The sequence below is a fragment of the Trachypithecus francoisi genome, unplaced genomic scaffold, assembly GCF_009764315.1.
Source record: "Trachypithecus francoisi isolate TF-2019V2 unplaced genomic scaffold, Tfra_2.0 Contig01474, whole genome shotgun sequence".
In the NCBI taxonomy this organism is placed as follows: domain Eukaryota; kingdom Metazoa; phylum Chordata; class Mammalia; order Primates; family Cercopithecidae; genus Trachypithecus; species Trachypithecus francoisi.
In genome coordinates this window covers 8570320-8632350 of record NW_022681435.1, presented here as the reverse complement: position 1 = coordinate 8632350, position 62031 = coordinate 8570320, and the positions used below count along the sequence as shown (strand labels likewise).

Genomic DNA, 62031 nt, shown 5'->3' with positions numbered 1-62031 from the left:
ATAAACTCTGTATACTTTAATTATTTTCTTTTTCTTTTTGCTTGAGATAGAGTCTCGTTCTGTTGCCCAGACTGGAGTGCAGTGGCATGATCTCAGTTCACTGCAACCTCCACCTCCTGGGTTCCAGCAATTCACCTGCCTCAGCCTCCCAAGTAGCTGGGAATATAGGCGCCCGCCTCCCTGCCCAGCTAATTTTTGCATTTTTAGTAGAAACGGGGGTTTCACCATATTGGCCAGGCTGGTCTCAAACTCCTGACCTCAGGTGATCTGCCTGCCTCGGCCTCCCAAAGTGCTGGGGTTTCAGACATGAGCCACCACACCCGGCCAACTCTGTATACTTTAATATTTCCATACAATATTCAGCTTATTGTACAGTTTGGACTATCAAAGTTACGTACATTTTAAGAATAATTTCTTGAGGGCAGGTTAATTCTGGTGTGTGTTACAGTTCTTTTATAATTTCAGTAATTTCCTGAGTTGCAGAGGCCTCACTGAATCCGTGTCAGGCATCTTGATGGAAAATAATTGTGATGGTTTAGGGGAGTGAGGAAAAAAAGATTTTCCAACTCCCCTAAATGGGTTTAATTATTATAATTAATCAATGAAAACATGATCACGCCCAGCTTCCATCCTGGGTCTAGCCGGCAAGATCCCAATTTTGGAAGCATGTAAAACTCAGAAGTCTTTATTACAAATTACTGATTCCGTTTACTCCAAATATGAGATTCTAATGTCACCCTGGGATAGAGAAAGCCTCTAACTGCACAAAGTCTATAGGTAAAGCCAGGGGGCCAGGCACAGTGGCTCATGCCTGAAAAAATCCTGATAAAAACATTTCTAGAGGAGGGTATACTATTGTATAAAAATGTTAAGGGCCGGGCGCGGTGGCTCATGCCTGTAATCCCAGCACTTTGGGAGGCCAAGGCAGGTGGATCACCTGAGGTCAGGAGTTCAAGACCAGCCTGGCCAACATGGTGAAACCCCATCTCTACAAGAATACAAAAATGAGCCGGATGTGGTGGCATGTACCTGTAATCCCAGCTACTCGGGAGGCTAAAGCAGGAGAGTCGCTTGAACCTGGGAGGCAGAGGTTGCAGTGATCCGAGATTGTGCTACTGCACTCCAGCCTGGGCAACAGAGTGAAACTTCATCTCGAGAAAAAAAATTAATTAATTAAAAAAAAATAAAAACTAAATGCTTAGATAAAGAAATCTAAACATTATGTGCCACATAACATTTCAATCAATGATGAACTGAATATACAACAGTGGTCCCAGAAAATTTTGATACTCTATTTTTACTGTACTTTTTCTGTATTCAGACACACAAATACTTAGCATTGCCTTACAGTTGCCTACAGTACTCAGTGACATGCTATAGAGGCTTGTTACCTCAGAGCAATAGACTAGACCATCCAGCCTGAGTGCGTAGTAGGCTATGCCATCTAGCCTTGTGTACGTGCTCGCTGTGTTGTTTACACAACAAAATCACTTAATGACACATCTCTCCGAACGTATGCTCATCGTTATGTGGCACCTGAGTGTTGACTATGTGGGTAAACCTTAATAAAGTAGAGAAGCGTTGGCAAAAATAAATTATCTGGTGGGCAGAATAATGGCTCCCAAAGATGTCCATTCCAGTCCCTGTAACCTATGAATATGTTGCTTGATAAAGCTGAGGGCCTTGAGGTGGGAGGATTATCTTGGGTTCCTCTAAATATAATCAGAAGGGTCCTTCTAAGAGAAAGAAAGGGGCAGGAGAGCCAGAGAAGGAGGGAGGACAGAAAGCAGAGGCTGGAGTGATGTGAGTGACAGCTTTGCCAGGCCGGGGAAGGCAGGCTGCCTGTAGAGGCTGGAAAAGTCAAGGAAGAAATTCTCCTGAGAACATCCAGAAGGATCACAGCCCTGCCAGCACGTTGAGTTTTAGTCCCATGACTCTCAGGTCCAACCTGCGAACTCCGGGAACGCAAGATGATAAATGTGTGTGGCTTTAAGTCACGAAGTTCACGGTAAATTGTCACAGCAGCAATAGGAACTAATACAGATTCTCATCTGCACTAATGAACACAGGAAAGAAGGACCAGGAATGGCCCTGTCGAAAGGACCTAGCCGTCAGCCTCATGCACTGTGCAGCTGGCCACATCCTGGCAGTCCAAGGGCTCAGGCTCAGTTCACCCTCCAGGCAGTAGACAGCAGGCTTTCCTGTCCTTAATAACACCCTGCATCCCACCTCCCAGTCCCTGCAAGATGCTTGAGCAAGGCATCTGGTCCCAAGAAGTTATCTCACTCTGGGCAGGCATACAGCTATTACTTATAGTGTCATTTTGATGATTGATGAATGTCCTGGGCCCCAAAATGACTCATCACTGAGTAGTGTTATCTTGAGGGAGAGGCTTCTGCCCTTGGGGCAGCTCCATGGAGCCTTCAGTTAAACTGGCCGCTGAGCAGGGCACAGATGATTCAAATTGCAACTGTTTTTCTGTTTATTTTAAGCTCAAAGTAAGAAAAATCTCTCCAGTGGGTTTTACTTATTCAAAAACTTTAAAAGGTACTCCAGTCTCCCCACATGGCAGCTTCAAGGCCCTGAAGGCTGTGCTGAACCGCAGGCCCTGGCTTGGCTTCTGTTCAAGTCATCAAGAAACTTCTAGAATTTAAGATGGCAGCTCCCTTATCAGATCCTCTCTGTGAATATACAGGCGGGATGCTTTGTGGCCAGAAGGCAGGTTGGGTTGTAAGACCTGTTTAATTTCTCTCAGGAAAAAATACAACAGAAAACAAAACAAATTCTGAGTACTGGCAACAAGAAAAACCAGCTTTCTGCCTAGAAATGTTTACTCTTCTACAATTGTAGAACATCCAGGAAAATCATGGACTCCAAATAAAAAAACCAACAAACAAAAACACTTTCAGTCACCTCCTAATTTTTAGAATGAGTAGAGGAAATAGATGAATGACTAAATGAGCGATTAAAATGGGTTTAATTATTATAATTAATCAATGAAAACATGATCACGCCCAGCTTCCATCCTGGGTCTAGCCGGCAAGATCCCAATTTTGGAAGCATGTAAAACTCAGAAGTCTTTATTACAAATTACTGATTCCGTTTACTCCAAATATGAGATTCTAATGTCACCCTGGAATAGAGAAAGCCTCTAACTGCACAAAGTCTATAGGTAAAGCCAGGGGGCCAGGCACAGTGGCTCATGCCTGTAGTCCCAGGACATTGGGAGGCTGAGGCAGGCGGATCACTTGAGGTTAGGAGTTTGAGACCAGCCTGGCCAGTATGATGAAACCCCATCTCTACTAAAAATACAAAAAAATTTAGCTGGGTGTGGTAGCGCATGCCTGTAATCCTAGCTACTCTGGAGGCTAAGGCAGGAGAATCGCTTGAACGCCAGAGGTGGAGGTTGCAGTGAGCTGAGATCACACTACTGCACTCCAGCCTGGGCCACAGAGTGAGACTCCCTCTCAAAAAACAAACAAAACAAAACAAAAACAAAACAGTGAAGCTAGGGACCTAATGACTGGAGGGAAAGGCTCTGCATTCCTTGGGGAAATCGGCTTTATTTAGACATGATGTTCCCTCTGCAAATGGCTCTCAGCTGGCCTTGGGCCTGCTATTCAACTCTCTCCACCTCGTTAAGTGTAGAATCTAAGGTTCCCATCATGTTCCTTAGATGTGGAGTGTCTTTTATTCCAGGAAGTCTCTTTGATTAAATGGCAAATGTGCCACATATGGTGGCTTACGCCTGTAATCCCAGCACTTTGGGAGGCCGAGGTAGGCGGATCATGAGGTCAAGAGATCGAGATCATCCTGGACAACATGGTGAAACCCCGTCTCTACTAAAAATATGCAAATTAGCTGGGCGTGGTGAGGCGTGCCTGTAGTCCCAGCTACTTGGGAGACTGAGGCAGGAGAATCGCTTGAACCTGGGAGGCGGAGGTTGCACTGAGCCGAGATTATGCCACTGCACCCCAGCCTGGTGACAGAGTGAGAGCCCGTCTCAAAAAAAGAAGAAGAAGAAGAAAAAAACATGCCGGCAGGTCCACACTTTACAAACCCTCAGCTTATCCTTGACCATTCCGCAGCCCCTCCCAGGCTCCCTCCACCTCCAGTGGGAGGGGCTGCCGCCACCACTGGGTCCTCCCTCCGTACCTGAGTTCTTCTCCACCCCAGGCCCTGGAGAGTTGCGGTTACTCTGGTAACAGTAAGGCACATCCTAGCATTTGTGGGCTAGCCTACACACCTACTGACCATGACTCACATTACTTCTATGGGAAAATACCTTCTGAGTTTTAACCAACAACTCACAATCTGCTCTTGAACATGTCTATTGCCTTTATAATGCCTCCTCTTCTTGGCATCCTATGGAAATGAATTTTCATAATCATCAAAATGAACCAGTGAAAGGGCTGAGCTTAGGGCTACAAAGTACTATAAACCTTAAAGGGCATCAGTGTTATCGCTAGGTAAAACAGTAAGGTAAACTGCAGATCTCAGATAAGTCAAATGGACTTTCAGTGTTCTCAACAGTAAAATGGGACTATAAAATCAATGAGATCAGGTGAAATGCTCTTGAAAGTGTAGGGTGATAAATAAATTCAATTATTGTTATCTACATTGCATTTATTTATTTATTTATTTGAGATGAAGTCTTGCTCTTTTGCCCAGGCTGGAGTGCAGTGGCACAATCTTGGCTCACTGCAACCTCTGCCTCCCGAGCTTAAGCAATTCTCCTGCCTCAACCTCCTGAGTAGCTGGGATTACAGGTGTGTGCCACCAGGCCCGGCTAATTTTTGTATTTTTAGTAGAAACGGGGGTTTCACCATGTTGTCCAGGCTGGTCTTGAACTCCTAACCTCAGGTGATCCACCAACTTCGGCCTCCCAAAGTGCTATAGCGCATTTATAAGAGCAAAGACTAGAGAAGGTCATCCTTGGTTCAAATCCTGGCTTTGACTCATTCTATTCTATTTGCACTATTAACCATTCATTCTATTTGAACTGTTCTAGCTGTGTGAACTTGAGCAGGTTACGTAAGTGCTTTATGCCATACAACAGTTGTCCCTCAGTATCTGTAGGGGATTGTTTCCAGAACCCCCTGCAGAAACCAAAACCCACAGATGTTCAAGTTCCTGATAAAACGGTATAGAATTTGCATATAACTTACTATACTCCTACACTTTAAATCATCTCTAGATTACTTATGATACCGAAAACAATGCATATACTACGTAAATAGTTGCTATACTGTATTGTCTAGGGAATAATGAGAAGGAATAAAATCTGTACATGTTTAGTACAGATGCAGATTTTTTCCTGAATATTTCCAATCTGAAGTTGGTTGAGTCCACAGATGCAGAACGCACAGAGAGGGCCAACTATATTATCCTCCTGTAATAATAGTAACTGTAGAAAACGATGATTGTGAGGATTAAAGTGTTAAAAAATGTATAGTGCTTGGACATACAAAGCACTATGTAAGTGTCGGCAATCAGCAGCAGCAGCACAGGCTAACAGAAAGACAGTGGTCTGGAAAGACAGTAGCCTGGGAATCTGATAGGTCTAAGTGGATGGGGGATGTCTTGTATTGTTGTAATTACATGCAGCTGCTTTATTGGTCACTCAAGAGGAAACTTGGTAATTGTTTTAAATATTTGTTTCTTTTGGCTGAGTCATCACTAGATAAAACTGTGAAGTAGATGAATGATTTTCTTCACAATTTGATATTCTATTTTTTTAAGTTCACAGCCGCTATGGTCTCCAGTCTGAGGATTCTTCTGATACATGCTACTAAGGGCACACCTGCGCTTGCCTTCTCCCTGGGAGCTGTCGACTCGCAGTTAACTCTATAGGTTGAATACATGCCATCTGCTCCACTCCCTCTTCAAACCCACTCAGCCATGAAGGAATAAAATAGGAAGAAGCAAATGGCAGTGGAGATGCAAAAAGTGTCAACAATATTTTGGAAGACATAAGTTGTTTGGACAAAAGACATCGAATTTAACGTCAGCTTTCTCCATTCTGCTGAGGGTCTATACCTGAAGAAGCCAATAAAAGATAATTTGAATCCAGCCTGGGGTGGTGGCTCACCCCTGTAATCCTAGCACTTTGGGAGGCCTGAGGCGGGCAGATCACTTCAGGTCAGGAGTTTGAAACCAGCCTGGCCAACATGGTGAAACTCCATCTCTACTAAACATACAAAAAAAATTAGACTGGTGTGGTGGTGGGCACCTGTAATCCCAGCTTCTCGGGAGGCTGAGACAGGAGAATCACTTGAATCCGGGAGTTACAGGTTGCAGTGAGCCAAAATGGCGCTACAGCACTCCAGCCTGGGCGATGGAGCAAGACTCCGTCTCAAAAAAATAAATACAAATAAATAATAAATAAATAAATGCATTGAATCCACTATGAATCCTCAAAAGTCTCAGAAACTGGAAGCACTAGACATCTCTGAATTCAGGGGATCAGGATGGGGCTGAAAACGAGAGAATTCATTCAATGTCTGTGTAAGAAGGAGCTGGACCTCAGATCTTCCTCCTCACTCCACACAGCCAGAGGCTGTCACTCCGCTACCACCCGGCAGGTGACAGAAGATTTGCTCTCTGAAGACGGCAAACCAGAGATGTCCTGATTCAGGAGATGTGAGGCATCACAGAGGGCAAGAAAACAAGGCATTTCTGAAATGAGTAAGGCTCTCAGAAGTCACATATGACGGGCCATTGTCCCCATTCCACCCCCAAGATGGCACACTAGCTCACTGCTTTTTCTGTGCAGGGTGACAGCATTGCAGAACTCTAGGGAACCATCATTCCATAAACTGCAAGGTCAAGGGTGCTCCCTGTATCACCTGGGGGAATGGTTAGCTCAAGACAAAAAGCCAGTACTCCCTTTGTCATCTCATGGTGAGGCTACCAGTTGCTAAGCCTCGTGCACATACACTGAACTTCTGCTCAGTAATTTGGCGAATGGTCAAGAATCACCAGAAATTTGAGGAAAGCCTCTAATATGTAGAAGGCCAGAGATCAAAACAAAAGAGGAAAAAGAGCCCAGAAAAAACAGACAGTGCAGAAAGAGGATGACTTCAGAAAAACAATTATTAATATCTTCAGAAAGAGAAGAGAACTGTATCCATGCCACAATTACAGCATTCTATGAAAAGGAAAAAAATTCAGAGCATATGAAAGAATTCTTAAAAATTAAGAATAGGATGTAGCATTATCCACACAATGGAATATTACTCAGGTATAAAAAGAATGAAGTACTGATTTGTGCTAAAACACAAATGAGCCTTGAAAACATGGTACTCAATGAAAGAAGCCAGCCACAAAGGAACATACGTTGTCTAATTTAATCACATTTACATGAAATGTTCAGAATAAGGCGAGTCCATAGAGATGGAAAGATTAGTGTTGTTTTGAGCTGGGGGAAATTGAGAGATTGGAGGGTGGTAAATAAAGGGTATGGGTTTTCTTTAGGGTGATGAAAATATTCTAAAACTGAGTGTGGGAACAGTTGTACAACTCTGTGAGTATACTACAAACCATTGCATTTTATACTTCTTTTTTTTTTTTTTTTTTAATTTTCAGATACAGTCTCATGCTGCCACCCAGGCTGGAGTGCAGGGGCATGATCTCAGCTCATTGCAACCTCTGCCTCCTGGGTTCAAGCGATTCTAGTGCCTCGGCTCCCAAATAGCTGGGATTACAGGTGCATGCCACCACACCCAGCTAATTTTTTGAGGGCATTTTTAGTAAAGATGGGGTTTCGCCATATCGGCCAGGCTGGTCTTGAAGTCCTGGCCTCAAGTGATCCTCCCACGTCAGCCTCCCAATGTGCTGGGATTACAGGCATGAGCCACTGTGCCTGGCCAAATTTTATACTTTAAATGGGTGAATTGTATGGTAGGTACATTATATCTCAATAAAGCCATTCAAAAAAATTACAAAGAATAGGATAACAGAAATAAAAAATTTTAACAGAGGATTCTGATAAAGAGACAATTAGAATAAAAAGACAAAAGATGAAAAACAAAAGAAAGTTAGATGGTCAATTCAGAAGGTTTAACCTTTGACTAGTAGGAACCCCAGAACGGGAGAACAAAGAAAATTAACAGGGAATATTATCAAATAAATTGTGTTAGTCAGAACTTGAGTTTGACTGTATGGAACCCCAAACCCAAATAATAGTGGTTTAGGTATATAATTGGTTTTATTTTTATCACAAAATGGGTGGTTAGCAGATACAAGGTCTCTATGCTGTCAACAGAGAACCAGATTATTTCTATCTTTGAGCTTAGACATCATTAGTTTTGCTCTCATCCTCACACAAAATGGTCTCTGCCCATTCTCTTCCCATCTCATGCACTGCAAATATGTTTCAAGCAGGAAAAAGATGGGAAAATTTGTGTCTACTGTAACTTCAACTTACATCTCATTGGACAGAACTGTGTCACATGACTTCATCTACCAACAAGATGGCTGTGAGGCACATTGCCATCCTGCATAGAGATATACTGTTACTAAGAAAGAAGGAAAGATGTATTCAGCAGACAATTAGAGATCTCAACTACAGAAATAAATAGTTTCCCAAGAACTAGAAGATGGCCCCAGATTTAAAGGGCCCACTGAGCACCTAGAACAAAGAATGAAAAATGATCCACAATAAGTCATAACCTTGTAAAATTTAAGAACACCAGGCCAGTTGCAGTAGCTCACTTCTGTAATACTAGCACTTTGGGAGGCCGAGGCAGGAGGATGGCTTGAGTTAGAGACTAGCCTGGACAACATAGTGACACCCTGTCCCTACAAAAAAAAAAAACACCCCAATTAGCTGCATGTGGTGGTGCATGTCTGTAGTCCCAGCTACTCAGGAGGCTAAGGTGGGAGGATCACTTGAGCCTGGGAGGTCAAAGCTGCAGCGAGCCATGATTGCACAACTGCACTCCAAACCTTGGCGACTGTCTCAAAACAAACAAACACACATAGATTTTTTTTTTTTAATCCTAAAAGCTTTCAGAGAGAACAAGCAGGCCACATACAAGGATCCAGAATCAGTACTCATTCCTCTCAATAGCAACACCAGCCACTATCAGCAGTATAGTAAGTAATCACTTAACGTCTTCCATAGGGTCTCCGAAACTGCGACTTGAAGCAGAACAACATATAACCTAACTAATTTCGCCATAAGCTAATTGATGTAAACAAGAATTAAGCTCCTGTGGCATATTTCTGGCCCCCTAGATATCACCAGACTTCTAAATAAAGACCCCAAACACTTCTAATATTAAACATTGAAATAAATGTGATCTATATATACATTTAAGAAGGATGAATAAAAACAAGCAAGATAATTATTTCCCCACTTGCAGGTGAATCAGTGAGGGACGATGGTTGTGGTGGTGGTGGGTTAAATCAAGGAATACCTATTTGCAAAGTAGAAATTGTCAGGAGCACCTCCTGCCACCACGTAGCTCAGAAACAAGCAAGAACAAATTCCACGGGTTCTCTGAGTACTTTTGTACCACGTTATTTATTTGTTTGTTTGTTTATTTGTTTGGAGACAGTTTCACTTTGTTGCCCAGGCTGGAGTGCAGTGGCACGATAGCGGCTCACTGCAACCCCCACCTCCTGGGTTCAAGCAATTCTCCTGCCTAAGCCTCCCGAGTAGCTGGGACTACAGGCGCCTGTCACAACGCCCAACTAATTTTTTAATTTTAATTTTTATTTATTTATTTATTTTTGAGATAGAGTCTCACTCTGTCGCCCAGGCTCGAGGGCCATGGTGTGATCTCGGCTCACCCCAACCTCTGCCTCTCGGATTTAAGCGATTCTTCTGCCTCAGCCCCCCGAGTAACTGGGATTGCAAGCGTCCGCCGCCACACCTGGCTAATTTTTTTGTATTTTTAGTAGAGACGAGGTTTCATTATGTTGGCGAGGCTGGTCTTGAACTCCTCACCTCAGGTGATCCACCAGCCTTGGCCTCCCAAAGTGCTGGGATTACCGACGTGAGCCACCGTGCCTGACTGCTTATTTGTTTACTGCTGTGCATTTGTATGATTATCACAGACTTTACAAGTTCTCTTTGACAATGATTTGTATCCATCTTGGAAATGATTGGAAATGATTTGTTTGCCCCACCAAATCTCATGTTAAAACTTGATCCCCAGGCTGGTGGTGGTGGAGGAGGGATCTGGGGGGGAGGTGTGGGGGTCATGGGGCGGAACCCTCATGAATGGTGTGGGCTGGTCTCAGGGTAGTGAGTGAGTTCTGGCTCTCATGAGACTGAATTGGTTCTCAGCGGGATGGATTGGTTCTGATGAGAGAGGGTTGATATAAAGTCAGCACACCCCCAGGTATGAATCCCTCTTCACAAGTGCTTGCTTCCTCTTTGACCCTCTCTGCTGTGTTTTGACAGATCACAGAAGCCCTCACCAGAAGCTGCGCAGAGTCCAGCACCATGCATCCTATGCAGCACACGGAACTGTGAGCTAAACAAATCTATTTTCTCTAAAATTACCCAGCCTCAGGGATTCCTTTATAAAAACACAAAGTAGACTAAGACACATTCATTTATTTATCATCTAAGTCACTGATTCCAGTTGAGGATCAAGGGTGGCCGAAGCCACTCCTGGCTGCTTAGCACACACGGCAGGAACCAGCTCTGGACTGGACGCCATCCCATTCCCGTATGTGCGTGCGCGCGCACACCCCCCCCCGCCCCCCACCACACTCATCCTAGGGCCATATAGACACATTGCTTAATCTAATGGGTACATTCTTGCCATGTGGAAGGAATTCGGAGTACCTGGAGAAAACCCACACAGACATGGGGAGAATTCAAAACTCCACACGGACAGTGACCTCAGCCAGGAATCTATTTTTTTCCTTATAAATGTTATAATGTGGCTGGGCATGGTGGCTCACACCTATAACTCCAGCACTTTGGGAGGCTGAGGCAGGCAGATCACCTGAGGTCAGGGGTTTGAGACCAGCCTGGCCAACATGATAAACTCCTTCTTTACCAAAAATACAAAAATTAGCTGGGCACGGTGGCGGGCACCTGTATTCCCAGCTACTCGGGAGTCTGAGGCAGGAGAATTGCTTGAAGCTGGGAAGCGGAGGTTGCAGTGAGCCAAGATTGCACCACTGTACTCCAACCTGGGCAACAGAGCAAGACTCTGGGCAACAGAGCAAAACACAGGCAAGATCCATGCTCTAGCTTGCCTGTGTTTTGCTCTGTTTTAGATCTCAAAAAAACAAAAATAAATAAATAAATGTTATAATGAGATGATGTTGAACAAAACCATGTTCTTTGAGGACCTGCTGTAACTTCAGAACCTGAGGAAAATTTTCATCCTAGAATTCTCCATTAGGTAGTAAATTTCTACACATCAGGAAAGTTGTGGATTAATGTGTAGTTTGGTGAAATTGCTTCTTGACATTTACCATCCACCCTGGGAGCTGTCATCCTATCACTAGCCATGTAAAACCCAGAAGGCACAGACCTGCTGACGAAACATCAGCATCTCTTTCAGAAGTTAGGACTTATTTTAGGAAGTTATTTTAAGTAGTTATTCCCAAAGACAACAATTTGAGTTTTGCAACTGTCATTTACTTCTCATTCCATGAAGTTTGACCTTTTTTGGAGACAGGGTCTCACTGTGTTGCCCAGGCAGAAGTGCAGTGGCATGAAAATGGCTTGCTGTAGACTCGAACTCCTGAACTCAAGCGATCCTCCCACCCCAGCCTCCCAAAGTGTTGGGATTATAGGTGTGAGCCACCAAGCCCGGCCGACTTTTTGTTTATACCAAATAACTGTTCGCCTAAGTTAATTTTGTTTTTTTTTATTTTAAGTTTTCCTGCAGATACAAGAAATCAAGCAATAGCCGTTTTGTATTTTATTTTATTTTTAGAGACAGGGTCTCACTCTGTTGTGCAGGCTGGAGTGCAGTGGTGACACCATAACTCATTGTAACCTTGAACTCCTGTGCTCAAGCAATTCTCCTACCTCAGCCTCCTAAGTAGCTAGGGCTACAGGCATGGGCCACCATGCCAGGCTAATTTTAAAAAAAATTTTGTAGGGAATGGGGTTGGGGAGGGGGTCTTGCTATGTTGCCCAGGCTGGTCTCAAATTCCTGGCTTCAAGTGATCCTTCCATTTAGGCCTCCCAAATTGCTGGGATTACAGGCATGAGCCACTGTGCCCTGCTGATAGCTGTTTGTATTGGCTCCATTAGCAGCAGCAGAACTTAGCAAATGGTTAATGACAGTAGTTTGATAATGTCATCAGATGTTTCAAAAAGAAAAGCAGTTCAGTCCAGTAATGGCCCTTTTTCTTTCATACAGTTAATTCCTGGAATCAATATATGGAGGCTCATTCTGCCAAAGGTAAAATGTCTGACATCATTGCTAACTGTATTGTAAACTCAGCTTTAAAAACTGGCTAAAATTAAAAACTGATTCCAAATTAAAAGGATTTTCTTTTTTTTTTTGCAGGGATAATAGAAGTGCAATTTTTGGAGGAGCACTGCACTACAGGAAAAATAACATGCTTTTAATACTGTTAAGAAACCAAATGGTCTTGGCAATGATTTCTTGGATGTGACAGCAAAAGCACAGGAAACAAAAGTAAAAATAGACAAGTGGGACTACACCAAACAGAAGAGTTTCTGCACAGCAAAGAAAACCATCAGCAGAGTGAAAAGGCAACCTACAAAATGTGAGAAAATATTTGCAAACCATATATCTAATAGGAGTTAATATCCAAAAATATATAAGGAACTCCTACAACTCAATAACAAAAAATTAAATAACCCAATTCAAAAACAAGCAAAGCACTTAAATAGATATTTCTCCAAAGAAGACATACAAATAGCCAACAGGTAGAGAAAAAGATGCCCAACATCACTAATCATCAGGGAAACACAAATCAAAACCATGAAATATCACCTCATGCCTATTAGGATGGCCGTCAACACGGTTTGGATCTGTATCGCCACCCAGATCTCACATTTGTTTGTTTGTTTTTGAGATGGAGTTTCACTCTTGTTGCCCAGGCTGCAGTGCAATGGCGTGATCTTGGCTCCCTGTAACTTCTGCCTCCTAGGTTCAAGCGATTCTCCTGCCTCAGGAGAAAAATACATATATACATACTTATATACATACACACATACATATATACAAAAATTAGCCGGGTGTGGTGGCGGGCGGGCACCTGTAATCCCAGCTACTCAGGAGGCTAAGAATTGCTTGAACCCGGGAGGTGGAGGTTGTTGTGAGCCGAGATTGTGCCACTGCACTCCAGCCTGGGTGACAGAGTGAGACTAAATCTCAAAAAAAAAAAGAAAAAAGAAAAAAAAAAAGAACTCTCCCTTGACTAAGACCTCACTACACATACAACAATGTGTATTTTAGGACTGCATACACACGTTTAAAGGAAACTCATGCAACAATCAGAGTGTCTCAGTCAGGGCTGAAAGCCGAGAGTCACGTGATAGTGTCTTAAAAGCTGGCAGAAACAGAAAGAAGTCCCACGAGGCTGCGTTTATATTTTCCAAGTTAATTAAATTTATTTAATCAGTTGTTTTGGAGCTAGTTTTCCCTTCAGGATTGGTAGCCCATGACAACAGAAAGAAGACAAAGAAGCAGCTCTGCCAGGTGGCAATACGGTTGTGTCTCTATATAATTTATGAATGTTTAAGTTCTCCTGGGACCCCTTTATTTCCTTAGAATATAATTCCTCTCCGTTGTTCCTGAGCAACTCTAGTCATTTACCTTAGAGATACTTTTTTCTGTCTTCTCATTTTCCCCTGGTCCCATGTAGCCAAATTGGCATCTTGTAATAAATGTTTGTGTGTTTACATTTCTTTCACTTTATTTTATGAGTGAATCAAGAGGTTAGCTATGCATCCGTGATGAAATAACCACCAACGGCTACTTCTCAGACAATTTTAGCCACAATTCTATTTTCCCAGTTTCTCAGGTTTTCAACCTTAAAACCATCCTCACACCTCTATGCTCCTGTCAATTCTCCTACTGCACATTTTTGACCCTCTTTTCTGCTTTTATTTCTACTTCTACTGTCCTAGTTCAGGTCCTTGAAACTCCTCCCCCTGTTCTCTGTTTCCTCTCTTTGTCAGTCATCCTGAGTGCATTTGTTCATTCATTCATTCACTTTGTATCAGTTATTGAGTACTCACTGTGTGTGTCAAAGCAGCGATATGAGTGTCTCTTCCCTGTGAACCAGCCACGGCTGGGATGTGTTCTGAATTCCCCGCTAGAGCATGGATCTTGCCTGTGTTTTCTCTGGGACACTCCTTGCATCTTTCTTGAAGTCCTGTCCCAGCTTCAAGGTTTCAGTTCCACAGATTCCCTCATTCACACTCTCGCCTTTCCCTATTCTCCAGTGGGCATGGTGGTCCCCTTTCATGTAAATTACATCATAGTAGTGCATACTCTGCATTACTGGCGTACACGTTGGGTCTGTTTCTTGGCAAAATTGTGAGCCCTGGACTTAACATGGTATTTATCATGTGATAGTTCCTCCAAACATAACTTCTAGGATTCGCTGGTAGTAAAAGGATTTTAAAAGGTACAATAGGCTGGGCATGGTGGCTCATGCCTGTAACCCCAGCACTTTGGGAGGCTGAGGCAGGTGGATCACCTGAGGTCAGGAGTTTGAGACCAGCCTAGCCAACATGGTGAAACACCATCTCTACTAAAATACAAACAATTAGCTGGGCGTGGTGGTGCACGCCTGTAGTCTCAGCTACTCGGGAGGCTGAAGCAGGAGAATTGCTTGAACCTGGGAGGTGGAAGTTGCAGTGAGCTGAGATCCCGTCATTGCACTCCAACCCAGGCAACAGAGCAAGACTCCATCTCAAATAAAAAAAAGGTACAATAGTACCATGTTCACGGGGCGTGGTAGCTCATGCCTGTAATCCCAGCACTTTGGGAGGCCGAGGCGGGTGGATCACGAGGTCAGGAGATCGAGACCATCCTGGCTAACACGATGAAACCCCGTCTCTACTAAAAATACAAAAAATTAGCCAGGTGTGGTGGCAGGCGCCTATAGTCCCAGCTACTCAGGAGGCTGAGGCAGGAGAATGGCATGAACCCAGGAGGCGGAGCTTGCAGTGAGCTGAGATCGGGCCACTGCACTCCAGCCTGGGTGAGAGCAAGACTCTGTCTCAAAAAAAAAAAAAAAAAAAAAAATAGTACCATGTTCAACTCCAAGGTAGCATAAAGGTCACTAGAAATAATATGTCTTGAGAGAAAATAATATGATGGCATATGTTTATTACAGCACTTCGGTGGATGTCATGTGGTGTGCCTATAGTTCCACCTGTTTGGGAGGCTGAGGTAGGAGGATCACTTGAGTCTAGAAGTTATGGCTATAGTGTGCTCTGCCAATTGAGTGTCCACACTAAGTTCAGCATCAATATGGTGACCTCCTGGGGGTGGAGGACCACCAGGTTGTCTTAAGAAGGGTGAATCAACATGGGGCAGAAACAGAGCAGGTCAAAACTCCCATTCTGATCAGTAGTGGGATTGCACCTATGAATAGTCATTGAACTTCAGCCTGGGCAACACAGTGAGACCCTGTCTCTTCCAAAAAAAGAAAGTACTTTGAATGCTGGTAAGTTCTCCCCTTGTCCCCATCCACTAAACAATTAACTATTTCCTTAGCCTGGATAATGTAGTGAGACCCCTTCTCTCTATATATATATAAATTAGCTGGGTGTGGTGGCACACACCTGTGGTCCCAGCTACTCAGGAGGCTGAGGTAGGCAGATTGCTTGATCCGCAGAGGCTGAGGCTGCAGTGAATGGTGATTACTCTACTACACTCCAGCCTGGGCAACAGAGCAAGATCCTGTCTCAAAAAACAAACAAACAAACAAACAAAAAACCCAAACTCAAACCAACAAAAAAACTATGTCCTTCACCTGCTCTAGCTTTGGAGAATCCTCTATGACAAATAGCATTTAAATGGCATTATAGTCAGTTGTGTCACAAAATTGACTCAAACCAAACATTTCTGAAACTGCCACTCTATTGTCTTCTTATTCTCACTCCTCATATTAATTCCACTGCTGCACTTGTTTTTGTTTCTACCAATTACAAAACCTCTATTAAAATAATGTAAAAGTACCTTTTTTTTTTTTTTTTTCCTGAGACGGAGTCACATCCTGTCGCCCAGGCTGCAGTGCAGTAGCATGATCTCAGCTCACTGCAAACTCTGCCTCCTGGGTTCAAGCAATTCTCCTGCCTCAGCCTCCCAAGTAGCTGGGACTACAGGCACGCACCATCACGCCTGGCTAATTTTTGTATTTTTAGTAGAGATGGGGTTTCACCATGTTGACCAGCCTGGTCTTGAACTCCTGATGTCAGGTGATCCGCCCGCCTCAGCCTCCCAAAGTGCTGGGATTACAGGCATGAGCCACCGTGCCCAGCCAAAAGAGACTTTTGAAAGAACCCCCCAGACACCTCTATTGCAGCATCTGAATATATTTGTTCTGATTTTCTTTAGTCCCTTCTAGGCTCTGTTCTTCAGATATTAGTATTTTTTACAGTTTCTTAACCAGAGGGCATGTACAATTTTATATTCTGCTGTTTCCACTTAGTATTATATTATTGACATTCTCCTACATTGTTACGTAATTAAACTTTTCAATTGCAGCATAACATTCTACAGGATATATATGCTATAATTCGCAGAGCTATTCAACTAATATTGAATACGTTATGTATTCCTTTTTCACACCTATCCCTCCTTACAGATTCTGCTGCAATAAACATCTTAAAAAACATAGCTTGACAAAAAAGATTTATTAGGATCAGTCTCCAGGAGTGAGCAAGATTGCTATTTTATTGTTATTATTATTATTACTTTTTAGAGACAAGGTCTCCCTCTGTCTCCCAGGTTGGAGCACACTGGCACAATCACAGCTCACTGCAGCCTCAGCCTCCTGGACTCAAGCAATCCCTCCACTTCAACCTCCTGAGCAGCTGAGACTACAGGCACATGTCACCATGCTCGGCTAATATTTTTTTGTAGAGACAAGGTTTTGTTATGTTGCCCAGGCTGCTCCTGAACTCCTGGGCTCAAGCGATCCTCCTCCCTCGGCCTCCCAAAGTGCTGAGATTACAGGCATGAGCCACTGTGCCAGGCTTGAGTGAGATGATTATGTGAAAGGGGATACACATTTAAATCATTCTTGACACCACAGCTCAACTGCTTTCCTAAGGGCTATTACCAATTTATGTGGTAAATTTGTACAATACGTTGTCAGGATGCCCCATAACAACAGAGGAAATGGTCTATTAAATGCCAGTGTACTCTGATAGAATTTTCTGAGGGCCACACCCAATGTGTAACTCAGGAGTGTTACATTCACATGCACTATGATCTGCCAAAATTGAGGCACCGTTTATGCAAGACCGTGACGACGTGTTTTCTGCTCCTAGGCAGCTTTTAAAGTACTGTATGGTTAATTTTTCCTTGTAGGTTGACTTTTCTGGAGATATGTCCATATCTCCCTTGTAATTGGCCCAACTCTAAAATGCTGAAAAAGGAGGCGTTGGAAGGAAGGGAGGGAATGGATGTTGAGAGTCCACAGAAACGCAAAGCCAGGGATTTTGCAAGCTTCAGCAAGAAACCAGGGAGGCTCAGTATTTGACAAAATATTCATCTTTGGGCTGTGATTGTTCCATCTGTCTCTCTGTTTTTTTTTTTTTTTTGGAGACATGATCTTGCTCTGTTGCCCAGGCTAGAGTATAGTGGCAAGATCTCACTCACTGCAACCTCTGTCTTCCAGGTTCAAGCGAATTTCGTGCCTCTGCCTCCTGAGTGGCTGGGATTACAGGTGCACACTAACATGCCCAGCTAATTTTTGTGCTTTTGTAGAGATGGATTTTCGCCATGTTGGCCAGGCTGGTCTCAAACAAACTCCTGGCCTCAAGTGATCTGCCCGTCTCAGCCACCCAAAGTGCTGGTATCTGCCCGGCCCTGTTCCATCTCTCAAGTACTTTCTTTAAAATTACATTTTGGCTCAAAAAGCAAATGGGTATTTGATTGATGAAGAACAATGTGGATTTTAAAAATCTCTCCAGTAGGGGAAAAGAGCAACCTAGTGGCACCCCTCATTATTCCTCCCCATCAGAACATTTCTCACCCCGTTTTCTACCCCTCGCCCCCAAACTAGGTCTCTTGGAAGAGCAGCTGGTGCACTTTGCTGTCTGTTTTGTGATAAATATTCAGCTCTTTTTCCCTCTTGCTATTTCATGGATATGTGTGAGGGTGAAATCAACAATACTATACGTGAAGACTTTTAAAAGCAAAGAAAAGCACTAGGGTTCAAGGGTACAAATACTTATTAGTATTATCATCAGTAACATTTTCAAAACAAGAAAAAGAAATAATATTGCTAAAAATAAGAAATTGGAAAAAATGCTGACAAGTCAGTTTGAGAATAAAGTTGAACATGATTTTGGAATTCTGGTCATAAATATAAATAAATAAATATACATATATATGTTGGTATCAAATATATTGAATTTCAGGTCTAGATAATTAGGCATTTTTCAATTTCCTAAGAAAATATTCAAAATTTTAGTTGAAAATGGTGAATATTTTCTTTCTAAAACGTTATCTTAAGGTAAATATACAGATAAGACTGTATGAAATTTCAGCTGATGTACATTATTAATAATACACTGTTGGCTGGGCATGGTGGCTCATGCCTGTAATCTCAGCACTTTGGGAGGCCAAGGCAGGTGGATCACTTGAGGTCAGGAGTTTGAGACCAGCTTGGTCAACGTGACAAAACCCCGTCTCTACTAAAAACACAAAAATTAGCCAGCTGTGGGTACAAACTTGTAATCCCAGCTACTTGGGAGGCCAAGGCAGGAGAATTGCATGAACCCAAGGAGGTGTAGGTTGCAGTGGGCTGAGATTGCGCCATTGCACTCCAGCCTGGGCAACAGTGCAAGACTCCGTCTCAAAAATAAACAACTAAACAAATAATACACTGTTAAGACTGACATCAAGGCTATCTCTGGGAATGCATTAGTAGGGGAAACTCTGATATTTATCCAGTAAAGTCATTGAATGCTTACACTGTTCAGCTTGCTGTGGTAGATACTTTAAAGGATTGAACAAGAAAAAAAACTATTCTTTTCATTTATAAGCGTATTTTTTTTCTCATAAGGAAAGATATGATGTTTGGGTAATATGGGATTTAAATTGCTTATTGTTTTATTGAGGGTTGAGGGAGGTCTTATAATGTCTGGAAACTGGAATTGAATCAGCTAATGAATCAAAGGTCCTTATTGTTTTAAATCCCCATTTGCCAATTCTGAGATATTAAAATAGGGAATGCAGGGAACATTATAAACTGCCATTTGATTATTTAATGTGATTTCTGGGGCACCAGGAAAGCTGCTTGGAGCACAAACTCTCTCTCTTCCTTGTTTACTATTCCCTAAAAGCAAATAATATCCCTATTCTCTAATTTAGGTGCATGAGGCCTTTGCTTTTAGACTCTGCTTCTTTGAAAATGGTAGAGTTAACAAGTTAAGCTGATAGTTGTTGATAATCACTTACGCTTGGGATGAGTTGGTTTCGGATTTTGTCTTGAAAAGGATTTTGTTTGGGAAAGAGCTTAAGAGTCAAAATATGGGATGGAGACTACAACAAAGAGTAGAGAGGGAACTCCAGAGAAAACTCTGGCTCCCATCACAATTTGGGCTAGGATCAGCATTGTAGAATACACTACCAACAAATCTGGAAAAGCAGGTAAATCTGTAGTCTGTCTGCAACAACGTGGAATAACATGACATTCTATGAGATGACTACATAAGTAGGGAAGAAAGTGAATTAATCTCCAGGAGAAACATCTAGACACTCTATTTTTATTTTTTGGTACAGAGTTTTGCTCTTATTGCCCATGCTGGAGTGCAATGGCATGATCTCAGCTCACTGCAAACTTCGCCTCCCAGGTTCAAGTGACTCTCCTGCCTCAGCCTCTCGAGTAGCTGGGATTACAGGCATGCACCACCACGCCCAGCTAATTTTTTGTATTTAGTAGAAACGGGGTTTCACCATGTTAGTCTGGTCTCAAACTCCTGACCTCAGGTGATCCACCCACCTCAGCCTCCCAAAGTACTGGGATTACAATTGTGCACTACGGCGCCTGGCCCTCTTTTTTTTTTTTTTTTTTTTTTTAAAGACAGGGTCTCTGTCTCTGTTGCCCAGGTTGGAGTACAGTGGTGCGATCATAGCTCACTGCAGCCTTGAAGTCCTGGGCTCAGGTAATGCTCCTGCTTCAGCCTCCCAAGTAGCTGGGACTATAGGTGCTCGCTACCACATTCTGTTGATTTATTTTTATTTTTTGTAGAGAAGGAGTCTCACTACTGTTGCGCAGGCTGGTCTTGAACTCCTGGTCTCAAGTGATCCTCCTGCCTCTGCCTCCCAGTAGGCCACTCTAGAGAACATTGCACTCAGATGGAACTTGAACCATCTAGAATAAATCAGGCCTGGGAGAGAGGCAGCAGAGAGAGGGCCCTCTGAGAAGAGTATATTGGCAGCCCAGCTGCCAAAACTGCCAAAAGCCCATTTCCCAACTTAACTGAAAATGGAATTTTTCCCTGACCCTTTCATGGGCCTCGTGACAGGGATGCCTCATTTACTCAGCCTGTGGCTTTCAACTCCCTGTAGGAAAAGGAACACACAGGTGAGTGGGTGCAGGAGCTGGAGTTAATGCTTCCAGGCTCTGGCAGGTGCAAAATTCCATGCAGGCCTCACAGCAGCATCTTGCAGAGGGTGTGTACCCGCGACCCTTGAAGCCCCAGAGGGCATGTATTACAGGCAGTGCTTTGAGGTTTGCTGTCCACAGACGGCTTAAGTGTTTAACAGCTCAGTGGACTCCCTGCCTTTTCTGTATCCCAAGCTGTTGTCCAGTGTCCAGGAAAAATCAGGTCACACGAATGAATTGAAGGATAGTAAACATGGGGGATTTTATTGCCAATGGAAGTGATTCTCAGCAGGAAGAGGAGGTGGAAAGGGGATGGAGTGGGAAGGTAATCTTCCCCTGAAGTCTGGCCATTTGTGGCTAGACTCTTCTCTGAAGTTCTGCCATCAAGCCATCCCTCTGAAGTCAAGCTGCTTCTCTTCAACATTCAGCAGTTTCTTCTCTTCTCTCCTCTGCTTTTCTGCCCTCTTCCAGTGGAGCCTGGGGTTTTTATGGGTACACGATGGGGGACGGGCCAGGGGTGGTTTTGGAAGAGGTAACATTGGAGCAGGAAAAAGTTCTAACTTTGGGCCATGGTTCCAGGTTTGAAGGTGGGGCTGTCACCAGGGACCCTACCCTTTTCTGCTTAGAATTTCTCTGCCTCCTGTCTCTATCATTACCATGGCTTGAGTCAGGATTTTTTGACTTTACAATGGGTTTGTTGGGATAGTAAATGCATTTTCAACTCACGATATTTTTGAGTAAGGCTGAGTTTATCTGGATGTAGCCCCGTGGCTAAGTCAGGAAGTATCTGTGTTAAATGGGTGAGGCTGATCGTTGGGAACCCACACTCTGTATCAGATGAGTATGCATTTACTAGACTTGGCCAGTGACTTTCATTCTCCAATTTTTTTTTTTTTTTTTGAGCTGGGGTCTCACTTTTTCACCCAGGTTACAGTGCCATGGCGCCATCTCGGCTCACTTCAAACTTTGCCTCCAAGAACCAGGCAATCCTTCCATCTAAGCCTCCTGAGTAGTTGGGACTACAGGTACCCACCACCACGGCCAGCTAATTTGTTGTATTTTTAGTACAGACTGGGTTTCTCCATGTTGCCCAGGCTGGTCTCGAACTGCAGAGCTCAGGAGATCTACCTGCTTCAGCCTCCCAAAATGGCGGGATTACAGGTGTGAGCCGCCATGCCAGCCCCAAACTTACTTTTCTGTAAAATAATTTGGGACTGAACACACAGATTCTTAATCATCTTGTTTCTTTCAGATGTGGGGACTCAGTAGAATGTACCTATCCAGGCAAGCAGTGGTTTTGCCTGTCCCTGGTGCCTGATTCCTGGTCGCGAGCAGTGGCCCTGCTTTCCCTAAGGGAGGATCTGTTCCAAAACCTTTCATTTGCACAGCCGTCAGTTACAACCTTCTATGAAATTGCTCTTAGGACTTAAGTCTTATAAAACAGCCCAGACTCCCTTAAATTCTTTCTTGAAAGGGCCTGCATTATGTGAGGAAGCGCTAACCCCACCCTTGGGCCTGGTTCCTGTTGGGGAGTTTAGAAAGAAAGGTGAACAGTGAGCTTTCCCAGCCTATTATTCAGCTCTGAAAGGTAATCAAAGGGAATACCTTTCCTTCTATTATCCTGTTGTTGAGTTTTATGGAGGACTGCCTCTGAATACAGATGTGTTCAAAGAAGCCAAGAACCTAATATAAACAAGAATTTCCCAACAGTGCTTGTTCAGATGATCTTATTCAGACGGCTTAGCACTGCCAGGTTCCTGAAGGTCAAGGAGCCATCACCACTGGGGCCTCCAGAGGACTGAATTCACCTCCACAACTGAACATCTCTTGCCTGCCAGATGCCCAAATAGGCCATGGGGGCAGGGCACTTGCTTTACATTTCATATAAATGGGATCATGCGGTACACACTCTTTTTCATCTGGCTTTTTTTTGCTCAAGCTCATGTTTGTGAGAATTCATCATGTTGTTGCATGACTTCAATTGCTGTATAGCTTTCCATTACAGAAATATACCACTATTTATTTCTTCTGCTCACATGACATGTGGGCAATTTCCAGCTTGGAGCATCTATTGGTTTCCTAGTGTTGTTGTAACAAAGGAGCATACATGTAGTGACTTAAAATAACACACATTTGTTACCTTATAGTTCTAGAGGTCAAAATGGGTCTGCAGGACTATTTTACTTCTGGAGACTTCAGAAGGGAATCCAATTCCTTGCTTTTTAAAGCTTCTAGAGGCCACATATATTCCTTGGTTCATGGTCCCTTTTTTCATCTTCAAAGCCAATAACACAGCATTGATAGATGCAAGAGGAAAATAAGAGGGAAGGTCCCCAGAGAATCTCCCACTGGCCTGTGCACTGGGATGATTGGGCGGAGCCTTGGGAACTTTGCGCCATTTGCAGCGGGGAGGAGCCTGACCTCTCCTGTTCCTGTGTGGTAACCTGGGATTCACCATGTGAGGTGGGGGTATGTTAACAGGAACCCCTCTCGCTTTGCTGAGTTTTTTCGTTTTCACCCAATAAATTTCACTCCTTACCCTTCTATGTGTCCGCGAGCCTAATCTTTCTTGGTCCTGTGACAAGGACCCAGTTTTTTCTACAACATGTTTTTCTCCTCTCTCAACTCTGCTTCCATCCTTATTTCTTCTAACATTGACCCTCTTGTATCCCTCTTAAAAGCATCCTTGTGGGCCGGGCGCGGTGGCTCAAGCCTGTAATCCCAGCACTTTGGGAGGCCGAGACGGGCGGATCACGAGGTCAGGAGATCGAGACCATCCTGGCTAACATAGTGAAACCCCGTCTCTACTAAAAATACAAAAAAAAAAAAAAAAACTAGCCGGGCGAGGTGGCGGGCGCCTGTAGTCCCAGCTACTCGGGAGGCTGAGGCAGGAGAATGGCGTAAACCCGGGAGGCGGAGCTTGCAGTGAGCTGAGATCCGGCCACTGCACTCCAGTCCGGGCGACAGAGCGAGACTCCGCCTCAAAAAAAAAAAAAAAAAAAAGCATCCTTGTGATTACATTGGGCCCACCTGAATTATCCAGAATAATCTTCCCACCTTAACTTTTTCACACCTGCAAAGTCCCTTTGCCACGTAAGGTAACATGTTTACAATTTCCAAGGATTAGGCTGTGGATATCTTTGGGAGGCCAGTATTCAGCCTGCTACAGAGCCTTATGAATAAATTTGCTCTTGACATTCATCTACATGTCTAGGATGTACACATTCTGCATTTCCTTTGGGTGTACACCTAAGAATGGAACTGCTGAGTTAGGGTATGCATATGTTCAGCTTGTAGATTACTGCAAAAACAGTTTTCCAAAGTGGTGCGAAGTTACATTCCTACCACAGCATATGAGTTCCAGTTGATCTGCATCATCTTCAACACTTAGTATTGACATTTAACCATTGTGATTATATAGAAGTATCTCATTGTGGTTTAAACTTGCATATCTTTGATGACTATTGAAGTTGAATAGGTTTTCATATATTTATTGGCCATTTGGATGCCTTCTATTGTGAAGTACCTGGGTTTTGTTGTTGTTGTTGTTGTTGTTGTTGTTTTGTCTTTTGCCCGTTTTCCTAATGGGTTGTCTTTTCCTTATTGATTTGTAGGAGTTCTTTATTTATTCTGGGTCCAAGCCCTTTGTCATTTATTTGTGCTATAAATACCTTCTCCCACTTTGTGGTCTGTCATTTTACTCCTTTAATGGTATCCTTCAATGCAAAAATGTTTCTAATTTTAATGCAGTCCAATGTCTACAAAGAAATCTCAAGAAAAAATTTAAAATATTTTGAACTGAATGAAAATGAAAACACAGTTTATCAAAATTTATGGAGTGAAGCCAAAGCAGTGCTTGGAGGGAAATTTATGCTGTTAAACACTTAGGTTAGAAAAGAAAGGTCTCAAGTTGCTAATGTAGGCTCCCAGCTTAGAAACTAGAAAAATAAGAGTAAATAAATCCTAAAGCAAGCAAAAGGATAAAATAATTATAAAGAACAAAAATCAATGAAATTGGAAACAGAATACAATTGAGAAAATCAATAAGATCAAAAGTTGGCTCTTTGAAAAGATCAATAAAATTGAACACCTTGACATCAAGATTTTCCTGGTTCATAAAACATGTTGAGAAGTATTCCCTCTCTATTTATTCTTTAAAAGAGTTTTTTAAAATGTTGGTAGAATTTAAATAACCAGGTGTGGCGGCAGGCACCTGTAATTCCAGCTACTCCAGAGGCTGAGGTAGGCGAATCACTTGAATCTGGGAGGCAAGGGTTGCAGTGAGCCAAGACCACACCACTGCACTCCAGCCTGGGTGACAGAGTGAGACTCTGTTTAAAAAAAAAAAAAAAATGTTGGTAGAATTTACCAGTAAAGCCATCTCGTTTTGTATTTTTTTGGTCATACCGTTTTTAATTCATTGCTTTAATAGCTTTATTATAGTTTTTTCGTTCTTTTGTTAGTTTTTGCATTTCTTATCTTTAAATTTGTTCATTTCATTATAATTTTCAAATTTATGGGCATAAAGTTTCCCGTGATATCTTATTTTTTTTTAATGTAGGTTTGATTGTGATGTCCTTCTTTTTAATTCTTGTATCATTTTTGTCTTCTTTATGTTAGTTGGTCTTTGATTGATCTTCGAAGTGCCAACTTTTGGTACTGTTGATTTATTGATTATAGATTTATTTTCTATTTTACTAATTTCTGCTTTTTTCTTTCTTTTTAGAATTAGATTGGACTTTCTGATTATTTTCTAAATTATTTAGATAAAGTCTTTTTTAAATTTTTTATTTTTTAAATTTCAATAGGTTTTTGGGGAACACATGGTCTTTGGTGACATGAATAAGTTCTTTAGTGGTGATTTCTGAGATTTTGGTGCACTCCTCATTCAAGCAGTGAACACTGTGCCCTATGGATAGTCTTTCATCCCTCACCCCCCTACACCCTTTCCCCCGCGTCCCCAAAATCCAATGTATTACTCTTATGCCTTTGCGTCCTCACAGCTTAGTTCCCACATATGAGTGAGAACATATGATGTTTGGTTTTGCATTGCTGAGTTACTTCACTTAGAATAATAGTCTCCAATTCCATCCAGGCTGCTGAGAATGCCATTATTTTGTTCCTTTTTATGGCTGAGTAGTATTCCATAGTGTATATATATATTTTATATTATATATTATATATATAATAAACATATACACCACATTTTCTTTATCCACTTGTTGATTGATGGGCATTTGGGCTGGTTCTTTATTTTTGCAATTGCAAATTGTGCTGCCGTAAACATGTATGTTTACATGTTTATAACGATCTAAAAAACACAGATTCTTAGATTGTTAGTTTTCACTTTTCTTTCTTTTTGAATATGTGCATTTTAAAGCTATAAGTTTTCTTCTAAGCTTGGCTTTAAATAAATCCCACAAATTCTGAAATGCAGAAATTCAATTGTGGCTTAATTCAAAACATTTTCTAATTGTTGTTGTGATTTCTGCTTCAACTTACGGGTATTATAAGCATATTGCTTAATTTCCAAACATATGGAGATTTTTCTCCTTAACTTTTTGTTATTTATTTTTAGTTTTAACTGCAGTTGGAGAAAATACTCTAATCTTGGTATTGCAAATTCTCAGTACCTTGGTAGCTCTCCAATGTCCTAAAAAATGTTTTTATATTTATCTCAGCTTTCAAGTTGTTTTCAGAAACAAGTTTGATACAGAGTAACCTGTCAGTTATTGCCAGAAACATAACTACCATCAGTGATAATTTAATTAATTGTGACACCATCACAATCTGTAGATCACCAGTATCCCATTTTCCATTAGCAAAAAAATAAAAAACAGTCATCATTGCATCCATGGCCAGAGAGTTAAGCAACTCGACCTCAGTATTCCATCTCATTTTCCCCAAAGCCCATGTTCTATTACTAACATGCTGCTTATTACATTTATTACTGCTTCCAAGGTCCTCTCTGACAGATTCCACATTTTTTATCTAAACTTATTTATAGGGCTGGGTGTGGTAGCTCATGCCTGTAATCCCAGCACTTTGGGAGTCTGAGGTGGGTGGATGACCTAAAGTCAGGAGTCCGAGACCAGCCTGGGCAACATGGTGAAACACCGTCTCTACTAAAAATACAAAAATTAGCCAGGCGTGGTGGTGTGCATCTGTAGTCCCAGCTACTTGGGAGGCTGAGGCAGGAGAATCGCTTGAACCCAGGAGGCAGAGGTTGAAATGAGCCGAGATCATGCCACTGCACTCCAGCCTGGGTGACAGAGCGAGACTCTGTCTCTAAACAAACAAACAAACAAACAAACTGATTTACCATCTATCTTAACTTGGTCCTCTCACCATACTTTTTCAATAGTCTTCTCCCTCTTGTTTACAAAGAGCAAATGCATGCCATATTTCTCTGCTCATGTTATTCTCAGCCTCTTCTCACTTCTCTTTGCTATATCTACTCTTTGATTACTTTTGTTCAACGTATAAGAAAAGAAGGGAAAAAAAGATGGTATGTGTCACTAAAATTGCCTCAAACACAAGTAGTGGCACGAGTCCCACTTTTAGAAACACCGAGCTGGTGTAAGAAGCAGGGCTTCAGCCCCCTGGTGGGGAAAGGAGGATGCCCCAGGACCCATGGTGACTTATTGGGGGATGTTGTCCACGGGACTGATATGTCTGGTGGGGGATCTATCATATGACCTGACCTGCATAACAATTTACATTTGGAGTTTTCCATTCCAGTTTCAAAATCCAAAATGGCACATGATTTGTTTTACTTAGGTAGAATTTTACAGATACATACATGTTCTACAAATAAATATTGCTTCCAAAGCTGCTCTGAAGACTTAGCCAGCTTCTAAGATGGGCACTGCTCTTAACTGGAGATAAAAATAATTGTAATGTTCATATGAACAGGTTTCACAGTATGACTCATATTTGCGTGGTTCCTGGAAAGAAGGCAGTAATGACTGGATTCCCCAGGGCAAAACAGAAACAAAAACCTTCTTTTGATGAGAATGGGTTTGTTCAAATGTTTTTGGTGCCATGAGTTGTTATTTCTTTCTGAGACTTACTTGAAGAGTAATGCCAATTGTCCCAGGCAGCGTAAAAGTGACTCTAATTGTCAAGCTCTCAAGAAAAGGCAGTTCCACTGAGTCCCTGTGTCTCCCTTTCCAAGACTCAACCCCTCTGCCACAGCCTACGGTTACTTCCTCTCCTTTCCTTAGTAGAGATGAACACTAGCTGGTCACTAACTGTCAAATAACTACCCCGTGTTCCTGGATTCCACAGTGGTGAACCTGCTCTTCAGCTTTCTCCCTACAATAATCTCCCTTGCTTTAACCTTTCCTCATGGGCCCTAAGTTTGCCTCATCCGTAATCACTGCTAAAGAATGTGAAACTGAATACAGCATGGAGTTTAACAGTGGGACGAAGAGAGGAACCATTTCACCCTAGATTTGTGTGTTCTGCTGAAACACAGGCCTGGTTGTCACGTCTTCCTAAATATTTCATTACAATGAAGAAAACACAGTTCTTGCTGGATGAGATGCCTGTTGAGGTGTGACCAACATGATGATGTCCTACCCAGGGGAGGAAAATGAATATCCCAGGGTTTGAACTCCCTAGGCAGTTGAAGCCAGCAGAGCAAGAACCTTACCAGCACAACCGGTGGTAAACACACAGAGGTAAATATGGATATGGTCTTTGGTTCAATGGGATTCCAAGTCCTGGAAATGCCAAGAAGCCTATATGTCTTTGGGGTCACCAAATACCTACAGTGTTGTCTTATCCATCACAGGCAGTAAATAAACTTACCAATTGACACGGAGAGGGAGTTTCCTTAGCCTCTTTCCCTTATGTGAATTTGAAGTTGCCTGATCAGAGTAGAGATGCGGCGATTTACTCAAGTTCTGCCCTTGGTTTTCCACTTCTGTTAGGGTCTTTGAGGGATTCCAACAGACAACATTCCCTCACTACCTGATTATGAGCCAATTAAGAAACAAAGTGGCTGGATGCGGTGGCTCACACCTGTAATCCCAGCACTTTGGGAGGCCAAGTTGGGAGGACTGCTTGAAGCCAGGAGTTTGAGACCAGCCTCGGTAATATAGAGAGACACCTGTCTTGACAAAAAATAAAAAGCCAAGCATGGTGGTGCATGCCTGTAGTCCCAGCTACTCAAGAGGCTAAGGCAGGAGGATTGCTTGAGCTTGGGAGGTTGAGGCTGCAATGAGCTGTGATCGTGCCACTGTATTCAGGCTGGGTGATAGAGTGAGACCCTGTCTCAAAAAAAGAAAAGAAAGACGCCAGGTGCAGTGGCTCACACCTGTAATCCCAGCACTTTGGGAGGCTGAGGTGGGTGGATCATGAGGTTAAGAGTTCAAGACCAGCCTGGCCAAGATGAGCCTGGCCAAGATGGTGAAATCCCATCTCTAATAAAGCTACAAAAATTAGCCCGGTGTGATGGTGGGTACCTGTAATCTCAGCTACTAGGGAGGCTGAGGCAGAGAATTGCTTGAACCCAGAGGCGGAGGTTGCAGTGAGCTGAGATCATGACACTGCACTCCAGCCTGGGGGACACAGCGATACTCTGCCTTGAAAGAAAAGAAAAGAAAAGAAAAGGGAAGGAAGGGAAGGGAAGGGAAGGGAAGGGAAGGAAGGGAAGGGAAGAAGGAAGGAAGAGGAAAAGGAAAAGGAAAGGGGAAGGAGAATGAAAGAGAGAGAAAGAGAAAGAAAGAGGAAAAGGAAAAGGAAAGGAAGTGAGGGAGATGACAAGTCGAGGCTATAATACCACTTTCTTACGCTGATGTTGAAAAGATGGCTTATATCTGTGAGCAAATAAACCTCTCAACACTGACCCCCCCTCACAGCAGCCTGGACTACGGCAGCCTCCCACCCTGGACCTGCCTTGCTCCAGTCCACCCCCGACTCCTGCCCCTCTGATGGCAAGATAGCTCGAAGGAGGAAACCAGAGAGCGGCTGAGCCAACCACACCAGTTTGTTCTCTCTAAACTTCTTATCAGCTAAATCATTCCATCTTCTCTGAGCAGAGGTAGAGAGAGAGCCAGATGTTACATAAACAGAGCCCCTTCCTCCTGAAAGAACTATTCGTTGTGGAAAATAAGTCACTTCCAAATCCTACCTACCCTGATGCCTTCCCTCCCTTAGGGACTGCAGTCTTGAGTCCCTCACCATTGCACACCCAAACATCCTTGGCAGAGCTAGTCTTTCATAGAGATGATAAAGTGTGTGTGCATGATCAGGCATATATGTGTGCATGTATGTGAGGATGAACAAATGTACATATATGTATGCATATATATCAGAGTTTGCATGTATATGTGTATGAATGTGTGTATAGGTTTGCCTGTGTGCAAGTTTGGTGTGCGTTGTGAGTTTGCATATGAGCCTGTGAGTATGTGAGTGTACATGAGTGTGTGCAAGGGCACAGCTGTAGGCATGCGTGTGTGGGTGTTCATGTGTGCCTAAATGTCCATGTATACAGACGTGCCTATAGTATAAGTAGGCATATGCATCAAGCTTTGGAACCAGGCTTTCAGGTTCCATATTTGGGCAGATTCATTCCAAGAAACATTCCTTGAGTGTCTATAATGACCAATGACTGTGGCAACCATAAGGAGGAGGGTTACATTTCTCTGGATGCGAAAGGCTTATAAGCAAGCAGAAGAGAAAGACATATAAGCAACTCTATGCAAAACAAGACAAAAGATGTTAAATGCCATTGTTACAACACAAGAAGAAGAATTGTTCTGACTTGCTGAATGTTTGAGGTCAGCTTGAGAGGACATAGGAGGTGACAGGAGGGCCGTTCAGGCACAGGAATAACATGAGCTCAGGCTCCAGGTAGAAATATAGAGCATGTTTAAGCAGTGAGCCATTTGTTATACCAGGCACAGAAATTAACACGAGAGTTACAACATCAGATCAGACCAAGGAAAACATCTGGCCATTCCTGGCTGTATTTCACAGGACACATGCTGATGAAGGAGGGGGATGGCCAACTGGGGGGAACTCGGACTATTGTACTAAGAAGTATGAACTTCCTTTCTTAAGGTGAAGGGAAGCCATTGTGTTAGAGTGGAGCAGGGGAAGGCAAGGCTGGGGTTAGAATTTGAGGGTTAAGAAGCTATTGCATTGGTCTATGTGAGCTATAATGAGGAGTCAAAGGGGTGACACATTTTACAGATATACTCAATGGGTTTTTATTAGGGTGAAGGGAGGTTTTCCAAATCTGGTGACTGGCCAGTTTAACGGTGTCACTAACAGGGCTAAGGAGGAAGTAGATGATGGGCTAAAGAAGTTGAAATTAAATTTGAACTACTGTGTCTCCCCTGATAATCACTCGGTGCTGTGCTTCGTGCACCCAACCCCCACACATATGTTGACTTTTGGGAAATGTGTCCTCTTGCTGGCTAGGCATCAAAGAATGAATATTTCTCTTGCCACCATTGCCTCATCTTCCAGAGAAAACTCTTCACTTCTGGAGGAAGCCAATTTCTCTTTCATCTGGAACCTTTTATCTCTAATAACATTATCTCTATAGTTTTAACTCGAGAAAGGTCTCCGTTTGAGTCCTCAGTTGGAGCCCTGAGGAAGCAGGTTCCAAGAACAAAGGAGAGATTGCTCTTTCTCTGGTCTTCTCTGCTCAAACAACAGCAAGCTATTTTCTGGACACTAAAGTGGGCATGTCCAGTGGTGCATGACCTGACAGAGAGATGCAGGGACTCAAAACCACATTTGTTGTGTCAAGGTACATTTATGAGTACAAGGAAGAGTCACGTTCCAGGAGAGGACAGGCTGCAGAGGAGCTTCAACCAATAGATGGGGCTCGGCTGGGGCCACAAGGATGTCAGCAGGGAAGCCTCGGAGCACCATAGCAGCATAGAAGGCCTTGGGCTGCAGAATTCAGCAGGACTAGGGGATAAATGTGTGATGAAGTTGGAAAGGCGAACACAACAGCAATTGAAGTAGATTCCAAGAACAAAAAATGATTCGCCGGAAATACGCCAGGACACAGGCAGCTAAAGCCAACAGCAGGGTGGATTTGCAAGATGGGGACCTGAGAATCCAAAGGGATCGAAAAATCAAATATAGCCAGGCATGGTGGCTCATGCCTGTAATCCCAACACTTTGGGAGGCCAAGGAGGGTGGATCACTTGAGCTTAGGAGTTCAAGGCCAGCCTGGGCAACATGGCAAGATCCCGTCTCTACACAACGCAACAATTAGCCAGGCGTGGTGATGTGTACCTGTAGTCATAGCTACTCAGGAGGCTAAGGTGGGAGGATCACTTGGGCCTGGGAGGTTGAGGCTGCAGTGAGTCATGATTATGCCTCTGCACTGGAGCCTGGGTGGCAGAGTGAGACCTTGCCTCAAAAATAATAGTAACAAAACAGAAAAACCAAACATCAAATAATGCAAAGATATATGGGCTTGGGGCTATCCATGGATTTAAGGGGTGAGGTGCAATGTCAGAAAGAGGCGCAGGCACTGGGGTTCTTTAGTCTGGAGAAGAGGTAGTAGCTGTTATGTAAATCATAAGCTCCTGGAAGGCAGAGAATACAGATCTGATGTCTTAAGTAGTAGGTAATAAATGGATATTGGTTGATTGATTGCTTATTTAAGTAAGCCCTTCAAGGGGAGATTCTCTTAACTGCTACCTCATACCTCAGAATGGCTTTGATTTTCTCATTTCTCTCTTTTTTTCCCCTGGCAGCTGTTATTGCCTCAGCAAGCTAAAGCTGTTGCTATTTCAGCATCATTGCTAAGAAGGGCATTGAAGCATCTTTATGTCAGGCTGAGCTCACTCATCCAGATTAATTCCCTAGATGTCCGGCATAATTTCTGGTAAAGTCACCTTTTGGTCCAAACAAGAAGCAGATAACTCACTTTATCTGTGAGCTTTTTATCTTGTTGACAAACCAAAATTCTTATCCATTTCAATTTCTGTGGCAATTTAAGCAATTGCTAGCAGAAGAAATGTGGACTTTGGAAGGACACATTAGGCCTGCACTTTGCTCCTCGCTATCATGTGAATGCCTCAACGTCCTGGCCATTTCCGATTCAGTTCTGGGGGGATTACAGAAACATCATGATTACTGTGCTCTCTAAGCCTCTCACTGGTTTTAAGGAGGTGGCTGATTTCTACTTTTATTTATAGAAACTTCAAGAATGATCTCCAAAGCTCAAGAGTTCAAGAAGCTATTGAGAACCTTAGTGATTGAGAAGACATTTGGGTTCATCTAAACCAGGGGTCCCCAACCCCCAGGCCACGGACCAGTACTGGTCCGTGGCCTGGAAGAAACGGGGCCACAGAGGAGTGAGTGGTAGGTGAGCAAGCATGACTGCCTGAGCTCCACCTCCTGTCAGATCAGTGGTGGCATTAGATCCTCATAGGAGTGCGAACCCTATTGTGAACTGGGAAGGATCTAGATTGCATGTTCCTTATGAGAACCTAATGCCTGATGATCTCAGGTGGATCAGTTTCATCTGGAATCCATCACCCGCAACCAGCACGTCCATGGAAAAATTATCTTCCACAAAACCAGTCCCTGGTCCCAAAAGAGTTGGAGTCTGCTGATCTAAACCCCTTCTGTGTCAGTGTGGCTTGCCTAAGGTTCTTTGACTAAGTGGCATGTTGGTGCTTTGAACCGAGCAACTGAGAATCTACTATGTCATGCCTTCGCATCGACAGAAGCACTTGCAGTGGATCCAGATATTTAAAATGAATGTAAAAAAGAGGGATTAAAAATGCAGTACAAATGCAATGAAAACAAAAAATGTAAAAATAAAGAAAAGCCCTTTTTTTATTTTTATTTGTTGAGATAGAGTCTTTCTCTGTCATTCAGGCTGAAGTGGACTGGCACAATCACAGCTCCCTGCAGCCTCAACCTCCTGGGCTCAAGCAATCCTCCCACCTAAGCCTCCTGAGGAGCTGGGATTACAGGCATGAGCCACCACGCCAGGCATGAAAAAACGTCTTAAACAACAACAACAAAATAATGCATGTAGTATTTGCTCTCTAGACCAGGTAATCATTCTGCTAAACATGTTGAAACATGTTGATGTGTCCAAAGGACAAAACCTTCTCAAACTGTTGAAACATGTGTTTCTTGAAAGGTTCATTACATTCCTTCTTCTATGCAAAAATGACAGTTATCATCTTTTTCTGAGCAAATAATGACAACCCCTAGCACCCAACACTATGAAAAATTCAGGTATATTAAGGTTAGCCCTTCATCTGTCTCTGTTTTTATCCCCTAAAACAAAGGAAAATTACAGGCACAGTGCTGACAATGGAAATATGGGCTTTGTCCCCCTTTGGTCTTTTTGTTGCTAGGGTGTAAGTCCATGTGTGTCGTAAAACTCTCCCATCTGGCTGGTTTTTGAAAGTTCTCTGGGTCCCAGTTCTTCCAGCTGAGCAATTAATTCTAACACTTGAGAGCTGCTGAAATGAAGGAGATTTCAGAGAGAATAGCTCATGACCTTATGCCTTTGTGTGTTTTACTGAGAACTGACCTCCTGCATTACTGGGAAAGAAAAATCTATTAAAATCTCTTGGGTGAATACTTCAGCAGGCTGATTTCATTTTGAAGTGAATCATTCGGTGCATTTTAGAAGGCATGATAAATGATGTAATCTCAAATATTAATATAAACCCTGGATAACATGCTTTTTACTCAGAGTTTTATTACAACATTGTAAGAATTCCATTAGGCCACATCTACACCATTTGAAATCTGGTGAGATGCAAGTGTGGGGTAGCAACACTGCTTGATACTGTCAAATCTCCAAAACTAGAAAGTATCTAAAAATTAACCTGACAATAACAAACCCACACAAAGTTATGGGAGAAAAGTTCTAAAAAAGGGTATAAAAGAACAACTAAGTAAACAGAGATATATATCATGTCTAATGATGGGCAAACTTAGCACCAAATAGATGTTAATGCTCCCCAAATTGATGTCTAAGTCAATGCCATTTTAATCAAAATCTCAAGATGATCTGTAAATTGGAAAAATTAATTCTAAAATGTATAAAGAAAAGTCCACAAATAGCCAAGGGAATTCTGAGAAACAAAAGCAAAGGACTAGCTCTATTAGACAGTAACCCACATTACAAAGCATAAACATATGGCAAGATAATGTACTAATGGGCAGAACAGGAAGTTTAGAAACAGAATCACGTAGGTGGGTGTGGTGGCTCATGCCCATAATTCCAGCACTTTGGGAGGCCGAGGCAGGTGGATCACTTGAGGTCAGGAGTTTGAGACCAGCTTGGTCAACATGGCAAAACCCCATCTCTACTAAAAACACAAAAATTAGCTGGGCATGGTGGCGGGCACCTGTAATCCCAGCTACTCAGGAGGCTGAGGCAGGAGGATCGCTTGAACCTGGGAGGTGGAGGTTGCAGTGACCCAAGATCCTGTCACTGCACTCCTGGGTGACAGAGTGAGACTGTTTCAAAAAAAAAAACAAAAACAAAAACAAACAAAAAAACAAAAAAACCACCCCCACCACCAAAAAAAAGAGAAACAGAATCATATGTACATGGAGAATTGACGTATGATAGAGGTGGCATCACAGATCAGAGGGGGAAAGGCAGGTACAATATATATATCTCAGGAGTTGTCACTCACTCTGCAGAAAAACAAATAGATTTAAATAAAATTTAAATTTAAATTTATTTTAGAGACGGAGCCTCGCTCTGTCACCCAGGCTGGAGTGCAGTGGCATGATCTCGGCTCACTGCAATGTCTGCCTCCCAGGTTCAAGCGATTCTGCTTACTCAGCCTCCTAAGTAGCTGGGATTACAGGTGGCCGTCACCACATCTGGCTAATTTTTGTATTTTTCGTAGAGCTGGGGTTTCACCATGTTGGCCAGGCTGGTCTCAAACTCCTGACCTCAGGTGATCAACCTGCCTTGGGCTTCCAAAGTGCTGGGATTACAAGCATGAGCCACTGCGCCTAGCTGAAATTTATTTAAACAATATATGATAATGTATAATTATATTGATACATAACAAATATATTAATATTTACTGACTATAAAGATTTAAATAATTTATTTCAATGAATTAAAAAATCACAACAATATAAAAAAAAAGAAATGCCAAATAGTTTTAAGACTATAAAACTACTAATAGGAAATCTAGAAGAACTATCTTTTTTTTTTTTAAGACAGAGTCTTGCTGTGTTGCCCAGGGAGGAATGCAGTGGTGTGATCATAGCTCATTGCAGCCTTGACCTCCTGGGCTCCAGTGATCCTTCTGGCACAGTCTCCCTAGTAGCTGGGACTACAGGCATGAGCCACCACGCCCAGTTAATTGTTTTTTAGAGACAGGGCCTCACTATGATGCCCAGAGTGGTCTTGAACTCCCGATGTCAAGTGATTCTCCCACCTTAGCTTCCCAAAGTGTTGGGATTACAGGCATGAGCCCCTGCACCCGGCTAGAAGAAACATCTTTATAAGCTTGGAGTGGTACTGTAGATTGAGAAAAACAACAATTGCACTGGCAGCTTCTCCCAAAAGGAGGTGGGGGATGTGGTCTGTTTTGGTCCATTGGGCTTAAACAAATGTGAAGAAGGAGAGGCTTGGAAAGCCCAGGTCCACCAGGCTTGCCCTCTCCTGCTGCTGGAAACCCGGAGCCACCATGGGCGGAACCCTGGGCTGCCCTGTTGGAGGGTGAAAGGCCGTGTGGAGTAAGAGGCCCAGCTGTCCCAGCTGGGGCCATGATGTAAGTGAGACCCCCAGATCATCCGGCCCCCACCCATCAGGCCCCGTTCAGAAGAAGCAATCAATCCCACAGCAATGAATCATTGTTGGCTTAAGTCACTATGCTTTGGTGTGGTTTGTTACATAGCAAAAGCTAACTGATTCAAGCAGGGCACAAAAAGTGTAAATCTCAAAGGAAAAATTAATGAATTTAACAACATCAAAAGTAAACACCCTAGATGAAAGGTAATAGACAGGAGATGGGCTGGAAGAAAATATTTTGCAGAACCAGGACCGAGGATTAAAATGCAAAAAATCTAAGGACAATTGCTATTGCAAGAAAAAAATTTGAAGAAGGCAAAAAAAGCATGAATAAGAAATGCAGAGAAGGGGGGCGGAGCAAGATGGCCGAATAGGAACAGCTCCAGTCTCCAACTCCCAGCGCGAGCAACACAGAAGACCGGTGATTTCTGCATTTTCAACTGAGGTACTGGGGTCATCTCACTAGGGAGTGCCAGACAATCGGTGCTGGTCAGCTGCTGCAGCCTGACCAGCGAGAGCTGAAGCAGGGCGAGGCATTGCCTCACCTGGGAAGCGCAAGGGGGAAGGGAATCCCTTTTCCTAGCCAGGAGAACTGAGACACACAACACCTGGAAAATCGGGTAACTCCCACCCCAATACTGCGCTTTAAGCAAACGGGCACACCAGGAGAATATATCCCACACCTGGCCAGGAGGGTCCCACGCCCACGGAGCCTCCCTCATTGCTAACACAGCAGTCTGCCATGATCTATCCGCAAGGCAGCAGCGAGGCTGGGGGAGGGGTGCCCGCCATTGCTGAGGCTTAAGTAGGTAAACAAAGCCGCTGGGAAGCTTGAAGTGGGTGGAGCTCACAGCAGCTCAAGGAAGCCTGCCTGTCTCTGTAGACTCCACCTCTGGGGACAGCGCACAGCTGAAGACCAACAGGGGAAGCAGCAGGGGCCTGTGCAGACCCGAACGACTCTGTCTGACAGCTTTGGGGAGAGCGGTGGATCACCCAACGCGGAGGTTGAGATCTGAGAACGGACAGACTGCCTGCTCAGGTGGGACCCTGACCCCTGAGTAGCCTAGCTGGGAGACATCCCCCACTAGGGGCAGTCTGACACCCCACACCTCACAGGGTGGAGTACACCCCTGAGAGGAAGCTTCCAAAGGAAGAATCAGACAGGTACACTCGCTGTTCAGCAATATTCTATCTCCTGCAACCTCTGCTGCTGATACCCAGGCAAACAGGGTCTGGAGTGGACCTCAAGCAATCTCCAACAGACCTATAGCTGAGGGTCCTGACTGTCAGAAGGAAAACTATCAAACAGGAAGGACACCTATACCAAAACCCCATCAGTACGTCACCATCATCAAAGACCAGAGACAGATAAAACCACAAGATGGGGAAAAAGCAGGGCAGAAAAGCTGGAAATTCAAAAAATAAGAGCGCATCTCCCCCTGCAAAGGAGCGCAGCCCATCGCCAGCAACGGATCAAAGCTGGTCAGAGAATGACTTTGATGAGATGAGAGAAGAAGGCTTCAGTCCATCAAACTTCTCAGAGCTAAAGGAGGAATTACGTACCCAGCGCAAAGAAACTAAAAATCTTGAAAAAAGAGTGGAAGAATTGACAGCTAGACTAATTAATGCAGAGAAGGTCATAAACGAAATGACAGAGATGAAAACCATGACACGAGAAATACGTGACAAATGCACAAGCTTCAGTAACCGACTCGATCAACTGGAAGAAAGAGTATCAGCGATTGAGGATCAAATGAATGAAATGAAGCGAGAAGAGAAACCAAAAGAAAAAAGAAGAAAAAGAAATGAACAAAGCCTGCAAGAAGTATGGGATTATGTAAAAAGACCAAATCTACATCTGATTGGGGTGCCTGAAAGTGAGGGGGAAAATGGAACCAAGTTGGAAAACACTCTTCAGGATATCATCCAGGAGAACTTCCCCAACCTAGTAGGGCAGGCCAACATTCAAATTCAGGAAATACAGAGAACGCCACAAAGATACTCCTCGAGAAGAGCAACTCCAAGACACATAATTGCCAGATTCACCAAAGTTGAAATGAAGGAAAAAATCTTAAGGGCAGCCAGAGAGAAAGGTCGGGTTACCCACAAAGGGAAGCCCATCAGACTAACAGCAGATCTCTCGGCAGAAACTCTATAAGCCAGAAGAGAGTGGGGGCCAATATTCAACGTTCTTTTTTTTTTTTTTTTTTTTTTTTTTGAGACGGAGTCTCGCTCTATCGCCCAGGCTGGAGTGCAGTGGCCGGATCTCAGATCACTGCAAGCTCCGCCTCCCGGGTTCACGCCATTCTCCTGCCTCAGCCTCCCGAGTAGCTGGGACTACAGGTGCCCGCCACCTCACCCGGCTAGTTTTTTGTATTTTTTTTTAGTAGAGACGGGGTTTCACTGTGTTAGCCAGGATGGTCTCGATCTCCTGACCTCGTGATCCACCCGTCTCGGCCTCCCAAAGTGCTGGGATTACAGGCTTGAGCCACCGCGCCCGGCCTCAACGTTCTTAAAGAATTTTAAACCCAGAATTTCATATCCAGCCAAACTAAGTTTCATAAGTGAAGGAGAAATAAAATCCTTTACAGATAAGCAAATGCTTAGAGATTTTGTCACCACCAGGCCTGCCTTACAAGAGACCCTGAAGGAAGCCCTAAACATGGAAAGGAACAACCGGTACCAGCCATTGCAAAAACATGCCAAAATGTAAAGACCATCGAGGCTAGGAAGCAACTGCATCAACTAACGAGCAAAATAACCAGTTAATATCATAATGGCAGGATCAAGTTCACACATAACAATATTAACCTTAAATGTCAATGGACTAAATGCTCCAATTAAAAGACACAGACTGGCAAACTGGATAAAGAGTCAAGACCCATCAGTCTGCTGTATTCAGGAGACCCATCTCACATGCAGAGACATACAGAGGCTCAAAATAAAGGGATGGAGGAAGATCTACCAAGCAAATGGAGAACAAAAAAAAGCAGGGGTTGCAATCCTAGTCTCTGATAAAACAGACTTTAAACCATCAAAGATCAAAAGAGACAAAGAAGGCCATTACATAATGGTAAAGGGATCAATTCAACAGGAAGAGCTAACTCTCCTAAATATATATGCACCCAATACAGGAGCACCCAAATTCATAAAGCAAGTCCTTAGAGACTTACAAAGAGACTTAGACTCCCATACAATAATAATGGGAGACTTCAACACTCCACTGTCAACATTAGACAGATCAACGAGACAGAAAGTTAACAAAGATATCCAGGAATTGAACTCATCTCTGCACCAAGCAGACCTAATAGACATCTATAGAACTCTCCACCCCAAATCAACAGAATATACATTCTTCTCAGCACCACATCGCACTTATTCCAAAATTGACCACATAATTGGAAGTAAAGCACTCCTCAGCAAATGTAAAAGAACAGAAATTATAACAAACTGTCTCTCAGACCACAGTGCAATCAAACTAGAACTCAGGACTAAGAAACTCAATCAAAACCACTCAACTACATGGAAACTGAACAACCTGCTCCTGAATGACTACTGGGTACATAACAAAATGAAAGCAGAAATAAAGATGTTATTTGAAACCAATGAGAACAAAGATACAACATACCAGAATCTCTGGGACACATTTAAAGCAGTGTGTAGAGGGAAATTTATAGCACTAAATGCCCACAAGAGAAAGCAGGAAAGATCTAAAATGGACACTCTAACATCACAATTAAAAGAACTGGAGAGGCAAGAGCAAACACATTCAAAAGCTAGCAGAAGGCAAGAAATAACTAAGATCAGAGCAGAACTGAAGGAGATAGAGACACAAAAAACCCTCCAAAAAATCAATGAATCCAGGAGTTGGTTTTTTAAAAAGATCAACAAAATTGACAGACCGCTAGCAAGACTAATAAAGAAGAAAAGAGAGAAGAATCAAATAGACGCAATAAAAAATGATAAAGGGGATATCACCACCGACCCCACAGAAATACAAACAACCATCAGAGAATAGTATAAACGCCTCTATGCAAATCAACTAGAAAATCTAGAAGAAATGGATAATTTCCTGGACACCTACACTCTTCCAAGACTAAACCAGGAAGAAGTTGAATCCTGAATAGACCAATAGCAGGCTCTGAAATTGAGGCAACAATAACAGCCTACCCACCAAAAAAGTCCAGGACCAGATGGATTCACAGCTGAATTCTACCAGAGTTACAAGGAAGAGCTGGTACCATTCCTTCTGAAACTATTCCAATCAATAGAAAAAGGGAATCCTCCCTAACTCATTTTGTGAGGCCAACATCATCCTGATACCAAAGCCTGGCAGAGACACAACAAAAAAAGAGAATTTTAGACCAATATCCCTGATGAACATCGATGCAAAAATTCTCAATAAAATACTGGCAAACCAGATTCAGCAGCACATCAAAAAGCTTATCCACCATGACCAAGTGGGCTTCATCCCTGGGATGCAAGGCTGGTTCAACATTCACAAATCAATAAACGTAATCCAGCATATAAACAGAACCAAAGACAAGAACCACATGATTATCTCAACAGATGCAGAAAAGGCTTTTGACAAACTTCAACAGCCCTTCATGCTAAAAACGCTCAATAAATTCGGTATTGATGGAACGTACCTCAAAACAATAAGAGCTATTTATGACAAACCCACAGCCAATATCATACTGAATGGGCAAGAACTGGAAAAATTCCCTTTGAAAACTGGCACAAGACAGGGATGCCCTCTCTCACCACTCCTATTCAACATAGTGTTGGAAGTTCTGGCTAGGGCAATCAGGCAAGAGAAAGAAATCAAGGGTATCCAGTTAGGAAAAGAAGAAGTCAAATTGTCCCTGTTTGCAGATGACATGATTGTATATTTAGAAAACCCCATCGTCTCAGCCCAAAATCTCCTTAAGCTGATAAGCAACTTCAGCAAAGTCTCAGGATACAAAATTAATGTGCAAAAATCACAAGCATTCTTATACACCAGTAACAGACAAGCAGAGAGCCAAATCAGGAATGAACTTCCATTCACAATTGCTTTAAAGAGAATAAAATACCTAGGAATCCAACTTACAAGGGATGTCAAGGACCTCTTCAAGGAGAGCTACAAACCACTGCTCAGTGAAATAAAAGAGGACACAAACAAATGGAAGAACATACCATGCTCATGGATAGGAAGAATCAATATCGTGAAAATGGCCATACTGCCCAAGGTGATTTATAGATTCAATGCCATCCCCATCAAGCTACCAATGAGTTTCTTCACAGAATTGGGAAAAACTGCTTTAAAGTTCATATGGAACCAAAAAAGAGCCCGCATTGCCAAGACAATCCTAAGTCAAAAGGACAAAGCTGGAGGCGTCACGCTACCTGACTTCAAACTATACTACAAGGCTACAGTAACCAAAACAGCATGGTACTGGTACCAAAACAGAGATATAGACCAATGGAACAGAACAGAGTCCTCAGAAATAATACCACACATCTACAGCCATCTGATCTTTGACAAACCTGAGAGAAACAAGAAATGGGGAAAGGATTCCCTATTTAATAAATGGTACTGGGAAAATTGGCTAGCCATAAGTAGAAAGCTGAAACTGGATCCTTTCCTTACCCTTATATGAAGATTAATTCAAGATGGATTAGAGACTTAAATGTTAGACCTAATACCATAAAAACCCTAGAAGAAAATCTAGGTAGTACCATTCAGGACATAGGCATGGGCAAGGACTTCATATCTAAAACACCAAAAGCAACGGCAGCAAAAGCCAAAATTGACAAATGGAATCTAATTAAACTAAAGAGCTTCTGCACAGCAAAAGAAACTACCATCAGAGTGAACAGGCAACCTACAGAATGGGAGAAAATTTTTGCAACCTACTCATCTGACAAAGGGCTAATATCCAGAATCTACAAAGAACTGAAACAAATATACAAGAAAAAAACAAACAACCCCATCAAAAAGTGGGGAAAGGATATGAACAGACATTTCTCAAAAGAAGACATTCATACAGCCAACAGACACATGAGAAAATGCTCATCATCACTCGCCATCAGAGAAATGCAAATCAAAACCACAATGAGATACCACCTCACACCAGTTAGAATGGCAATCATTAAGAAGCCAGGAAACAACAGATGTTGGAAAGGATGTGGAGAAATAGGAACACTTTTACACTGTTGGTGGGATTGTAAACTAGTTCAACCATTATGGAAAACAGTATGGCAATTCCTCAAGGATCTAGAACTAGATGTACCATATGACCCAGCCATCCCACTACTGGGTATATACCCAAAGGATTATAAATTATTCTACTACAAAGACACATGCACATGTATGTTATTGCGGCACTATTCACAATAGCAAAGACTTGGAATCAACCCAAATGTCCATCTGTGACAGACTGGATTAAGAAAATGTGGCACATATACACCATGGAATACTATGCAGCCATAAAAAAGGATGAGTTTGCATCCTTTGTAGGGACATGGATGCAGCTGGAAACCATCATTCTAGCAAACTATCACAAGAAGAGAAAACCAAACACCGCATGTTCTCACTCATAGGTGGGAACTGAACAATGAGATCACTTGGACTCGGGAAGGGGAACATCACACACTGGGGCCTATCATGGGGAGGGGGGAGGAGGGAGGGATTGCATTGGGGAGTTATACATGATATAAATGATGAATTGATGGGTGCTGATGAGTTGATGGGTGTAGCACACCAACATGGCATAAGTATACATATGTAACAAACCTGCACTTTATGCACATGTACCCTAGAACTTAAAGTATAATAAAAAAAAAAGAAACATGAGCCACCATGCCTAGTAGTTTATATATTTATATATTATATATCCATCAATGATTTGTATAATTATAAATATTATTAATACTTTTGCTTATTTTTTAACTTTACACTAAAATTAAAAATGATTTCTACAACACCAAAAAAAAAAAAAAAAAACACACACAATTGATTGTGTCTTTATGGCAGAATGATTTAGACCCATGTAACAAACCTGCACATATACCCTCTGAACCTAAAATAAAAGTTGGAAAAAAAAAAAAAAAAAAGAAATGCAGAGAAGTAAAACTGGGATAGTTAATAAATAGGCGAAGAACTCATTAGTAATCAAAACAATACAGATTATGTTAACATTGAGCTGTTCCCTTACAACTATTAGAATGGCAAGAAATAAAAAGTTGTATAATATCAAGTGCTGACAGGGACACGGGGAAATGGAAACTCCTCATTACACTACAGAAGGGCAGGAGTCACCTTCTGTTGTCATTTGTGAAGGTCAGTTGGGAAGCATTTTGTGAAAACATGCACATATGTATACTCTCATGTGATCTAGCAGTGCAGTTCCTAGGTGATATCCCGGAGAATCTTTCTGACAGACGCACAAAGAGATTTATGCCAGTTTGCAGTAGCATCATCTGCCACTGTAAGCTAACCTTTAGTGGCAGAGTGGATAAGGAAAATGTGGTATATTCATAGGATGGGAAAACCAGAAGGCAGCCAGGGCAGTAAATAAGATTTACTTCTATCAACATGGCTAGATCTCAAAAACACGTTGAATGAAGAAAATCAGTAGAATGAGATGTCTAGCACAATGCCTACTGGTAAATTAAAGTCTATATTATATAGATGATGTTATGTATATGAAGGTATGGAAGGTGAGTTGGAAGAACACACATAAAAACATAGGTACTGGCCGGATGCAGTGGTTCACACCTATAATCCCAGCACTTTGGTAGGCTGAGGCAGGAGGACTGCTTGAAGGCAGGAGAATTGCTTGAGGCCAGGGGCTCAAGACCAGCCTGGATGATATGGTCAGACTCCATCTCTAAAAAAAAAATTTAAAAATCAGCTGGGGGTGGTGGTATGTGCCTGTGGTCCCAGCTCCTCAGGAGAAGAAGGAGGAGGATCACTTGAGCCCAGGAGGCTGAGATTGCAGTGAGCTGTGATCACACCACCGCACTCCAGCCTGGGTGACAGAGCAAGACCCTGTCTCAAAAAAAAAAAAAAAAAAAAAAAAGAAGTAAACTAAAACCTGGGTACTCATGGGAAGAGAGTGAGACTGGGCATGGGTCATTAAAAGACTATAACGAAACCAAATCAGAACATTTGTTTCATCAGTGTACCTACTGCTTATGATGACTGCATGAGTTTTACGGATAGAGCTGTGATATGGAAAACCAAGTAGAAAAAATATAAACAAAAAGGAAGAGCCTCCTCTATGTAAAAAGGACACAAAATACAGTGACTTCCTCCAATTTTGGCAACGTTCTGCTGGTGTCACTAATATCACTATTAATCTGTAACTCTAAATGGATACCCAGCGGAAACCAAAACAAGACAAAAGGCACTGTTCTCCTTCTTAAAGGAAGAATCCACGTGGGGAAACACCCCAGGCTTGTTGTTTAAATCATGTAATGAAAGGCATCGTATTAAACCCTTTACTGGTTTCTACATTGCATCCTGCTCTATGGCCTTGCTGCTTTTTAACAACCACTTGTTTAAAGATAAAATCAGTATCTATTCAGGGCCTCATACCTCTTTTGAACATAATTTATTTCATCTACTTTATATCCAAAGGTGAAACTAAAACTATTTTATATTCTTACCTGAAAAAACCACTCATGCAAGAATCAAGGTGTTGTTCTCTGAGTTTAGGATTTTTCCTGGCCCCAGTCCTGTTACTCTGGTTACCACCGGCTAAGCTTTTCATAGCCATTTGAGTTTGTGAACACACAGAGTAACCCGGATGAGACTCTGGGTGTGAGTGTGGCGGGCTGGGGTGGGAACTGTGTCAGTACAGGGATAGACAGAAGTCAAGGAACTTCTGTGGGGAGCTGATGAGATCACCCAGAGTTTACACTGTCAGCATCTGACCTCAGAGTTGGTGGCCTGGGATCGGGGATGAGTCACAAATTAAGAATAGCATAGTGGAGGCTGGGCATGGTGGCTCACGCCTGTAATCCCAGCACTTTGGGAGGCTGAAGCGGGTGGATCACCTGAGGTCGGGAGTTTGAGACCAGCCTGACCAACATGGTGAAACCCTGTCTCTACTAAAAATACAAAAATTAGCCAGGCATGGTGGCGCATGCCTGGAATGCCAGCTACCCAGGAGGCTGAGGCAAGAGAATCGCTTGAAGCCGGGAGGCAGAGGTTGCGGTGAGCCAAGATTGCGCCGTTGCACTCCAGCCTGGGTCATAGTGAGCCGAGATGGCGCCATTGCACTCCAGCCTGAGCAACAAAAGTGAAACTCAGTCTCAAAAAAAAAAAAAAAACATAGCACAGTGGAAAGAGATGCTCAGGTTTGGTGTAGCAGGGGCTCAATTTCCAACAAAGAAAACGGTTTATATGAAAGGGAAAAATCCCTAAAACAATAAGAACCCATCGCCAACCTCAAAGCCTATCGATTGGAAAAAACTGTTCACCAGATGGCTCAGCTTAATTGCCCAGAATGTGGGACAATTTCATGAAGGAAAACAAGCTGATTTCAAAAATTAGAAATAACTCAATTAACTAGGATTTCCTTTTAGTTTGGTTTGCTTTGCTTTACTTTATACTCCATAAGGTCCAATGTCTGTAATGTAAGAATCCTAAATGAGTAAAGTTGGATGCCAAGTTAAATACTAAGAAGACCTGGGGAGGAGCCGGGTGCAGTGGCTCATTGTAATTACAGCACTTTGAGAGGCCAAACCAGGTGGATCATTTGACTTCAGGAGTTTGAGGCTAGCCTGGCCAGCATGGCAAAACCTGGTCTCTACTAAAAATACAAAAATTAGCCAGGCATAGTGGCATGTGCCTGTAGTCCCAGCTACTCAGGAGGCTAAGGCAGGAGAATTGCTTGAAGCCAGGAGGCGGAGGTTGCACTGAGCCGAGATCACATCATTGCACTCCAGCCTGGGTGACAGGACAAGACTCTGTCAAAAAAAAAAAAAAAGAAAAAAGAAAAGAAAAAAGAAAAAAACAAAAACCTCAGGAAATCTCAGAATGATGAGTGGGAAGAAAAGTGGGGTGGGCTAGTCTGTTGGAGTAGTAGGCTTACAGGGAATTTTTCTCCTTGTTTTAAATTTTTAATATTGCTGTTACTAAGTTGAGCAATAAATAATCTCTTCTAAATGTAAGCATTCCTTAGGGAAAAACAAACAAACATGCTAACCTTTCCTCCACATCACGCTGTGGGGAAGCTTGACGGGTTCCTTAACGAGACTATAATCAAACCACTTTTTTCTTGCTCCTCATAAGGTTTAACTAGGGGCAAAAGAGGACAAGAAAAATAATCAGAGCCATAATTGGTGGATAGGTGGAAACAGAGTCCTAGGGTTGGAAGGAATCTTGGAAATATGTTTTGCCCACCCCCTCAGCTCTTGGGCCACACCTAAACTCTTAAAGCCCTCAGGAATTTACTGTGCTGAGGACCGCCAAGGACAATGCCTAATCTGTCTTAGAAACTCATTCTAGCGTCTAAGAATACTTACTGGCAGGAAATTTAACTTTGTGAGTAAATTCAGGCTCCACTCCCATCCATTTCCTCTGGCTTTGATTTCGGGTGGAGATGGACCGCAGCTGGACACACATCCAAGCACACCCAGCAAACACACGTGAACGTTGTTTCCAAAATAGCCCCCTCCCGTCCTCACCTCAGCTTTCTCTGCTCAGGGTTAAATGATCCCAGCCCCTGTATGGATTAAATGATCCCAGAAATCTCTCCTGATCAGTTTATCCGAACTTAGACCTACCTGTGCCTAATCTTCGACCAACAGTCTAGTAGGGGGTTCACCACTGGCTCTAGGGTGATCAACGGTGCCAGCTTGCCAGAGGTTGCCCAGGTTGTGGAACTTTTAGTGCTAAAACCGGGAAAGTCCCAGGCAAACTGTGATGAGTTGGCCTAGCTGGCTGTCTCTGGGGAAAAAAATGCAACCACCAGAGGAATGGTCTTCACTGCTAAAATGGAATGTTTTAATTAATGAAGGACGTGTCATGAATGTGGAGACAGAACCATCTGAAAAGCTGCTGTGGTTTGAAGATTCCTCCAAAACTCATGTTGAGATATAAGTGCCATCGTAACAGTATTAAGAGGTGGGGCCTCTAGAGAGGTGACTCGATCATGAGTGGATTAATGCTATTATTGAGGGAATGGTAAGTTATCACCTGAGTTGGTTCCTGATTAAAAGGATGAGTTTGGCTGGGTACAGTAGCTCACGCCTATAATCCCAGCACTTTGTGAGGCCAAGGCAGGAGGATCACTTGAGGTCAGGAGTTCAAGACCAGCCTGGCAAACATGGTGAAACCCCGCCTCTACTAAAAATACAAAAATTAGCTGGATATGGTGGCAGGCACCTATAATCCCAGCTACTTTGGAGGCTGAGGCAGGAGAATTGCTCAAACCTGGGAAGTGGAGGTTGCAGTGAGCCAAGATTGTGCCACTGCACTCCAGCCTGGGCAACAGAATGAGACTCCATCTCAAAAAAAAAAAAAAAAAGAATGAGTTTGGTCCAATTTGATCTCTCTGTCTTGGGTGCTCACTTTTTCTTCTGCCATGTGATGATGCAGCAAGAAGGCCCTTGCTAGATGCCAGTGCCATGCTTTTGGACTTCCCAGCCTCCAGAAATGTGAGAATAAATGTCATTTATTTATAATTTAGCCAATCTCCAGTATTTTGTTTTACTAAAAACAAGTAACAGAAAACAGACTAGGAAAGGGCCACGTTTGTTGTCCTATCTCAGCACAAACCCCTGTCTGGAGGGGACGAACACGATGTGTGCTCCGCTGCACACATCCTGTACCTGTCCCCCACCACTGTCACCTGGGTGCATGGGCAGCCCTGGGGATGCAACACTTATGGCTCGAAAAAATAATCAGGTGCAAAACCAGAAACAAATCTAACGTGTGTGAGGGGAGGAGAAACAGGACATGAAAAGGGGAGGGGGAAATGCCACAAACAAGAGAAAATAGCCTAACAGGCCAAAGCAAAAGCAAGAGGGAGAATACAGTTAGAAACATACCCAATGAGAGGAAGAAATTGGTGAAGGAACAAAAAACATGAGAAGGAAGAACATGAGAGGCACGAAGAAAAGTCTGTGATGGTAAGAGAAGTAGAAGATACACCTGCCATGCTCGTGCCCTTGGACCACCAGGCAGAATCACTGAGCCCAGCACACCCCTCTTTGTATTTTCTCACGCCCTTTCGAATGGTTCCAGGACCCTTGGATTTCAAGGTACAGGAAGAAAAAAGTAAAGACTAACATAAAGCTGCAAAGAACATGAAACTTAAAAATATCTTCTACTATGATCATTACTTCTAAAAGCAAAGGACATTGTACATCTTCAGAGGAAAGAGCATTGCTTCCCAAGAAAGAAGACTGTCCGTGGCCACTAAATGCCACCCTGCACACACAACATTCTGCTCACTTCTCCCGTTTGTCAAGGAATGCTGAAAACTTTGCCACAGACTGGTGCCAGGTCTTACCCTAGCATTTGAGAGGCACCGCTTTAGGGAACCTGAGAGTTTAGCCACACAGTTCTGTAGAGAAATGGTGGCAAGCTAACATTTGTCGAGCACTGACCATTGCCTGCCCCTGTACACAGTCATTATCTCCTAAAATCACCTCAATAACCCAGTTCTAATTAGTCCTCCTATTTCAAATAAGGAAATCGAGGCTCAGAGATGTTGAGAATCACGCCCATAGTCAAGTGGCAGAGGAAGGTTTTAATCCAAGTCACTTGACTTCAGGGCCAACCTTTTTTTTATTTTTATTTTTTATTTTTTTGAAAAAAGTCTCACTCTGTCACCCAGGCTGGAGTTCAGTGGCAAGATCTCGGCTCCCTGCAACCTCCGACTCCCAGGTTCAAGCAATTCTCATGCCTCAGCCTCCCAAGTAGCTGGAATTACAGATGTGCACTACCACACCTGGCTGATTTTTGTATTATTTGTAGAGACGGGGTTTCAGCATGTTGGCCAGCCTGGTCTCAAACTCCTGGCCTCCAGTGATCCGCCTGCCTCAGCCTCCCTAAGTGCTGGGATTACAGGTGTGAGCCACCATGCCTGGCCTCCAAACTTTTTTTTTTTTTTTTTTTGTTTGAGATGGAGTCTTGCTCTGTCGCCCAAACTGGAGTGCAGTGGCTGGATCTCAGCTCACTGCAAGCTCCGCCTTTAGGGTTCACGCCATTCTCCTGCCTCAGCCTCCTGAGTAGCTGGGACTATAGGCGCCTGCCACCTCGCCCGGCTAGTTTTTTGTATTTTTTAGTAGAGACGGGGTTTCACCGGGTTAGCCAGGAGGGTCTCGATCTCCTGACCTTGTGATCCGCCCATCTTGGCCTCCCAAAATGCTGGGATTACAGGCTTGAGCCACCGCGCCCGGCCTCAAACTTTTTTTAAATTAAAATTTTTGGAGACAGGATTTTGCTCTGTTGCACAGGCTGGAGTGCAGTGGCATGATCACAGCTCTAAATCCTGGACTCAAGCAATCCTCGCCTCAGCCTCCTGAGTAGTTAGGACTACAGGCCTGTGCCACCATGCCCAGGTAATTTTTTTAATTTGTAGAGGCAGGGTCTTACTATGTTGCCCAGGCTGGCCTCGAACTCCTGGCTTCAACTGATTCTCCCCACTCAGCCTCCTAAAGTGCTGGGATTAGAGGTGTGAGCCATCACATCAGGCCCAAGCAAACATTTTAAACCACGATGCTGCACATTACAAAGCTGCTGCTTCACAGAAGGAGCCTCCTGGAGTTTCAGAACAGACTGAAAGGATTTCATAAACTCTACATCCGTTTTTTGTTTGTCTGTTTGTTTGTTTGAGACACGGTCTCATTCTGTTGCCCAGGCTGTAGTGTGGTGGTGTGATCACAGCTCACTGCAGTGTGGTGGTGTGATCACAGCTCACTGCAGCCTTGACCTCCTCGGGCTCCGGTGCCTCTCCCATCTGAGTAGCTGGGTCTGCAGGTACACGCCAGCATGCCTGACTAACTTTTGTATTTTCTGTAGAGATGGGGTTTTGTCATGCTGCCCAGGCTGGTCTCAAACTCCTGGTCTCAAGCAGTCCTCCCGGCCCGGCCTCCCAGAGTGCTGAGATTACAGGTGTGAGCCAACTCGCCCCCCACTCTACATCAGTTTTGGGTGTGCCGCCTACTGAAAAAATGCAAGCATCTGACTAAGACAATCTTTCCTGAATCAGGAATGCTTAAGAGATTTAAACCCCATGATGGCTGTGTCTCTTCTGGCCTCGTCCCCAGCTGGGTTCACTGCTGGGTCTGACGCCTCTGTCCTGGCCCTGTGTCAGCTCCCCACTTTATATCCAGGGTGGGGCCTGCTCTCTCAAGCTGCTATTCCTATCTGTGTTTGTTCAGAGGCTTCCTTCCTGGCTCTCTTTTTACTTTAAGATCTTCCCTTTTCAGCAACCTTTGCCTTGATGTCTAATTCCAATTGTAACTTAAAATCAGAACCACAGAAAGATATGATCAGGTAGAAGTTGATTTCTTTTCTTTTCTTTTCTTTTTTTTTTTTTTTTTTTTTTGAGACAGAGTTTCGCTCTTGTTGCCCAGGCTGGAGCGCAATGGCACGATCTTGCCTCACTGCAACCTCCACCTCTCAAGTTCAAGCGATTCTCCTGCCTCAGTCTCCCAAGTAATTGGGATTACAGGCATGTGCCACCACGCCCGGCTAATTTTGTGTTTTTAGTAGAGACAAGGTTTCTCCATGTTGGTCAGGCTGGACTCAAACTCCCGACCTCAGGTGATCTGCCCGCCTCAGCCTCCCAAAGCGCAGGGATTACAGGCGTGAGCCACCGTGCCTGGCGTAGAAGTTGATTTCTTATATTTCTTTACTGGAGACTTGGTTCTCGTAGGACAAATCTGTGGAAAAAAGTTGAAGCCTCCTAAATCATTCACAGAGGATTAAGTGACTGGCAAACGAGACACTGGTCTTTCCTCCTACTGAAACCAAGGTCTTATTAGTGTATTAACATTGTGTCTATTCACCACTTGCTAATTCTGTTTTACTAGAAATCTAATAGTGAGAGGAGCTTCCATTTATGACTCTTTTACAAGCTTGAGGGACACAGAGTCCCTATTAGTTTAATGTGCTGTTATGTAGATGTGAACATCAGAATCATGGTTAGAAGGGAATTTAAAATGTTCCCCCAGCATCATTCCAGACAGATGAGAAGGCATCCTTTAAAAATTCTCCAGAGAAGAATCTTCCACAGTCAACTATTTTAGCTCATCCCAGTGTTTAATAATCCTTATTGCCAAGACATTTTTTTTCCTTTAATGCAATCCTTTCTGCTGTAGTTTAAATCCATTTCTTACAGGCACTGTTTGTTAGTGGAGCTGAAGACACCATCATCCATGTTAGTTTTTAATGCAGACCTCTTATCTGCAGAAGAAAATTCTTTAATCTTTTCCCACTTCCCAACCCTTAGAAATGAACCTTTCAGCCAGGCGTGTTGGCTCACAACTGTTATCCCAGCACTTTGGGAGGCCAAGGTGGGTGGATCACCAGAGGTCAGGAGTTTGAGACCAGCCTGGTCAATATGGTGAAACCCCGCCTCTACTAAAAATACAAAAAAAAAAAAAAAAATTTAGCTGGGTGTGGTGGCAGGCAGCTGTAATCCCAGCTACTCGGGAGGCTGAGGCAGGAGAATTGCTTGAAGCTGGCTGGTGGAGGTTGCAGTGTGCCAAGATCATGCCATTGCACTCCAGCCTGGGCAACAAGAGCAAAACTCCAACTTAAACAAAAACAAATAATTTACCCATCCTCTTTTGTACAGCCCAAGAATTTAGAAAGGACATCAAATATATCTGGGTTAGTAATTCTCAGATCAGGTGCTTCAGAATCACCTGAGAATCGATGCAATGAGCAAGTCGCTCTCCCCAGGTATGCCCCAGCTGAATCTTTGTGGGTGCCACTCCAGAATGGAGTTTAACAATCCCAGGTCATCCTGATATTGATGTTGTTTAGATAGGCATCTGGGAACCCTTGACCCAGTCTAGTTTGTTCTCAGATTTGCTTATGACCTGCAAACGGACTACTTCCCACAATAGCCCACTCACCACATCCCTAAGAACAGCTTGCTCATGGCCACAGCCCTTCCAACAGAACAAAGTGATTCCTCTTACTAAGCCAAAATTTGCCTCCTTGAAGTTTCTTTTTCTTTTTCTTTTTTGAGACGGAGTCTCACTCCATCACCAAGGCTGGAGTGCAGTGATGTGATCTTGGCTCACTGCAACCTCTACCTCCGGGGTTCAAGCAATTCTTCTGCCTCAGCCTCCCGAGTAGCTGGGATTACAGGCACACACCTCCATGCCCGGCTAATTTTTGTATTTTAGTAGAGACAGGGTTTCACCATATTGGCCAGGCTGGTCTTGAACTCCTGACCTCATGGATCTGCCCGCCTCAGCTTCCCAAAGTGCTGGGATTGCAGGCGTGAGCTACTGTGCGGCCCCTTTCTTGAAGTTTCTATCATTTATATTAGATGTGGCCTCCAGTACCAGAGTATTTCTAATTCTCTTCATTAACTTTTCCAACCCCCAAAATATACAAATCACATTTTTAGGCCAATATGGAAAAAAAAAAAGAATAGGCCGGGTTTGATGGCTCACGCCTGTAATCCCAGCACTTTGGGAGACTAAGGCAGAAAGATTACTTGAGCCCAGGCATTGGAGATCAGCCAGGCGTGGTGGTGCACACCTGCAGTCCCAGCTACTCAGGAGGCTGACGTGAGAGGATCACTTGAGCCTGGGAAATCAAGACTGCAGTGAGCCATGATTGCGCTACGGCACTCCAGCCTGGGCAACAGAGCCAGCCCTGGTCACATACATGGTGAAACTTCCCATCCATTGTCCAAAAGCTCTTGCTTACCATCAGTATATCAATGAAAAGGGTTGTCAAAGATCTAACTCAGTGGTTCTCAAACTTGCGTGTGAATCAGAACCACCCAAAGGGTTTGTTGAAACGCAGATTGCCGGGTTCCACCCCCAGAGTATCTGATTCAGTAGGTCAGGGTGGGGCCTGAAGTTTGGTTTTCTAATTAGTACCCAGGTGATGCTGTGGCTGGTGGTCCACAGACCACACTTTGAGAACCACTGGGCTAATGAATGCATGCTTAGGGCAGCATTTATCAGCCTATGGAATGAGTACCTGCTGTATCAGAATCCGGGGCAGAGGGGGACTTTAAAAATAACACATGTTTATAGGGCTTAGGAATCTGGAATCACAGCAAACATCGCAGGTAAATCCTCTTATGGAAATTTGAGAACTCCTTGAGTATGGTTTTCATAGTTTAAAGAGATGTGGATAGGCCAGCGGTTCTCAAAGTGTGGTGTCCGAATGACAACTTCAGCATCACCTGGGAACTTGTAAGAAAGGCAAATGCATCTTTTCTGAACTATTTTATGTTAAAAAAAAAAAAAAGAAAGAAAGAAAGAAAGAAAGAAAAAAGAAATTCAATCCATGTTTTCATAAGCCCTCTCAGTACTGTGAGGCATGCTGACCTTTGGGAGCCACCGGCACAGGCGAAGCTCAGAGAAGTGCCATCCCTTCATTATTTCCCCTGCATCTGCTTCTTCCTAGTTTGGTTTTGTATTTTTCACTAGAGAACATGTTAATTTATCTTTTGCCATTTCCTAAACTTTGAGGAGCTGCTATGCTAGCTGGGGAAGCCGGCTTCCCTACAGAAAGGTTCTGAGTTTGCAGGAACCATACCTGATTTTTTGTTTTTTTTTTTCCTAACTCTGGTAAAATATCCGTGACATAAAAGCTACCATTTTAACCATGTTACGTGTACAGTTATGTGGTACTAAGTACATTTATTTCCTTGTGCAATTATCTCCATTATGCATTATCTTCCCAAACTGAAACTGTGTAGCCATTCAACAGTAACTCCCTATTGAGTTCTGTATGCTAACGGCATTCACCTGGTTGTGCAACGCATCTCCAGAATTCTTACCGTCTTGTAAACCTGCAACTCTGTGCCCGTTAAACCAGTCCCCTTTCCCTCTCCACCCAGCCCCTGGCAACCCCCATTCCGCTGTCTATCACTATGTATTATAAATTCACTACTTTGGATGCCTCATAGAAGTGGAATCATGCAGTATTTGTCCTTTTATTTCACTTAGCATAATGTCTTTAAGGTTCATCCATGTTGTTGCATGTGGGAGATTTCCCTTTCTTTGTAAAAATTTTAATTGTATTTCTATACTTTAGAATCCCCTTCTTTGTAAAGGCTGACTCACACTCTACTGTATGTATGGACCACGTTTTCTTTATCCGTTCATCCATCCATGGCATTGGCTTGTTTCTACCTTTTGACTACCGTTAATAATGCTGTTATGAACATGTGTGTACAAATACCTGAGGCTTCTTCGCAGCTTTCCTGGCTGAGTCCACTGAGGTTCCTTAGACACTGCCCCATCTCTTACCTGAGCCAAATGTGGGGAAGATAAGAAATTGATTAATAATCTGGTAAAGTTTAGAATTAAGTCACAGCTAGGCACATTGGCCCATGCCTGTAATTCTAGCCTTGGAGAGGCTGAGGCAAGAGGATAGTGTGTGCTTATAATCCCAGCTACTCAGGAGGCTGAGGTGGGAGGGCCTTCAGGAGCCCAGGAGTTTGAGGCTGCAAACCTCAAACTTTTACAGGGCTTTGGGGAGGAAGTGCTGCACTCCAGCCTGGGTGACAGAGTGAGAACCTACCTCTAAAAAATAATGAAAATTTTAAAAATGAGAATGAACTTACTAGTTCAGGTGTGGGTTCTGGACTGTAGATAAATGGTAAGTTTTTCTATCACCCCCAACTCCTCCTCCTGCAAACTCCCTCCTCAAAGTATATTACACAGGAGGAGGTGCATGCATGTCTCATACAGTGCCAGGCTCCCAGCCCCTGGGACTCCGGCCAGCCAAGAGAAGACCCTGGTCTATGCATTGAATAACTGAACCATAATTGGAGCCCAGGATCCCTTAGTGAAGACTAGGGGGTCCCAGAACATCTCTACCCGCTTGCCCAGTGTCCAGAACTGAGCTCTACCTAGCCCTTGCTGCTTACTCTGATGGTCCAAGCCAGTGCTCTCAGCATGAAGCCCTTCCTGCTGTCCCAAGGCCCAGCCTTTCAGAGTCATTCCTGACCCCTTTCCTGATCGTGCTGCCTTGCTTTTCCTGCTCCTGAGGGCCAGCTGCGGCTTTGCCATATAGAGACTTCCGGGGGACACTCTGGACTTCAGTTCATATTCCATGCCTCCATCCTTCAATAGCAGCGGCGCTCCTGCCTCGCCTGTCTTTGGCCTCTGGGAGCCGCGCTCAGAATTAGCACTGAGAGACCCCGGCATGCGCCACTCTGCTGTGCATCGCGTCTGGAGCTCAGGTTGTGCAGGAAGTTGAGAAGAGGACAGAACACATACTCACTGGTTGATCTGCAGCTTCGTGGCCTTCCTGCCACCAAGCCAGAGCTGTCCAAGCAGGCCTGTGGGGCGGCAGAGGAAACTGTGAGATGTAAAGTCTTCTAGACTCAGAAGGCGCTGGGTTGGGGCCAGATGTGAGTCAAGAGATGCAGAAGATGTTTCATATTCCCCTTGATTCGCACCAGCTGTCCTGGGAACCCACAAATGGGACTGATGATGGATGTTTATTTTCCAAAGGACACTTTCCTCATTTATCTTGAATTTGTCATTTAAATTATTTGGAGGAGAATTAAAAACCCTACTGGATAATGAAAGACAATTCCTGCCAAGTGAAACTTACCATTCTAGAAATGATTAGCCATCCTCTTCACCCTCACCTAACCATCTAGATGTTTTGGTCCAGTCGCCAAAGCTTGGATTTGAGCTCTAGGTTGAGGATGCGATGGGCTCCTTGCGTACTGAAGACTGTGCCAGTTCAACAAGACTAACTCCCATCAGTCTTTCAGGCTACCCTGTCATAGTAGGAGGAGGAATCTGGAAGACAATGTTAGGTGCTGGGATCTCTGTTGAAGTCAGTGGAATGTGGAGAGTTTAGAATCAAAGCATTTACCAGAATTATTCTTCTGATACTCTAGAGGATTTGCTGTATGGATATGCAATCTAGTGTGTCATTTATAAAAACATGTTTAGTATTTTCATCTTTATAATATCTATTGAGAGCTACGTATATATAGCACTGTGATGAAACTCTTTATATAACTGACATCTCTGGTTAATATCCTTCATTGGCCATGTGAGCTTCAATTTGTACACTGTGTGAAAGCAGTGAAATTTTTGACTTTCAAATACCATTCTTCAGTTGTCAGCAGGACAATAAAGTATTCAGAATTAGTTTGGTAGGCAGTACTTACTGGGCATATTATTGCCTTTTGCTTCTCTGTTGCTACATATAACACATTAAAGAAAATTGTATTTTTGGAACCCATTTTCACACACACACACACACACAGCTTGGAAGAGAGAAAAGAGATGGAGCTATTTTAGGATCTGTATTTTCAAAGAATAGCAACTCTCTAAGTGACAAGAGAGCAAGTAGAACCAACTTTATAATTAAAGGATGGTGTAGGTTGTAGAAAAGGGATGATACAGGTTTGGAATGATGAATAAGACAGTCCTTACTCTTAATAAGCTTGCGTTCTAGTGGAGTGTGGGAAACCAACATATCAAAATAGTAGTGACCACATGTCCCCAGTCCAAATTTGGGATATGTGGTCTCAAAAGAATGGGTGCACTTTCTGGGGACAACTAGACCACCTGTTTGAAAAGTTAGCAGATTTAGGACATGTAGTTGCTGTACTTAGAACAGAAGACGGGGTAAGAAAAGCTGTTCAGGAGGCATGTGTAGTTGCTACGCAGCTTTTGGGAGGAAGGGCTCGCAGCATCGCACTCTCCTTCAGGCTCCACGATGCAGCTAGTTCAGTGCCTACTTCTGGACCGTCCACCCTTTGCAGATACTAAACTAATGGTTGTTGTGCCATGCTCCAGAGCAGCTCCACACTTTCCTTTAAACCAGTCCCATGCGTGTGTGAGCTGGCCGTCTGGGCTTGGGTCTTGAAGAAACTTCCCTCTTTGGGTTAATACATGTGTGTGCAAGGAGGCTGTTGGGGTGAAGAGGCTCCGACACTTTAGGGTGGCATCAGGGGCACAGGCTCTCCCCTAAATTCAACTTCAGAAATATAGATTTAAAACAATTCTTTTGAGAAGTATTGCATATCTATGAAACTAAAAAAAAAAAGGAGAAGAAAAAGAAAAGAAAGAAAAAAATTCATTTGGCATGAAGGGGACTGGATGTTCATCTATTGCTAGTGGTACTAACAATAGGTGTATTCTTTTTTTTTTTTTTTTTTTTTTTAAAGACAGAGTCTCACTCTGTCGCCCAGGCTGGAGTGCAGTGGTGAGCTTTTGGCTCACTGCAACCTCCAACCCTTGGGTTCAAGCAATTCTCATGCCTCAGCCTCCTGAGTAGCTGGGATTACAGGCATGTGCCACCATGCCTGGCTAATTTTGTATTTTTAGTAGAGATAGGGTTTCATCATGTTGGCCAGGCTGGTCTTGAACTCCTGATCTTAGGTGATCCACCCGCCTCAGCCTCCCAAAGTGCCGGGATTATAGGCATGAGCCACCATGCCTGGCTTGTATATTCTTATAGAAAAGGAATCTGGCACTACGTGAGAGGGCATCAAACACTTTAGACCCTTTGATCCAATAGTTTAACTTGGGAAAACGTACCTCAAAATGAAAACATAAAACATTGATTTTCTCTTCTACAAAAAAATCAATTGTAGCACTGTAAAATGAACAATGAGAAACAGCCAATACTCCACAATGCAAAAACATTAAAGAATAAAATCTTTTTAGCCCCTAGATATTGTGAGAGTACACCAGTAAATGATAATGTGTAGATGAAATATTTAGTGAAGAAAAGTAGAACATGAAGTTATAGGTTATATACTGATTACAGCTTTGTAAGCCAATGGATATACCAATATATATCCAAAGAGACTTTTTAGGAAAGGAACCGCTGTTTAGTGTTTATGAGATTTTTCTGTAAGTTGTTGGCATTGATTTTTTTTTAGGAAGGAAGAGTGAGTATGGCAGGGGTGTTAGCTGAACTATTGAGTTCTGAATCTCACTGAGTTTTTTGTTGGTTTATGTTATTGAGAGGCATGGTGCAAGTAATTTGTGACTAAGAGTGAAAGGATAATATTTTAATATTTTAATAAACTAGAGGTGATTCAACGTTGTCTCTACAATGAAGTCACTACCACACACTTGCATTTTGAGATGCTTTCTTTAGTGGCGGCAGAAGGGACAGAGCCCCTTGCCACCTTGTAGTTATTATTGGCTCCTTGTCCTGCGAGTGTGAATGTCAGCTGTCATTCACATGAGGGAAGTTAGAACTGACGAACTGTCGTGATGTGTATGACAGTCTTGTTCCCTAATCATTCATACCATGCCACCTGATCTCTTCAGTCTCAGAAATAATTACATTTCCTCTTTCCTTCTCATGCGAAAGCCTGCCCACTGGAGTAGGCAGAAGAGTAGGTCCTTCCTACCCTCTCTCTTGCCAACAGGAAGGCTTCTCAGCTAAGATCCCCAAAGGAGCGGTGCCCAGGTGTCCTCTGCAGCTTCCCCATCTCAACGACCTCCTAGTTCTGACATCCAGTAAACGCTTTCCTTGAGCTCTCTGCAGCACTGCATGCTGGGACAACTCGTCTCCTTGAAACTTTCCTTGGGGTTATGCCCGACGTTAGCACTTAGGAGAAGCTTGTATAGATCAGGCAGAAAAGGGCTTCCCCTCCGCGGAAGGCTGGCGCTTCTGCACTCCCTCGGGGCCACCCTGATCCCATGCAGAGAACAGAGTAGAGAGGCAGGGCTCAACCCCCCATGGGGCTGCTTCCCTGCTAATCTGCCTGGCATCCTAACTCCAGAAGGTGGCAGCAGGGAAGGAGACTTCTGACACCAGAAAGACCTGACAGCAAGAAGCCTGCAGAAACAGCCAGACCCAGCCAGACCCAGACCCAGAATTGAGAGTGGGTCTAGGAACCACTCCTCTGTGCACGTAAGCTGCAGCCAGGCCATTCGGAAGGAAGTGAGGACATTTCCCCCTGGAATCGCCTAGCTTCTGTCAGCTCTGTGTGACATGGATGGAAGTACATCCCACTTGCCTTGCTAGCAAAACTCCCCACCTCTGCAGAGTCAGCTGCAGGAACGGAGGCAGCCAGAGTGGTGACGCAGGATGGAGGGCGGCCTCCCCCACCCCACAGAGGGCCACAGGAGCCAGTGGGCAGCAGATCTTTAGCCTGTAAAGGAGAAAGCAGCCAACCCGAGCCAGGTTGGGCCTCCCCAGCAACACTGTGGCTCGTGGTTGTGTCCTGCAGTCAGAGGCTGGTCCCTGACTTCCCTGGTTTTGTGTGATAACCTAACTATGAACAGGCAGGCCCTGACTGCTGTGGACAGGGACACAGGGAGTCCTCCTGTGTCTCCCCAAGTCCTGTGGCTGGTGGTGGCAGAGAAGCCGCTGACCCACAGATTCCCCTGTTACAGCCCCTGGAGGGGTGACCACTCGCACTCTTGGTGCAACTCTCCCCAAAGGCTTGTCTGTTTTAATGAGGAGAGACTCCTTTCTGGGTTTCCCGTCTTCATCCTTCACCTGCAGGCATGCGCTGCTCAGCTTTTCCCACAAAGCCCAGGTCTCTGTGGCTTTAGAGTTGGACGTCCTGGTGGTGGTCTCAAGGCACACCCAGGGCAGGAGACTGAGAAGGGGAGGTGGAGAGGGGTGAGTGTGCAAGCTCTGGTGGGGCGTGGGGTTCAGGACACAGCCTGACTGGATCCTGTCGCCGGGGCAGGAATACGAGCCCTGGCAGTGGCAGGCCCAGTGGGTCTTGAGGGGAACAACACCTGAGCCCCTCACAGGCCACTAATGGGCTCCTTGGAACTGAAGAAAGAGTAAGAAAGTCACTTCTCCCACGTGTGAACGTGCATGGACAACAGCCTCAGAGGTTGCAGGCGCTGGTGAGTGGCTTTCCTGCTCCCCTTCACCTGCAGATGGGAGCCTTTCCCAGTTGCTGGAGCGGGGAATCGGCTGCAGGTGGGCCCTGTCTGCAGGCTGCAGGGACGGTAGTGGAGGGACTGGGCTCCCTGCACTAAGGCAGCGGCTGCCCCTGTGACACTGATGGGTGGAAAAGGCTAGAGAATCCCCAGGTCTCAGGGCAGAGCCTGACTTGGGCAATTAGCCCATCCCCCTACACAGCCGGTTTCCACCTCCTCATTTTCTGTCTTTCTCTGCCTGTGACTTCTCTCCCCCGCATTCACGGCCTTATACCACCTTTCTAGGTCCTCTCCTGTTCTTTCTTTTTCGCTCCATGACCCTTTGCTCTTTCTCCCTCCTCCTCTTCTCTGATGCCGTCAGCTCCTGGTTCTAACTAAATAGAATGTGCTCCTTGTAGCCTAATGATATCCAGCCCCGGGGATTTGACAAAACACAAAACACAAACAAACATCAGCCCGCCCAATCCCAAATCCCACCATCGCCACCCCACAGCTGTGCTCACGGACTACCACGGCGGGGAACAGCTGCCTCCGATCTGCTGTCGTTCCCTCTTTTCCAAATGACATCTTCCAATATCAAAGACACTGCCAGCTGTCAAAATAAGGCTTCATATTTTCACATATAGGACAATTACTGCTGAAAACAGATTATGAAACATACAAACAAGTCAAGTGGAGGAAGGGGAGGCTGACGGGTTGCTTCCTCCAAATTCATCCTTTTTACAGAAGCAGGGACTGAAATGACCTCCACGTCCTTAGAATAGCAACTGACAAGCACATCCTCCCAGTCATAAAGCTTGCATCAAAGGAAACTGGGAAAAGGGATAAGAGTTTGATCTCTGGAGGAGAAAGACAGGGGAGGATGCGAAGTGCTTGAGACAAAGAGAAGGCAAAGCCTGGGAGTTAATTATTCGTTCTGCACCCCCACCCCCAACCCCAACATAACGATGCGTAATGAGCATGGAAGACAGCAAAGTGAATTTCTAACAAAGAAAATGAGGCAGCAAAGACAGGGCAACCCAGGGAAACTGGAGGAATAAGTAGGGTGACCTTCTTCTGCATTTCTTTTTTTATTTTTTTTTATTTTTTTTTTGAGACGGAGTCTCGCTCTGCCACCAGGCTGGAGTGCAGTGGCCGGATCTCAGCTCACTGCAAGCTCCGCCTCCCGGGTTTACGCCATTCTCCTGCTCAGCCTCCCGAGTAGCTGGGACTACAGGCGCCCGCCTCGTCGCCCGGCTAGTTTTTTGTATTTTTAAGTAGAGATGGGGTTTCACCGTGTTAGCCAGGATGGTCTCGATCTCCTGACTCGTGATCCGCCCGTCTCGGCCTCCAAAGTGCTGGGATACAGGCTTGAGCCACCGCGCCGGCCTCTTCTGCATTTCTTAACGATGTCCTCCCTTCCTTGAGAAATACCACGAATGTACCCATCTCCCTGCTAAAATGACAAACAGCTGTTAACATCA

General features: G+C 43.8%; 1 long non-coding RNA gene across 5 annotated transcripts; it reads right to left on the bottom strand.

Moving 5' to 3' along the window:
• Nucleotides 1–31639: 31639 nt before the first annotated feature.
• Nucleotides 31640–61313, bottom strand: LOC117098877. 5 transcript variants are annotated; one of them, XR_004443633.1, is made up of 5 exons: nt 61072–61273; nt 56298–56491; nt 55962–56147; nt 46726–46817; nt 31640–31831 (listed from the first exon to the last, which is right to left on the bottom strand). It is a non-coding gene; the product is annotated as an uncharacterized LOC117098877 (long non-coding RNA). The 5 variants fall into 5 exon arrangements; XR_004443630.1 differs by lacking the exons at nt 31640–31831; nt 46726–46817 and adding exons at nt 51308–51415; nt 54915–54982; XR_004443632.1 differs by lacking the exons at nt 31640–31831; nt 46726–46817 and adding an exon at nt 51285–51415 and having other exon boundaries at nt 61230–61313.
• Nucleotides 61314–62031: the final 718 nt, after the last annotated feature.